The sequence below is a fragment of the Peromyscus eremicus genome, chromosome 7 (assembly GCF_949786415.1).
Source record: "Peromyscus eremicus chromosome 7, PerEre_H2_v1, whole genome shotgun sequence".
In the NCBI taxonomy this organism is placed as follows: domain Eukaryota; kingdom Metazoa; phylum Chordata; class Mammalia; order Rodentia; family Cricetidae; genus Peromyscus; species Peromyscus eremicus.
Genome location: NC_081422.1, coordinates 39,695,372 through 39,756,430, shown reverse-complemented (window position 1 = coordinate 39,756,430; position 61,059 = coordinate 39,695,372). Strand labels below are relative to the sequence as shown.

The 61,059-nt window shown below is 49.0% G+C and overlaps 1 protein-coding gene across 2 annotated transcripts; it reads right to left on the bottom strand.

Moving 5' to 3' along the window:
• Positions 1 to 5,357: 5,357 nt before the first annotated feature.
• On the bottom strand, positions 5,358 to 33,050 carry Tmprss13 (transmembrane serine protease 13). Of its 2 annotated transcripts, XM_059266882.1 has the most exons (13): positions 33,030 to 33,050; positions 23,018 to 23,477; positions 21,883 to 21,987; positions 19,141 to 19,263; positions 18,152 to 18,281; positions 15,242 to 15,334; positions 14,291 to 14,334; positions 13,002 to 13,164; positions 12,024 to 12,196; positions 8,391 to 8,489; positions 6,299 to 6,441; positions 5,991 to 6,143; positions 5,358 to 5,384 (listed from the first exon to the last, which is right to left on the bottom strand). In XM_059266882.1, exons 1-13 carry the CDS (start codon positions 33,048 to 33,050, stop codon positions 5,358 to 5,360), a joined length of 1,734 nt encoding a protein of 577 aa, XP_059122865.1. The 2 variants fall into 2 exon arrangements, with proteins under 2 accessions (XP_059122865.1, XP_059122866.1); XM_059266883.1 differs by lacking the exon at positions 21,883 to 21,987.
• Positions 33,051 to 61,059: the final 28,009 nt, after the last annotated feature.

Genomic DNA, 61,059 nt, shown 5'->3' with positions numbered 1-61,059 from the left:
ACCTTTGAAACTGTGAGCCAGCCCCAGTGAAATGCTTTCTTTTATGAAAGTTGCTGTGGTCATGATGTCTCTTCACAGCAGTAGAATAAAATAGTAGAATAGGTGGAGCCTAGCCAGAGGAAATGAATCTGGTGTTGGGTGGATGTTACCAGAGGCAGGGTTTGGGGAGTAGATAACACAGGGTTCTGACAGAATGTTTCCAGTCTACTGCCAAGATGTAACAGGCCACTCTGTGACCTTGGTCCACTGTGTCTTCCCCATAAGGAGGGAATGAAATCCCTAAAATCATGAACCAGAACATACTCTTCCGCTGCCTCTGTGGAGTATTTTGCCACCGTGAGAAGAGAAATAGCCAACATATTTACGTACCACAGAAGAGAAGAGACCTGGGCTGGTCTCCCGGCAACACTCTCACGGAGCTTATGGATCACTGAGAAAAGTCAGCCAGAGGCCCAGAGAAGGAAGGGAGAGAGTTGGTGATATTTTATAGCTGAGTTGATTTTGTCAAGGTGTGTGTGTGTGGGGGGTGCTCAACAGTTAAAAGCCACAAAGATCCCAGTAAGATGGGAACTTGTAAGTTTCTATTGACTGTGACAACCCAGGCATTCATCACTGTGACAGGGCATGGGCAGGTGGCTGTGGAGAGAGGATGAGGGTTAAGGACATGTGACCCTCACTGCTCTGAACTTGCCAACTCCATTTGCTGAAGAGTCGGAGGCCACTGGACAAGGTACTGAGTTCTAGAGGAGAATTCTTCCATGGACAGGCAGCCAGCCCATTGTTGACAAGGGGAACAGATGAACTCAACTTGGGGTTTGCGGCTTAGAGAAACGGCCAGCTGGCTATTCACCTGCCCTAGGTAATAGTTTCCCCTCCTGGAAGATGAGTCCAGGGCTCAAAAACTAGGGGAAAGTTTACACAGAGCAACGATAAATTTACTAGAACTTAAAGATTTGTTCATGTGCCCTCTCTTGTTCGTTTGGAGAAGTGATACGGAGACAAAGGAACTGGATAATCTCTTTGTGACACTTGTTTATGTCTACCATCCCATTTAATTTTACAGCACGCGGGAGAGATACACACACACTATACATATGAGGAAATAGGGGGATTGGCTTGCCCAGGATCACATAGCTAAGTGAGTGGCAGAGTTGGAATTTGTATCTCCAGGTACTCCAGGTCCAACCCCTCTCTACTACGACAGTGTAAATAGGAGGAGCTCCTCAAGGCACAGGTGTGGCCTCCACCTCTGAGACTCAGGATTGATTAGAGAAGGCATCCGGTGATATCCACATCTCAGGTCCTCCTCGAAGGAGCTGAATTCGAAAGAATCAAAGATCGGGTCAGGCCTTCACCTTTCTGGGAGGTCTTCTTTAACAAAGCTTTCTTTCTGGGTGTTCCAGGACCAATCATCCGGTATACAGCCCTTCCCATTCTCCGGGTAGATGTGCTGTAAGATGGCGATGTTGTTTACTTCCTGGGCTGAGCTGCAGCTTTTCCAAATGACAGGAAGTAAGGACCAGTGCAGAGGAGATAGGGAATGAATGGCATGTGCCTTTTAAAGTTGTTGACCCAGATCAAGGAGACATGGAGGCGTACAGCTTTGTCATGGCTTGAGAGGGCTTCCTGGAAACCATCCATTTGCAGGTGAGGGAGGGGCCTCCTCCAAGGTTCTGGAAATTGCCAGGTCATCATGTGACACTCCAAGGGTTGTGCCCAGCTATCTCTGGGGAGTTGTTCCAAGCCTCCTATCCTGGAAAGATACACAGAGCCAGATGGCAGGCCCTACTAAAGTCACAAGCAGGAGGGGCTTCCCCTGGCTTTGGGAATCCGCGGTGTGAAGAGTCCAGGCAAACAGGATTCAGTCCCGACTCAGGATTCAAAGTCCAGCTCTGGCCCTTGAGTGGTTGGGGGGATGCACTTCGCTCAGCCAAGCCTTTATGTCCTTGTTTACGGAGTAGGGGGTAGCTGCCACGTGTGCCCTGTGGAACTGCAGGCTTACAGGAGTAATGGACGTCAGGTGCTCAGCACGGCATCTGACACAGGCGGATGCTGAATTATTGTCCCTGTCCTCCTCATTGTCATTGCCAGGAGCATGTCCAGCTCCTCATGTTCTCCCAATTGCATCAGAACAAAGGCGAGCAATTATGAGAAACAACGGCCCCTGGGAATCTAATCAAACCCCAGAGGCAGCCAGATCACCAGCCAGGCTGGAAGTGGCTCTTCTCCACAGAGCCATCACCTGCCCTGCTCCCCACAGCTCAAGGGGGTTCTCATTTGCATGCCAGAGAAATTCCACGGAATCTCAGCCGCTAACAGAGGTGGCAAGACCAGAGGGTTTGCTGTTCTGTGGAGATGTTTGGAATCTGGGGACCTGGGACAGTATTCCTGTATCTGCCCCTTACACGCCGCTGCATACCTCCCCAGAGATTCTGAACTGGTTTGGGGAGTCCCATTACCCCCTTTCTGTAAGATTTTTAGCCTTTAGAGACGTCTAAAGAAATGTATTTTCCATTTCCTTTGCAGTCTGATTTTTTTTTCCTATACTATTTCCATGCCCTTCCCTACCTGCCAATCAGCTTATAATTTGAAAAGTCTGACATCCTCTGGAAAGAGCTGGTTATGTGAAGAAAGATGAACAGAAGTGGCCAAAGTCCTGTTCCTCCGCCCCAGCTTTGGCTTCTAGAGTCATAGCGAGCTTCCTCTGGTGGACAGAGATGCCTGGCTGTCGTCTCTTATGGTGTGAGGCAAAGGCTATAATTCCTGGTCCCACAGCCTTTCAGTGGCACCATGTGATATGCTCACATGTATCACATCTGAGCCGGGCATTTAAGAAATGGGTGTGTCATCTACACGTTTTCCTTTTGGCCTAAAGCAGACAATATGGCCATGACGGTCATACATGGAAAGACACAGGCCCTAGAAGCCCCACAGGAAAGAAAGCCTCCAGCTGATGGAACACTCTCAGGGGACTGTTAATGGATGAGACCTAGACTCTGATTGAGTTACACCATGGAAATCGTAGGCACCATTAGAGTCATGATACTGTGACCGGGAATAGTAGCCATATCCCCCCATCCCCCACCCCACCCCACATCCCCTACATCCCCCACATCCCCCCCACATCCCCCACCACCTTCCTGTGCAGACAGAGCAAGCAAAGAGCCAGAGGAGGGATTGTTGGGCACTGATACAAACTAAATAGAAGTATCATAGGCCAGGCACACGCAGACCGAGAAAATGCTGGCTGTGGCCACAGACCCACACATGTGTGGTAGTGGTGCTGGACGATCAGTGGAGTCCTAACTGTTAAGGTTAATGTAGTAAATGCTAAAAAACGTCAGGGAGCAGCATGGAGGGGTTTATCTTGCAGAAGAGGCCAAAGGTCACCCACCCAGCCCTCTGGTAAAGAAGTAGGTAATCACTGGGACTTACGAGCATGCTTCTTGCTGAGCTAATAAAGGCAGAGGAAGAGGGGGAGGGGGAAAGACTGACCTAGAGTGCCCTCTCCATGCCATGCCTACTTTAGGATTGTTTACCTACTCTTTAAAACTTCGAATCTCTTCTCCTCAGCCAGGCCTTTCCTGACCTCTGTAGATGGGGCTGGTGGCTCATATGTCCACGTTCCAAGCATAGTATCCACCCTCACTCGTCACTTCCATCACACAAGGTGCTGTGCTACTCTGTGGACAGCCTGGGCTTAGCGTGAGTGCCTGGCATCACTGAGCTCTGATATCACTGGGGAAGGAATCAACCAACAGACGTGGAATTGGCTGAACAGAAGCCAAAGGTGAGACACTCAACAAGAAGCATGTCTGAGAGGCCTGGGCACCGGGGCAGAGTGCAGGCCACGTTGATTTTCTGCCCATGTCACCAATGAAACATCCAACAACTTCTTCATGTCACATGCTTTTATTATTAAAGCTCATTGCTGGGAACTTCTGCAGACATGAAGGCTGTCCCCCTTCCCAGCCCTGAAGATATTCTCTAATGTTCCAGCCCTGTCTAATGCCACTCAACCCCCCTGGCTACCTCCAGCTTATCTGAGCTGTCCTGAGCTCATCTGATCTCCTTGAGCTTGCCCCTGAGACTCAGTATCACAAGAGGTCTGATCGGGCCAAGGAAGGTAAAGGAAGTGGAACTGAGGAGAAATGGGTGACCAAGAGAAAAGGCCTGGCAGAAGACCAGGACTAGGGACAACTTGGGCCTTCCAGAAGGGCTGTTAAAACAGTTCTGGGGATAGTTCTTGCTTTCTCTTCGTGGACTCTTGAGTCGGTACAAAACTGAAAGATGGAGGAAGCCAGAAACAAACCCCATAGTCCCAGCTCTGCCCTTGGGTATAAATGATGCTGATGATGCTTGCCTAGACTTTCCCAGTGGTCCTGGGAGGATAAGCCAGGTAGTACACACATCTTCAGTTCTTCTGTCTGGCTGTAGTTCTTGGAGGCTAGAGCAGCATGAATTGCATTTATCTGTCAGTCCAAACGAGGATTTTCTTCCCTGAGTATCTCAAAGGCCCTAGTCTCCACACCATCTTGGAGATGTCTGCCCTGAGGATTTCACTGAGGCACTTCACCTAATTTCATGAAGCCAGTAATATGTCACAAGATGCTACAGAGGTACAACTCCCATGAGTCCCCTGGAGTTTATGCAAAACCTCCAAGGTCCCTAGGATTTTTGGAGACTCCTTAAAATTACATCGGTTTCTATATCTTAAATATAAAAATAAAATAAAATCATCCCAACAGCTTGTGACCAAAAGTACAGCAAGCCTGAGTCACAGTCATCACCCAGAGATGGATGGCCACAGCAGAGCCCAGCTCTGGAATCCACAGCAGTGGCTTAGAGGACCTGCTACTCCAACGCCAATGGGAATGGCTTCCCACCGAGGACAGATGGTCCAGGCACTGAGAAGCCAGACTCTGACAAAATTTGCTGCTGTCCCAGCACAGCAACGGTGTCACTGGCTGCTGGGTATCTGTCCTGGGCTGGTCTACGAGTCAGAAGAGCGAGACAATTGCTGCTGCCATCTTCCAGGCCCTTCCTGGGCTCGTATTTAGCTCCACCTCCGCATATAGACTCTTAGGAACACACCTGGTGCCCAAACTCCTAACTCCAGATTTCCAGCCAGGGATTCTGGGAGGAGTCAAGTTTTCCTGTTTTCTGAAGAACTTGAAATAATAGTCACACACACACACACACACACACACACACACACGTGCACACACCACATTTGCACTCTCACAGAGACAGCGGACAGCAGAGGCGGTAGGAACAAAGGTGCCTGGTGGCCACTGGTCCCGATGCTGTGAATGGCTAGTCCCTTTAGGATCTTCATAGCAGTCAGCCATGTGAGGTTAAGATTTCCGGAAGCGTACCTCGCTCTGAGGAAGAGACCAGGAAAACAGATTAAGGGTGGGCATGAAACTTAGAAGCCCAAGGGCTAGAAAGCCCAGGGCCCAACATTCCCTAGAGCTGAATGCCAGCTGGCACATTCTCTAGGAGAAAGGGGAAGCACTTTCATGGCAGGCAGTTCTGGTGAAGTTTCCCTCTGCATTCTGCATTATCTTCCCTTGCCCAAAGAATGGGGGAGGGTTGGCCATAGCACCGGCTTTATGGTTATAGACAGGAGACTGGCAAGGAGGCAGGGTCTGGCTGGGCAGAGCCAGCAGAGCCAGGGTAGATCCATGTTCCCTCATGGTCAACTTCCTGCCATGGAAGGTAGCCCCCTAGCACACTCTAGTGGCCAATTTGGATACCTTTGGCTATCAATGGGAGGGGAGAACAGTACTGGTGCTGGGGCCATGACTAGGTTCACCCTTTTATAAACCTCTGGGCTCTGTTCCAATGGAGGGAAGGAGGGAAAACAGATATCTTGGCCTGGTCCCATGCCTGACATCTAACCCTGTCTTAGACATCCCCAAATGCACAGGGCTCAGGTGAATACCCTCCACCCTCCTCCAAGCTCAACCCCTGGCCTATGCTCTTACCTCCATCTTGCTATAAATCCAGGGAAGAACTTCTGTCACTTTGGTGTACACACCAGGTTTGTTCCTCTGGCCACAGCCTGTGCCCCAGCTTGTGACGCCTGCCAGGTACCAGCGGTTGTTCTGCTCACAGACAAGAGGTCCTCCACTGTCTCCCTGCAAGAAAGAGCCAGAGAGTGAGTCAGCCTGGTGCAGAAGAGGGGTCCAAATCAGGAAAAGATAGGTCTCCGATTCCCATGTCGATCTTAGCATTCCAGCCATCTCCCATCTCCGGGGTCATGAGACCTGAGCCCCACCCACAAGGACCTCACCTGGCAGGAGTCCCTCCCTCCTCGAAGATCCCCGGCACACATCATCCTTGGGGTAAGGTAACTGTCATAGACCGAGTAGTCATTGCACTTCTTGAAGTCAATGAGGTTGACCTGAACCTCTCGGAGAAAGGCAGATGTCTTCTCTTGAGTGAGGTGAACACGGGGAGAGAGAACAGGAAGCCAATGAGACTGTGAAAAGCTTCACAGCTGTCAGCTGCACCCTCAGGACCCAGAGTCTGAGTCCCCTGGGAGTAGAGGGCACCATGTCTGTGTCCAAACCCACTCCAAGGGGGCCTTCTGTGGTGGAACACACATTCTCACACCAGACACAACTCACCAGCCATAAAACAGAGATTTGCTCCCACACAAACTCACAAGCCTATGGGCTACCTGACTGCAACGGTTTGTATGGACTGTCAAGTTGGCAGGGCCTAGAATCACCTCTGAAAGGAGCCTCAGGAAACATCTGGGAGGGATTTTCTTGATTAACTAACTAAGGTAGGAAGACCCATCCTAAATATGGGCAGCACGATTTCATGGGTTAGGTCCTAGACTGGATAAAAAAGAGAAAGGGGACAGACTAGCAGTCCTTATCTCCCTCTGACTGCAAGTATGACCAGCCGCCTAAGCTCAGGCTGCCCTGACACCCCTCCCAGGAGGGGCTGTGGAACTGTGAGCTAATAAACGCTTCCTTCCTTGAGCTGTTCTGTCAGGGATTTTGTGGCAGAGTAACTAACACCCTGAGTTGGCACACACTCATCTACATTCCAAGCATCATCCCATGTGCCATTCGTTTTCAGAAGCCTAAAGACTTTAGGGCAGGTCTTGATCTCCCACTTACATATCTAGACACATAGGACTGAAGAAATGATCTGCCCACCTCTGTGTAGCTAATCACTGAACTGGCAAGGTCAGGAGGCTGGATCCAGACCAGTCAGGTTTCCATCATAGGAAGCAGGGAATAGTGACCTGTCTGGTGCAGTTGACCTGAATGTAATGACCAGGCTGGCCAGGCCACAGTGTCCTTCTGAGGGACACGGATGGTCATCTATGGCTAACCCCAGACAAGGCGCTCAGACTGAGTGAGGACAAATGAAACTACTCCATCATCCTTCCTTTCTTCCTTGTCCCAGCCAGGCCTAGTGGTACAGGCCTATAACCTCAACTACCCTGGGGGCTAAGGCAGAAGGATCAGTTCAAGGCAAGCCTAGGCTGCTAAATGAGTGCAGCTTCAGTTGGGGTGACCCACTGAGCACAAAGGCCTAGTAATGCCACTCAGCAGTAGTGCACTTTTTTTTTTTTTAGCATAAGCAAGAGGCTCTGGGTTCAAGACCCAGTACTGCAAGTAGGAAGTCCTTCTGCAAACAACAGATATGAAACATCCTCTCTCCCAGTCAGCCCAGGGCCCGCTGCTCCTGCACCATCATAGCCTGAGACTCTACCTTCCTTCTTGAGGAGATTACTACATTTTCCAGCCACTGGTTCTCAACAGCATCCAACTTAGAGAAAAGTACCACTTCCTTGAACTCCCCCCAAGGTACACACATCCTACAATAAGCGCTTTTTAATAGCATCTTTTAAAAATATTCATTTATTTCATTTGATGTGTATGAACTTTTCTTTGTTTGTATCTAGGTACCTGGTGCCCTTGGAGGCCAGAAGAGTGCCTTGGATGCCCTGCAACTGGAGTTACAGGCTGTTGTGAGCCACCATGTGGGTGCTGAGAATAAAGCCCAGGTCCTCTAGAAGAGTAGTAAGTGCTCTTAACACTTACTACTGAGCCATTTCTCCAGTTCTTCTGACAGCCTCTTACTGAAGTGTGTGTTTCCCCTCACTGTCCTGAGCAGTAAACCCACCTTGTTCAGCTGTAGGGGCTTCCTGGAAGTCTTGCCTAGAAAGTGTTCTCACATGGACAGTGCCAATATAATCACAGGTGTCCATGTTCATCTATGAACCATGAGTCTGTACACCCAAACTCTCGCCTCCATAGGCTTTCATCTGCATACACATGGCCTACAACACACACTGTACAAACACACACACACACACACACACACACACACACACACAGTCTTGCATCTCTTCTTCTCACCATCTGTCTCCTTGGTTTTGCCAAAGCCAGTGATCCAGCAGGTCTCATTGAGGCCGAAGGTCTGACCGTGCATCGGGAGGCAGGCAGGGTGGATGTGAGCTGCGACGAGACAGTTAGGTGTTAGCGAAAGAGCAAGGTTGGGGGTTTGGGTAGAGGGAGGGGTGAGGCAGAGCAAACACATTACAGGAATCTGATCCTTTCTCTCGCCTTGGCTCTGAATCCTTTAAGGCTTTGGACTGACCAGATATGGAAGCCAATCATTTCATCTGAACCTTTCAGTCTTCAGTGTGCTGCCAGCATCCAGGAAGCCACTCTGGTTGCAGTGTCATTGTGTACACAAGTGTAGAGCTGTGGAAGCTTGCTGGAGCCAAGCTGGCATGGGGAGGAGGAAAGGCTCCCTCCATCACGAGCAACTCTCCTGGCTAAGACTCTCCCAGGCCTTTCCCTCAAAGCATGGACAGTGAAAAATAAGCTTCTGGTGTTAGGCCCCTGTTGCATACCACCTGATCCAGGAGGACATCTGTTGGCTGGCCACCACTTGGGGCTCTCTGTCTAAACAGTCATCTGGCATGGGGTGAGTCAACCGTCCAAGCAAGAAGAGCACATAACTGAGACCACAAACCCCTGCTAACTAGCTCCCATGCCAGGCACTATCTACCAAGTGTCATTGCACATCACTTCATGAGCTCCCTCAGCAAGGGCTCCCCTTGGATGGTCTGTGATACTGACCACTCAGCTCCGAAGGACAGGAGGAAAATACTCACTGGTAGGATTTTGCAGTATTCTCAGCCATTTGTTATGTTCACTACTGCATTCTGCACCCATTTCTAGGCCTGACACAGGCTCAGGAATCTATGAACATTTGAGGAGGGAGGGGGGCACTAAAGAGGGAGAGGCGAATTCAGGTCGTGATTGTTAGTTTTAGATGTCAACGTGCCATAACCTGGCATCACTTGGGATGAGAGTCTCAGTTGAGGAATTATCTAGATCAGGCTGGCCTGTGAGCATGTCTGTGGGGGATTATCTTGATTGCTAATTATGGAAGAAGAGACCCAGCCCATTGTGATCAGCTCCATTGCATAGGCTGACCCTGAACTGTCTAAGAGAGCGCTAAGCAGCAAGCAAAGATGCAGCTATTCTTTCTGCTTTTGACCATGGATGTGATGTGATGAGCTGCCGGAGTACCTGCCTTGATGGCCCTGGAAGGATGGACCACAACCTGGAATTGCGAGCCAAATAAACTCTAACCTCCCACCCCCCACCCCACGTTGCTTGTGGTCAGGGTCCTTTATTACAGCAGCATAAATGAGACTGGAGCACATGTTAAATTCTTTCATGAATTGGGGCTTCAACGTTAGTATCCACACATTTTGTCTGCTAGAGAGTAAACACACCAGTAAATGAAAATGGAAGGGTAATATCTATTATTAACAAAAAATCAAATGATTTCTTCTTTATGCTCATTGTTGAAATGTATCTTAACATGTAACACAGTTGTATATATCCTGTAGCTGTAGATTGCTCTTGTTTGGGGAAGTGTTGTAGAATATTATTTTAAGATGTGTTTAAACAAAAAAAAAGATTTGTTTATGCTGTGGAACATTTGTTTAATGATGCAAATATGTGTTGCATTCTTTTGTGTTATATTTGTTTAACTCTGTGAAGCTGGGTTGCTTTGCCTGTCTAAAACACCTGATTGGTCTAATAAAGAGCTGAATGGCCAATAGCTGGGTAGAGAGAGAAATAGGTGGGGCTGGCAGGCAGAGAGAATAAATAAGAGGAAGAAGGAGACTGAGGAGAAAGGAGCAAGAAAAGGAGAGAGGACACTCAGGGCCAGCCAGCCACAGAGTAAGAAGTAAAAAAAGGTATACAGAATAAAGATAAAAGCCCAGAGGCAAAATGTAGATGGGATCATTTAAGTTAAGAAAAGCTGGCTAGAAACAAGCCAAGCTAAGGCTGGGCTTTCATAAGTAATAAGTCTCAGTGTGTGATTACTTGGGAGCTGGGTGGCGGGCCCCCCAAAGAGTAAAGAGCCAAAGAGTGAAAAACAACCAACTACAGGGAGGAGTTTAAATTATTGAGTTTTCACAGAAAATACTGTGATTCAAGAAAATCCTGCCCTGGTTTGTAAACCAAAAATCCAAGCATATGGTCTGACCCTAGGACTATATAAATCTGAACTGCGGTTCTTAGATTTAAGGACGTGCCCACGCCAGGAGAGAAACCGAGTAAAACATGGGTGTTTTAGCCAAATGGTTTCAGAGTTGTACAAGGTCAAGAATCCCTGTTCAGGCTCATGATTTGTTTGTGTGAGCTGCCCAGAAAGAGGCTGCTTGAGTCCACAGCTTAGCTCTAGTCTCCATAGATGAGCCTGGGTGGGCATGGCCATAGCTCTAGGCTCCATAGATGAGCCTGGGTGGGTGTGGCCATAGAGACAGATTGCACATCAGAGCTCTCTGCCCAGGACTCTTTCTCCTCACCCCACTCTGACGAACTAGCTGTTCCAATGGGTGGCAGACACTGCTTACATATGGATATGTGAGGAAACACCAGTTCACAGGCTCAAGACTTATTACTATGTCTGTGTAGTAGACACACAGTAAGAAGTGAGCAAATGAGTGAGTGAATGAATGAATGAAGCCTTCTTTGACATTCAGTGTCCCCAGTGATCTGGGAACTTCTGTGGTCTTTCTGTCACGGGGCCTCATTTGGTCCTTTGTTCCCAAGTTGGAGCAGTGAGTCACATAAAACTGTGCTCAACTCATGTTCTCCACGGCTCCATGCCATCAGCTAGCCCAGGTGGGAAGGAGCTTGACTTGGAGTCAGATCCATCTACATACCATCCAGGAGGCCAACTGTCACTCAAGCCCTCAGTTAACATCTTTCTCTAAAGCTCTACTTTCCATATGTCAGACGGAGCTCATAGGCCCTGTGCTCTACTGGGCTGGTTGGGAAGAGTACACACAATCATGCAAACCAAATATGTGTGTCATGGCTTAGATGTAAAATGTGCCATATAAGCGTATGTGATTGAACACTTGGTCCCGGCTCTGCTTTGGGAGGTTGTGACACCTTTAGAAGGTGGTCTTCACTGGAGAAAGCAGGCTGCAGGGGGTGGAGCTAAAGGTTCATAGCCCATCCCCACTTCCTGATCTCACTTGGATATGAGCACGCTCCTGACACCGGGAAATTACCCGCCTTCTACTGTGCTTCTTCTCCATGGTGGACCAGCCCCCTCACACCGTGAACCAGATAAATCCTTCTGACCTTAAATTGTTTTTACTGGTGTTCTGTCACAGCAATGAGACAATTAACTAACGCACACTGCCTGGCAGCTGCTAAATACATCGTTACTAACAGTGAGTCAATTCTATTTATATAAGATTATTTATATTAAGATAGTTATATTAATATTTATATTAAGACCAGTATAGTCTTATAGACCAGAACTTTACTCACTGAGTCAAGTCTTCCAACCCCCGCCCCAGCTTTCCTACTTGTAAAAGAAATGTGCTTCATGAAATGATCTCTAAGTTTCTTTCCCTTTGCTATGACGACACCCGGAAGCCTAAAGCTGGGGAAACAGGGGCTTCCAAGTCAAGGGTGATGGGAAGCAGGGACACACTCACTCACCTGAGAGGGTCAAAGGCTTGGAAAGCCTCATGAGGGCGATGTCATAGTCATCCTGCTCGTCGGTGTAGTTACCATTGATGATGATCTGGGAGATAGAGGCAGCCTCAGGGAGCTGGTGCAGGTTGCTGGTGCCTGCATACACCTTCCAACCCTCCAGAACCTTCTCCCGAGTCCTACAAGAGCCACAGAGTATAAATACTGTTAAGTTATACAGCAGAGGTCACTGGCAAGATCTGAAACACACAGGCAGTCAAAGCAGGAGCCCCAGCCTGAAGACAGGAGGATGGATAAAATGACCTCTGAATGAATCTTCTATCTTATGAAGCCCCAAAACTATCTCTCACTCTCCTCAAAATTGTTCTGAACTGGCTGCCCTGAACCTTAGAGTATGAAAAAAAAGTGAATGAATGAGTGATTCTTCTGTGTGTCATTCATCCCTACTACCCCACCCGCATGCCACTAAGGACGGAACCCAGGATGTGGGACAAATGGCATCAGCCGCGGAGATTTAGACAGGACACGGTAATGAAGATTCATTACTCAGGGAGCCAGTTTCCACAAGATCTGTGCTATGGGTCCCCAAAGGCTGCTGGAGACTCGGAGAAGCCAACTGTGCCACCCTCCTGCTGTCCCTCAAGTCCTGAGACAGAATTCCCCGTTGTCGTCGTCGTCACCCTCCTGCTGTTCTGCAGCTGTTGTTGCAGGAGGTGGAAACAAGAAGCCGGAGCTTCATTTCATCTGCTCTCCAGGGAAAGGATCCGAAGGTCTTCTTCCGGCCTGCTTCGCTTTGCTTAGGATTCTTGTTTTCCATCCTTGGCTCAAGCTCAGGGCCAAACCCTCATTCACACTCCATCTTTGGAGCAGTAACTAACCCCAAGGAACTAGGCTTACACTAAAGTGTCCATAAGCCCTTCCTAGTGGGCTCCAAGTCCCCAGCAGCATCTGATGAAGCCCCGCCCCCCCCCACCAGGCACTTACACAAAGAAGCAGTGGGCAGCCGTGAGCACCCACTGGGCATCGATGAGTGTGCCCCCGCAGATGTGGGTGGAACCAAAGTGTAGGCTCACTTGCCAAGGCCACTTGGTCTCTGAGGTCTGAGCCCCTCCCACGATCCTCCCGGTCATAGCTCTCAGACCACAGTCTGGGGGGAATGGAGAGAACGAAACAGGTCAGAGGATTCTTTTAGAACCTCTCTTACTCTTCTTGGGCCCGGGGCAGGCTTGGGCAGTCCTATCCCGAAGGTCACCCCTTGGTCATACAATCTAATGTGGCACCCCTATTCCCTGTCCAAGCAGAAATAGTACAAGGTGGTCTTAACCTTTGGGGTTATCTAGTAGGAAGTCTGACCTCAGAGGGCATCCGCCTTGTTCCCATTCAGCCGTTCTTGCATTAACCTGCCAAATGCTTACTTCGTACCCAATGCTTTGGCATTGAAGCTGGCTTGGTTATGAGGGTGAGTCCCAGGGCTGTCACCAAGGGCCCGGAAAAGCAAAAGATGCTGTCACAACCCTGAGGTGGTGAGAATGAGTGTAGCAACCTCTCATTTCAGATGAAGGAGGAGTCCACGTCCTGTGCTGCATAGCTGGGCTTGCACAAGGAGCAACTCCGCAATGAGTCAAGCCCGGGACAAGGAGCGGCAGCCTACATGTGTGCTCAGACATGGGGCTTTTCTGCTTGCAGAGGAGAGAGAGCAGCACACTGTCTGAGCAGTGGGTACTGCAACCACAGCAGTGGACCAGCCTGCACCCCGGTTTCACCAAGAACATAGAACTTGTGGAGCTACTCACAGCTAGGGCTTAGGGGTCAGCTCCAAGGTCAGGTATCAGCTCCCCACCTGCCTGGGTTCTGATCTTGGGCAAGGGACATTGGGTAGTAATGGTAATTGCCCTGCAAGGCTCTCAAAGTCAGTAACTACAGCTATACCTGTACAGACACAGGAGCAGTACCCTCCATGGACCAGCGCTCAAGTGAGCATTGACACAAATCTCTCAGCTAGCCCACTCCTGCTGTCCTCCCTCAGTTCTCAGCCTCTACCAAAAGTTCAGGAGACTCACATGACTCCCTTGGAATGACAGAGATTGCAAGACCGAATTTCCCAAGGTCAGAAGGACTAGAAGGGAAATATTACCCAGGCATTCTCACGCTCCCTGGCCCTGAAGCAGACTCACGGGCTTGGATCCCAGGAGCAGCCATCTTCCCTAGAAAGGTTCCATCCCTCTGCCCTAGAAAGCCCCCTAGGCCATACTACAAGAAGAAAATCAGCTTACGGGAACACTGGAGGGAGACGTACCGCTGGGAAGGACATTCGGACCTGTAGTACGGGGACACAAAAGATGAGAAAAGGAGTTAGTAGCTGCCTCGTCTTCCAGACTGGTACCTGCTCACATCCTGTCCCATTTCCAGGGAAGCTACCTTTCACAAAAAAGGTGGAGACTCAGACCTTCCCTCTCCCACTGGGTGATCCTCCTTATAGTGCTTTCTCCGGGAATGTGGATGTGAGCAAACTACCTCCACCATCATCCCCTTCCCCTCCCAGTTTTCATTTGGTGAATCACTCACATCAGCTAGTTCCCTGTTCTTGGAACCCAAGCAAGCCTTCATGGTCCCAGCCTCATTCTACAACTAAGCAGACCCCACCGAGCCTCTTCTATAGCTTCACGATCGATCCCCAATGTAGCATGCAGAGGGCCTAGCCCAAAGCAGACACCAAGGGACCATTGTGTCTCCTCTCACCCTCACAGTAGGTGAGCAATGCTAGTGCGAAGACTTCCATCTTGGGGGAGGGGGCTGGGACAAAGAGGAACTGCCGTGCAAAGCTGACAGGGGGTGCTGAAGCTTCACAGGTGGACCTCCTGGGCCCTGACTACTTGTATCTGTCAGTCCCCTGCTCCTGTCCCCAATGATACATCTTTCCAATCTAAGTCTACCAGGGGGAGCCTTGTGCACTAGCTCTCTATGGCCCCACAGAGATCTCTTAGATCAGGCAAGCCCTTGGAGATTAGGAAGCAGGAGCCTCTGACCTTGGGGTGATCTCTCTACCAGATCTCAGATAAGAGCTTCTAAGCCCTAGGTGTCCACAGTACTCCTGGCACTTTGCAATGGAGCCTGGGAATCTGGGTCCCAGGAAAGTATGGGAGGGGTATCCCTGACTCTAAGCACCTTCCACTAGTCCCTCAGTCCTCTGTTTGCACACAGTCAGCCCAGTTGTTCCACTGCACCTGTAGAGGCTTTCCTGGATGGTGGAGTTGTATTCAGAGAGTAAGAAGCTGCTGGTGATGTCCCTATGGGCCACCTCGGTTGTTCGGTAAGCACTGCAAAGAGGAGGGAAGAAGAATGAACACCCTGCAGTGCACAGACCCTAAGTCCCCTTCAGCATCAGAGCACTGTGGATGCCCACAGGAGCTCCCTAGGGAGACCTTGCTCAAGGTCAGAGAATCTGAGCTTGCTTTACCCAGCGGGACTGTATAACGGGATGATTTGGCCACGGCGTGGTTACCAGGTGTTTTGAAGGGTCTACACTTGGCTGTATATTGTGCTTTGATCTTGAAAGGGAGAGGTCTTTTGTCTCGCCCCTTGACATTGTATAAAAAGCTCTTTGGAAAAAACTTCGAGGCCACTGGGTATTGACCCAGGGCCCTCCCAAAGCTAGCCTGTGTCTCTGTCTTTCTCTCCATCTATGCCTATATTTCTATCTAATACCTCCTCATTCCTCTCTCCTCCCCTCAAGAACACTTCAACAGGACGGAGCTGGAATCCGACAGAGCACCACAGACTGACAGACAGAGGCAGGCTAGAATAGCCTGTGTGGTAGCCAGTCCTGCACAACATTCAAAGCCTGGCTCCACCACATGCTCTGCTCCTGCCCCCACCAGCCCTACGACCGGCCCAATAGCTCTCCAATATGGTGTAGGTCTGGCCTCATCACCAGTGCCTGGTTAGAAAGGCATATTCTTGGCTCTACATCAGACTCACTGAAAAATCTCTGAGAGGCACCCAGCAACCTAACATGTTTTAACAGCTCCAGGCAGTTCTGATGTATCCTTGACTTTAAGAACACCCACCTAGCCCGTTATATGGGGGCTGGCTGGTTTTTACATCAACTTGACCTAAGCTGGGGGCATCTGGGAGGAAGGAATCTTAATTGAGAAATGCCTCTATAGGACTGGCCTGTAGGCAAGTCTGTAGAGCATTTTCTTCCTTAGTGAACTGGGAGGGCCCAGCCCACTAAGTGTTGCCATTCCTGGGCAGTTGTACTAAGTTCTATAAAAAGGCACAGCTGAGCAAGCTGATAAGCAGCGTTCCTCCATGGCCTCTGCCTTCAGTTCCTGCCTCCAGGGTTTCTCCCCTGACTTCCTTCAGTGATGGGGTGAGATCTGAGAATGTAAGCTAAAAGAAACTCTTTCCTCCCCAAGTTGCTTTTGGTCATAGTGTTTTATCATAGTAATGGAAACCCTGACTAAGACACCATACCAACTGTGGCCCATAGTCCCGTGGCATTGGCACCACCCCAGACCTACTGAGCACCAACTGCAAGCTCAAGATCACCCAGAGAGTGGTCAGTATACATGCCGGTGACTCTCCAAACAGCATGCCTCAGACCTGGGCATTTGCTAAAGAAGTTCTAGGTCCTAATTCTAGAGATTCAGATTGTGAGGTCCGTTTTTACAAGCACCCTTAGGATTCCAGTATGTTTTACTCTCTGCCTGGAACTTATGTACACATCTAGAACATTCTATATGCTTCCATGAACTGGGCCTGTGAATATGCCGTTCCTCTAACCAAGCACATTTAAGAACCTTCTCCACTGTGTCCCAACAGAGCCCCACATATATACCCTTGGTGTGGGACTGCTGGAATAAGCCTTTCCCACATCACAAGAGGGTCTTGTCTTGTTCTTTTCTGCCTGTGTGTCATATAATCTACTGGAAGCTCTGTGGATGCTCTCTGCATCGATGGCATCCAAAGAGAATGCCAAGAGCTTTACACTTGCCCGAGATCACACACAGACCAAGACACCTGGGGCTTAAGTCTGGACCAATCAGTTCCTCCTTTACTCACCAGACTCTGAGGCCGAGGTGGAGGCAGAGAACTAGCTCTGAGTCCTAGCTCCAACCCTATCTTTCTAGGTATTTCTTCTAAGGGGAACTCACAACCTCACACTCATCCATGCATCCCTAAACCACTTAGCTTAAGAACTCAGAGAAAGGGCTCAGGGCTGCCTCAGCTGGGAAAGTGCTTGCACAAAAGCTGGAAGACCTGTGTAAAGAGGCAGGCATGGAGGATGCATGCTCATAACCCCAGCACCGTAGAGACAGGCAGATCCCTAGGGCTCGATGGCCAGCCAGACTAGCTTACCTCGTAAGCTTCAGACTGATGAGAGACCCTCTCTCAAAAAATAAGGTGGCTAACTCCTGAGAAACACTTGAGGCTGACCCTCTGTCCTCTACATATATGTATATACATGTGCAACCACACACACACACAACTCAGACCAAGATGGTGAATGGAGGTGCCCATCTGGCCTTCCGGTAGGAGGAGCCTTCAAGTAGGAAGGTTCACCCACTTCTGAAGCCGTAAAACGTTTAAAGCCAAAGCTTCACAGGGCTTGGCCCAAACCACACTGGTCCTATCTTGTTTCTCATTCAACGAGCTTCATAACCAAGCCACAGCTGCTCTAGTTCAAAGTCCACCAAAGGTTTTGCACATCTGAGCTCCTAGTGCCCAGTGTAAGAAGATAAGATCTGCCCAAATACCCACCCTCCACACAGAGCCATCCCAGAACCATTCAGTATGGTGATGGTCCTGAAGGTGTTTTCACAAAAAGAGCCCTGGGGGAGACCAGTGCAATCACAGCTTCCCCAGCACTCCGTGGAACCCAGGCCACTGCCTTTATTAATGACTCAGGGGTGTCCTGCGTCAGTGGGATCTGCAAGGTTCCTGCAGGGCCCCTTCCCTTCTTCCTCCCCCTCTCCCTTCCTCCCTCCCTTTCTCTCTTCCTCTTCCTTTAACTTTTTGAGACAGGCTCTCTGTGTAGCGCTCATGCCACGCCCCCATTCGCTCATGCCACACCCCCATTCGCTCATGCCACACCCCCATTCGCTCATGCCACACCCCCATTCCATGCTCACCCGTCAAAGCCCAGCTGCTGGCAGGTCCTCTTGGAGTCGCTGTCATTCCAGCTGCTGCTGCAGACAGGGAGCCACTCACCAGAGGACCCAGAGTAGACCTTCAGCAGAGACCTGTCCCAGTCGAACCTGACTGCAGAACAGAAAAGGGCAGAGCAGGGTCTCAGCACCCAGGAAGTTGCAAAAGGCTCTGGGAGGCTTCTGGGAGAGGTGTGGGAAGGCTGAGCTGCCCAAGCCGTGATGTCTGGAGGCCCAAGGCCTTCATAAGCACAGAGCTAAGGCCAAGAGGCTGTGGCTGGGCAGCTGTTCATCCATCAGGACTCAGGAGGCCATGGCTGGAAGAGGGACAAGCATCTCACCCTTAGAGGGCAATAACATGCTCAAAGAAAGACATAAGGAGCATAGTATCGATAATCTGAGTGTGAGCTAACAGGACAGCCTTGGTCACAGATAGGTGCAATCATGGGCAAGGGCGTGTGCACTAATAAATGCAGACTGAAAGGATGGGGCACCCACACCCCTCAGCAAGGGTGTGTAAGACCACACAAGCATAACCACAGAGGGCTAGAGCTCAACAGGTCTTTGTGCTTGTTTAGGACATGAAGAAACCAAAGGGGTCACAAGTCTGAGCAAAGAAATTGGGTTCCAGAGGGCCCCCCCCCCCCGCCTGTCTCCAGGCAGATTTTCTGTTTTTCTCTCTCTCACAGAGTTTCAGATTTTATGTAACTGTCGCCAATCTCAACCAGTCCATTCATTTTAAGTTAGGAGCCCTAAGAAGCAGGTAATTGATCCATGTCACATGATGCTGAAAACTAAGTTTCAAACCCTGTCTGCTGTGACTCAAACCAAAATCTTCTCATTTTCTGCCCAGGCCTTTGCCCGAGCTATGACATTTCATAATGTAGTCGCCAGAGTGTACATGCAGGCACACACACACACACACACACACACACACACACACACACACTATTCCCCACGCTCAGCCTTCTTACCACAGCCCAGCTCATCGCTTTTCATTTTGCAGTCCACTACTCCATCACAGCGAACTGCGTGGTTGGGGCAGCTCTCCGTCGGCTCTTTGTATTTGATCCCCGTGTGGCCTCGCCAGAAGTAGACTAGAAAAACAAAACAAACAACAAGCAGGCAGCTGGTTTTTAACAGAGCCTGAGGGACAGGACACTCAGCAGCCCAAGGCCCTGGGGATTCTCAGACACCGACCTGCAATCCCTCTTGGACTCTGGGGCTCTCGTCCCCCATCTGTATGGAAAGAAAGGGCTGCTCAGGAATGTTCTAGAAAGCTCCTGCAATTAGAGCAGCCCCAGACAGATTTGAACAGCCAGCCACCCAGAGAAGGAAAGGAAGAGACCAAGAGAAGTGATGAGAGATGGACATGGATCCTACTTTGGAAGCTTCCTTAGCTTATATGCTAGAGATGATAGTAGCCAGAGAAACCTTCTTCTCCAGTATCCCAGAGTTCCCTCTCAGAACCCCTCTGGCATCCCTTCTTCTCTATGCTACATACACACACATAAACAGAGAGGTGGGGAGGAGAGAAGGAGGGGAGGAGAGAGAGAGAGAGAGAGAGAGAGAGAGAGAGAGAGAGAGAGAGAGAGACAGAGAGAGAGGGAGAGTGAGCATGCCACTACCTGGCCTGTCTTCTTAATGGACTCCACCATGCCAGCCTCAGCAGCTCCTAAATTTGCATCCTCCTCCCTCACCCCTAAGCGTGGTTGTCTCTTGTACTTGGTCCTTGCTTCCCTGCCTCTCTCTGTGCCTTTCAGTGTCTTCTCATTCCACAAGCAATGTTTGGCTGATTTCCAAATGTGCAAGGAAACGTCTCACACCTTATGGAGGAACCAGCTCCAAGTCTTCCTCTGCCTCTAAACCTGAACTGTTACTCTACCGCCTGAGACACCTCCCTATGCAGCCCCCACAGACCTATCATCTAATGCCTCACCCAACCTCCCAGCCTCTGTTAAATCCTCAGTTCTAACCTCACATTGTCTCCTCAGTTCCACCATGGTCTCTCTCACTCAGGAGAAGGCCACCCGCTGAGACAGTCCCTTCCCAGTCCAGACACACATCCTCCTAATCCCTCAATGCCTCAATGCCGAATGCTCTCCTCTCGGTGTCTTTCCCTCCTCCTCTCCCCACACCCCACCCTAGACGCTGAAGCTCCAGGATGTCCTGGATATTCCTCTCACAGTGCCTGGGAAGCTGCACATCCTAGGACCACTGTGAGGTGTTTTGGATGGAGTGATGATGGGAGAGTAACCTGGAGGCCGGGCTTGACCTACAGATCACACGACCTCTCTGGCCTCCATGAAGGAGCTGTGGGGACTTCGGGAAATGCTGTAGAACCAGGTTAGAGCTTTAAGGCTGCTCGGTGAGCCTGCCCTTGAGCGTCTCATGGCCCTCCATGGGTCATTCCTGTTGTTCTCAGAAGCAGAGTACTCTGCTGGCCAAGGGAGATGGAGAGGACGGGGGTCTCAGGTCTCAGCTCCTGCACCGTGATAATGACCACACCATCCAGTCAGCAGGTGGGGAAATGGAGACTGGACGTGATAACTAACTTGCTAACATCCTACAGCTCATGAGAGGCAGAGGCAGGAGCAGGATGCTGGAGCAGGAATGTGTGGTACCAAAGCTGTAACAGCACATTACCCTCTTCCCCAACAGCCATGGCACTGCAAGTTTCCATGCACCTATCCATCCCTCCATTCCCCATCTCATGCCGCCTCTTCCACAGAATCCTTCTCAGCCTACGTTTGAAGCTTTGTGGCCTCAAGTAACTAAACAGACGGACTCCAGGCTCTCAAATATGTGTCTCCCCACTGGGTAGATGGATTCCTTCCCTCTACCCAATGTAGACCTTGCTCACCTGTTCCCCTACCACACACACCCCCCACACACACATACAGACACACACACACACACACACACACACCTGATGTTCAAGAGAGACATAACGGCTCCCATATTTTCCAGGTCCTCATCTGGACTTGCACACGCCCTAACTAGCCCCACTCTCGCTTATTCTGACAGTCACATTGAGATCACTTAGCCTGACATACTTTTAGCTCTGTTTCTCAGGAGTGGGTGACTTTCCTGGTAGAGAATAAGATGATACGTGCTCATCTTTGCTCCCTCCTAGACTCCCCTTTGGGGCTGGCTTCCAAAAGATTGTTGATCAAAGAGCCTGGGGCATGTTCTGGGTATCTTTTTCCAAAGGACAAGATGAAGGGTCTGAATCCCCAGACAGTACACCTTGTCCCATTGACCTTTGGAGACTTTTTCATTATTTTATGGCATGTTGGTTTTTATAAATAGCTACATGTTTTCATAGTGAGATTTTTATGTCAAAATTGTACATTTCTCTCACATAGTTCTCCTAGTCTAGGTAGAGTGGAATAAGATCGATCTTATGAAGTATGTGCTGAATTGAATGATTAATGATCAACTCAATTCCATTTGATGATAGTGAAACAGAGCCCAATATAGTTAGTGCAATTGTTCCAATGCATCATCAGAATTCAGATGCAATGATGGACCCAAACCCAGAATCCCATGATACCCCACACTCTTACCCCAATCATCTCAAAGGAGCTTGATACCCTATGATCCAAGGTCCTTATGTGGATGTAAGTCCCTCTGACCCATGGTATGGCTCCATGACTGACCCCATTCCATTCTGAGATGACCCAAACCCACCCTGGCCCCTCTGTTCAACTCACAGAGAAGGATGAGTGAGATCACCAGGCTGATGAGAAGGATGATACACCCGATGAGTGGCAGCTGTCTCTGTGTCTCCTGCCAGGAGAACTTGGGCACGCTGAGACCTAAGAACAGGGTGGTAGGGAAAGGAAACTGCTGGGGAGGAGTTCAGCATGCGGGAAGTCAGAGACAGAAGCCAAACTGGTCCCTGAGGATCTTGCTAGGACCCTTGCACCTTGCAATACATCTCCACCCCTACCCACCCATCTCCACTCCTCTTATGTAGTCCCTCCTCTTGGCCAGGCACTGTGCATGTGTCTGACTATTTCATCCTCACAGCATCCCATGAGCCGAGTCTTATTAGGCACCTTCTGTAGATGGGGAAACTGAGGCTCATGGAAATAAAATAAGTTATCCAAAGTCACTAAGCTAGTGACTGACAGGACAGAGATTCAAATGCAGTGTCTCATTCCAGAATCCACCCCACCAAAGTGCCTCTCCTACCCTGGACAGGGACAGGCTAGGATGGGCCCTAAACCTTGAATATTTCTTCACAGTCAAATAGCAACCAAGCCTGAGTATATGGGGGTAAGGCAACGGGGACAGGTTGAGGTCTGGGGTAAATGAAAACAGTTGCCTGAGGGGAAGAGTCAAGCCTAGAGGCCCACTGGCCTCTTTGACTTCCCGGCAACTGAAATGCTGAACCTCATCCCTACCCCCACAAGTTTGGAAGCTTGGGTCAGAGTCCATCTCATTCTTCCTCCACATGTGGACAGACATATTGACCATGACCTTGCACTACTGCAGACCCTGGCTTTCCCAGCAGGTGTGCAGATCAGCCCAAGGAAACAGCCCCTCCTGTAGCCAGGAGCCCTTGTTCTTGAAATCAGAGCTCTACAGTAGGCACAGCAGCCTCCAGTGTCACGGTTTCCTAGCTCCTTTGGGTCCCCTCCTCCTTTTGCCTAATTGTCCCATCTTAAGCTGTCATGTCATGGTCCCTTTCTACCCTCACCTCTCCAGGTACCCCACATTCCACTCTGGCTGTCCCCCATGTCATTATCCCAGGGTCACAAGGAGCAGAGTGCTTTCCGAGAGCATCCCTCTGCCCAAAGACACTGCCCTGGTTCTCTGCCCTCCCTGCGATGGCCCCCTTACCTGGGCTCTCCCTGGTGGCCCTGGTGGCTGGTGCTGACCTGGCAGGAGATGCCCGGATGGGGACAGCCCCCACTGGTGTTGCTCTAACAAGGTACACTCTCGTTGGGGAGGATGTCGTGGAGGCTGACCTGGCAGATGACGACCTGCCCGACGATGACCTGGAAGGTGATACCCTGGCTGGAGATGTCCTTGCCGGAGAAGCCTGAGGAGGAGGTGTCCTTGCTGGAGAAGCCTGGGGAAGAGAAGCCCCAGCTGGAGATGCCCGGGCTGAAGATGTCCTTGCTGGAGAAGCTTGAGGAGGAGGTGTCCTTGCTGGAGAAGCCTGGGGAAGAGAAGCCCGGGCTGGAGATGTCCTTGCTGGAGAAGCTTGAGGAGGAGGTGTCCTTGCTGGAGAAGCCCGGGCTGGAGATGTCCTTGCTGGAGAAGCCTGAGGAGGAGGTGTCCTTGCTGGAGAAGCATTCTGCAAATAGAGTGAAGGGCATTCCTGTGTCTATTCCCAGGCAGCCCATCCCAGCTGTGGGCTCTACGGAATGGGAGGTGAACACTCTGGAGCAAGTGGCTGGGGACAGAGAAAGGCCTGTGTGTGCTTGAATATACTCAACACAAGTCCTGAGCAGAACAGTTCAAAGTTCTCTTGAGAACAATGGGCACAAGCCGGGACCATTGTCACTACTGAGTAGGACACAGCGAATATACTTTTTAAATCATCTCTTCCAGGAACCAGAGGCAGTTGGTTTGGTCACATCTTCACTTTACTGGGGCTTGTGTGTTGGGTTCAAGGAAGATTTTGACCACACTCAAGGCAGGGACCAGCCAGTCTCCTGTAGGGAGCTGCTGGGGTCCATCGGTGGGCAGGGGTGGTTACACATGAGTGCCCTTATTCCAGCTGCCCGCACAGGGATGCATCTGAGCGTGTTTAGGGACATTCAGGCACCTGCTTCTGCTGCCCCAGCTGTTCTGACACCGAGGCCACCCTCTAACCACTGCTGTCTAGAGAATAGATTTCCAAAATAAGCAGACAAGGGGGGTGGGAACAAGGAAGGCAGAACAAGAGAAGACATACTTGTTTTTATGGGTGCTGGGAGTTGAACACAGGGCAGGAAAATGCTCCATCACTGAGCTACATTCCTTTACCCAAACTTGGCCCTGGGCACAATGGGCCACTAACTACTCTGCCCCTTGGCTGAGAATGCACTTGATGACAGACAGTCAGGCAGCCCTTGGTCCCAATCTTAGGCCTGTCCTTGCAAAGCAAGAAAACTGGAACCAGCCACTGGGTCACTTAAGCCTTTTGTTCATCTGTAAAACAGTCTGGCCCTAATTGGGAGAGTCCTTGCCAGGGCCCAGGATACAGAAGTCACCTAGTAAATAACAGTTTCTTCTCCCCTTGGCTCTCCATGCACAGGATTAAGAGGACCAAGGCTCAATGGCCATGGGGTCTGAGTGAATGATGGGAGAAAAGAGTGTGGGAAAAAAGCCAGACTATGGTCATTCATTTAGAGGGACAGGTCTCAGCGATGTGAGCCCCTGAGTGAACTTGCCAGCAGTGGTGGCCTGAACTTTGGCTCCAGGCAGGGACCTGGTATTACAGTACCTCCACTGGCATCCATCCTTGCAAACTCACACCAGGTCCTCCCCAATACTGGGGAAATTCTTATGATTGGCTACAATAAAATACACTTTAGAATCAACCACAAACTTCCATGTCTGTGTCCTTCTGGGGTTCTAACCTCATCCTGAGAATTGGTCATTCTAGAAGCTAATTTTCTAGAGTTAGATTACCAAAACCACAGAGTCAAGATTCCACCCCAGGTTTCCTTACATCCCCCTTAAGGCAGGAGAAACTGTTGGTGTTGTTTTCTGAACACAGACACAGGGCACTCTGAGCATTTGGAGCATGACGAAAGAACTGGGGTCTGGGGCCTTGTAAGGCAGGATGGGGGCTGAGGCGGAGCCCAGTTTCTTGGCAGGGTCTTGACCTTGTGGTACTTTATGTTGTAAACTGTGGTTGCCTCCCCGCCCCTACTCCCCCACCACCACCTCCCAGGTCTGGTTGAAGCCTTGTGACCCAGATCTGCAGCCATTAGAGTTACAACGACTATGCCTGAATTCAGCCTCGTGACATGAGCAAGTGACGTCACACCTTTCCACGCCAGCTTCCTTATCTGCAAGGTGTGGGTGATCACCCTGCTTCGTATCGCAGTAGTCACAGATGAGCCATGCGGAGCACTGGTACATGGCGAGGGCTGGGGTGACACCATCTGTGACGGCGGGCCTGCTTGGTGTTTGAGAATGCTTGGCTCGAAATCCATCTGTTTGAATAGGGCTGCACCCATTCCCTACTAGGTTTCCTTGGGCAGATCAGCGCGAGCTTGTTTGACTTGCTTAAACAGGGCTAATCCTTCCTCTGACAACCAGGAATCTATATGAACAAGCCTGGACTATACCCGAGGGTCAAGCTGTAACAAAGATAACAGCCCACGAGGCACCTTTCTTGGCCCCACGTCAACCTCCTGCTTGCTCTTTGTAGTTGGTATTGTTAGCTCCACTTTACAGAGATTGGAACTAAGGGCTGCTGAGATGTATCAGTGGGTAATAGAGCTTGCTGCCAAGCCTGAAAACCAGAGTTCAATTCCTGTAACCCACATGGTAGGAGAGAAATGATGGTTGGAAGTTGTCTTCTAGCCTCCACCACACCACACACACACACACACACACACACACACACACACACACACACACACATGTAAAAATGAATAATAAAAAGGTGATCAATTTTCAAATTTCTAGGTCGCGTCAGGAAGAGGGCTTGGGTTCTAACCAGGCCAACTTGTAACCAATGATGTCACAAGTGACCAGAGCAGTCTCCCTTATCTCTCCAGGGCTCACCATCTGTAGAATTTCACACATACCGTCCAGTCTGGTTCTCACAAGGGGCCTGGTGAGCAAACTGTAAGAATAGCCATCCCTGCCCCCACCTCCTCTGGCTTTGTTTGTTTACACAATTGCTTGTGTGGTTGTTGAGATGGGGTCTCATGTAGCTCAGGCTAGCCTTGAACTCTTGGTGTAGCCAGAGATGACCTCGAACTTCTGATGTGCCATCACACCCAGCTTCGGCAAAGGTGAAGATCAAACCCAGGGCTGTGTGCATCCTGGGTTTGCGCTCTACCTGCCTAGCCACAGCCACAGATCGACCCACCGCACTCTATCTGGGGGAGTTGGGACTCCAGGGAACGACCCCAGCTCCTCAAGTAAAGGAACTCTCAATATTCTGAGTCCCCAGTCAAGGACTCTAGCTGTCTCCAACTGGGCTTGACCCTGTGATCCTGGCACCTCATCATGAATGGACTGGGTTAGAGGGGAGAGGGTTAAGAAGGTCCAGGGCAAGGTGTTCAGGGAAATTAAAGAGAGGAAGATTTGTGAAATTAGAGTAAGAGAGAGTGAGAACAGAGAAGAAACTGGTGATGGGCCAGCGAGGTGAGAAGACAGTAGAAGCCAGAGTAGGTAATGCTGGAAAACTGGTAGGTACCCCTGAGTCGGAGGGCATCAAGCCCCAGCTTTGACAGAGTCAGCACTGTGTTACCAGAGCCGGGGGTGGAAGGTGGGTAGTGTAGGCCTCTCAGACTTGTGCAAGAGGAGAGACCTAGAACCCCCAAATCTGAATGAGAAGTGCCACTTGGAGAACTGGGAGTCCCAGGAGGGTGTCAGAATGGAAGGGCAGCCCCAAGGCAAGAGGACAGATGCCACTGAACTTTGACCCAGACTTCACAGGACATTAGGAAGCTTCCTCACCTTCAGAGTTCACGAGAATGCCAGCGCCCACAGCCTCCCTCTTTATGCATTTCATGGCCTGCCACTCCACCCTTCGGGAAGTTTCCTGATGTCTAACCTACTACAGCGCTAACTCATTTCCTCCCCCTCCGTCCTTGGAGAGTAATGCAGAGATGTCACCCTCCCATATGGAGGCTTGACTTCGCCCTGACAACAGATGGGGCCCCAAGGAAGGGAGGAGACTTCTTGTCCAAGGTCCCTAAGTACGAAGGTAGAATCAGGAGACCAGAACTCAGGCCTCCCAATCCCAGCCTCTGCCAATGAGCACAACCCCCTGAGAAAATAATTTGTGACCAAGTCCTTGCTGGGCCCTGCCCTTTGTACAACCTCCTACAGACCAGAGGCAGTTCAAGCTGCATGGGCAGGTGTCTATGACCGAGTTAGCACCTGGATAACTCGGGCTGTTTTCTACCTCTGCCATTCATTCCTTCTGACCCACCCCGTGGTCTCTAAGGTTACCCTTTGTCATACCAATTAGCCACCAAACACACTGCATCACCTCTGATGCTCCTGGCTGTGCCTGAGCAGCCCTGGGGGCCCTGTTCACAGCTTGTTGGACTTTCTAGAGGTTCTGGTGTATGGTAGGAGACCAAGAGGGCAGGAAGCATATACATGAAGGAAGGCAGAAGGTTGGACATGGCTGTGTGTGGCTGTCACCCTAGTACTGGGAGTGAGACTCTAATCGTTAGAGCTCACTAGCCAGACCAACTAGTTAAAGGAGAGACTTTGTCTTAAGGCAATAAGGAAGACACTAGGCAGCCTGCTCTGACCTCCACATGCTCGTACACCTGTGCACTCACATGCATGCACCACACACATGAACACACACACACATGCATGTGAGTACACACTCACACACACATGCACGCACTCGCATGCACATGCATATATATACTTTTTCCAAAGTCCCATATATAGCAGAACAGGGGCTAAAGACCCCCAAGCATCCCCATTTCTAGTCCTGTGCCCATTCTACCTCAGCTCCCAGGGATGGATTCTGCACCCCCAGGTGAATGGGGTATTTTTTTTTTAATTTCTCTCAGCTGGTGGGGCATGGCAGTTAGTTAACAGCCCCTGTCTGTGTCTTGCACTGACCTCCCCTGAGTTTCCTGCGGGTCAGTCAGTTAGCTAGCTGTGGCTGCAGGTTGAGCTCCCTGGCTTCTCAGCCCCACATGGCCCATGAGAAGAGCTCCACACAAGCTTTTCTGCTGGACCCAGAAAATGTGCAGTGGCCACCACAGTGACAGCCCATGAACCTGCCTAAGACAGGCCTGTGGAAGCTTCTTCCCAGGGCCACTCCCTTGTAGAACCATCACTCTGAGGATACACTGGGACAGAAGGACCACTAACCAAAGCTTTCTTTCTATGACGTGATGGCCAAGGTCCAGAGAGGCTCTGATGTGCCCAAGAAACCAGCTTGTGGCAGTGGTAGGGCCACAGGTCTAGTCATCTGGTCCCATCTTTGAGCTGCTACTATCTAATGCTGGGCTCTCCATCGCCTTCTTCCGATCACCTCCAATGAGCAAGAGTAGACGTGCTCTGGGGCATCCCTCTTTGCCAGTGACCCTGAGTTTTAAGGACTGTCAAAGGAGGAGGTGCATGGGCTAGACCATGGTCAGAGCCCAGCACTCTGGGGCCCTAATTCCTGCTGGAAGCTACTGCTGTTTTGTCTGTCTTTGTGTTTTTAAGAATTTTGCTCTACAGCCCAGTCTGATCTGGAACTCACAATCCTCTGCCCCTGCCTTTCAAGTGCTGGAATAATAGGTGGGCCTCACATTGTCTAGTCCGGGAGTGCTCTTTGATAAGGCATAGAAGTTCTTGTCTACTGGAGTCTGGGGACAGGGAGTGAAGACAGGGAGAGGCGGGGTTGGGGGAGCTCAGACGCCATCTTCACATGGGCCAGACTGGTCTGGGACAAAGCCGGGCTTCTCTCTCTCTCTCTCTCTCTCTCTCTCTCTCTCGTTAAGGAATTTTTTATCCATTTTAGGTACCAACTACAGATCCCCCTCTCTTCCCTCCTCCTGCCCCTCCAGCCTTCCCCCCACCCCCTTCCCGTGTGTCTCTTAAGGCATGGCTCTCCTCCTTTAGAGAACCCCACAGATACAAGGCCCTTCAGAATGCAGGCTGTTCTCCATTGCCTCCTCCCAAACCCAGCACCAGTTTTCCCAGGCATATGTACGCAGAGCTCAGGAACTCCGTCAGCCTGTGCAGCAAACCCTGTGTGAAGCACAGGGGCTTGCTTCTACTCCTAGACAGCTATGTGAGCTAGGGGACAGTCACGTCCCTGTCAGGTTCTAGACTACTTCATGCCTAAAACGAAGGGGTTGACAACTGTTTCCCGGAGGTTTCCAGAACACACTAAGGTCTCATAGAGTTACCATGGAGCTCAGTCGTGGGCCCTCATGGGGGCCTGAGCCCTTTCCCCATCTCAGATAGAAATTGACATTATTTCATGCAGTGACCTCTACCCAATATTTCATTTGAATAGAAGAGGCAGCAGCTGCTGCAAGAACTTGAAAATGACTGCCTTGGGCGAGCACCCCAGTTTTTTCCGTTCAGAATGCCTCTTGGCACATAAAAGAGACCAGGAAGAGGAGCCAGAAGATCATTCCTCACTGTTCACTTGATGGCTTGTTCATTCATTCATTCATTCATTCATTTGTTCATTCACCAATGACTTTAAAGAACATGGTGTGTGGACCTGGGGAGACGGCTCTAGCCATGAAGGCGTGAAGATCTAAGTTCAAATCCCCAGGCCCCATGTAAAGTCGAATGTGGCAGTGCACATCTGTAATCCCAGTGCTCCTATAGTGAGATAGGAGGCAGAGACAGGAGAATTCCTCTAAGGGCATGGGCCAGCTAGCCTGAAGTATGTATGCAACAGCTAAAAAAAGAGACTCTGTTTCAAGAAAGGGCCAATACTGAAGGATGTCTCTGACTCCCACACAAGCACTGTACACACACACACACACACACACACACACACACACACAGAAAGAGAGACAGAGACACAGAGAGAGCATGTACACATAACATTCATACATCATATACATACATAAAGATTAAAAACAAAAACAAAGCACTGACCGCTCACTGTTGCCAAGCAAATGCTATTTCCTGCCTCTGTTTCCCTGCTAAGCCTCTCCTGTCTGCAAAGGCTGGGGTGGTGACAGTAGAGAGCTAGGATCTAGTGGGTACTTTGGGCTGTCTCACGCAGAGAAGCCTCCACCTAGGACTGCCAAGGCCTTTGCTAGGAGGGCAAGCTGGTGTTCTGTTGTGTTCTCCCACCTGTCCACCTGCCAGGGTACAGTCCACCTCCATTGTTGCTAGACAGGAGGAAGCTGTGTTGCCAAAACAAGGCACTTAAGCTAAGTGGTCATTGCTCCATCAGCCAGCCTTCCCGCCCAGCACTGAGCCTGAAGCCCGACACGCACTCCCACATATTCACACTAAGTCACAGGGGACAAGGCGGACTGAGGCTCGGTGGGGTGTGCCAGGTGCATGCTGATCAGCACCAGTGACAGCATGAAACAGATGTTCCAGGTGAGGGGTGTGGCCCTGCAGGACAAAGGCAAGCTGTTGGAGGTGCCTCCGGTTTGGGGCTGTGGGATGACAAGGAGTCCTGAGTGTACTGGTTTCCCCTTCCATCTTGGGAAGGTGGGCAGCCTCCTGGGAAGGGTATGCACCTTGGCTCATCCTGGGCCTCACACATCCTCACATCCAGCCAGCTGCACTGCAGGAACTCCCAGCCGAGGAAAATCTCTTCTCCAAAGGACCATTGCTTGATCAATGGGTTGACTTCAGTCTTCCTTAGAAGGCACTGCAGTTCCCCAAGCATTGAAAACCAGGACCCACTTGGCAAAAACACAGGATCTTGACATTTGTCAAGAACAGCACAGACACCCAGTAGGACACACTTTCAGTCCTACTCTGTATCATTCCAGTGACAGCCATGGAAACAGAAAGCGATCTCTGGGGCCATTTGTCCAAACTTCTTCTTTGTCAGATGGGGAGACTGGGGTGTAGAGAGAAGATGTCTGTCCCAATGTAGAGGAGCCAGCACTCGACTCCAGACAGAGATGATGATGATGAGAATTCTACATGTCCTGACTATAGCTGCAGCTATGGTATAGCAGACGCCATTGTAAAGGAGCCTTACTGTACAAACGACTTCCGAGACTCCTTGAGACAGCTGTTCCATTTTACAGATGGAGACACTAAGGGACAGGAAGCTGAAGTGGCCGAGTTCTGTCACTTCTGCCTACCATTTAACAAGTGGCTCTTTCTTGGGTTATTTTCCAACTACAGTCTTGCTATGTAGCCCAGGCTAGCCTGGGACTAACTCTCTATCCTCCTGCCTCAACCTCCAGCATAGTGGGGATAGCTGGTAGCTACTACCCAACTCATTCAACTCTGCTTTCCTTTGAATACAGAGCAGCAGAGTGCCTTCTCCACCGCTTCCTAAGAGCCTCCTGAAGTTCCTGCACATGCTACAGGAACACCAACAGCTGAAGCCCACTGGTCACCAGTTCCTCTTTCTTTGTGCAAAGAACAAAACCCACAATGCATCTCTCTGCCACTGAGCTCTCACAAAGAAAGCTCCAGTTTCTTCTTCTTTTTTTCTTTCTTTCTTTCTTTCTTTCTTTCTTTCTTTCTTTCTTTCTTTCTTTCTTTCTTTCTTTCTTTTTCTCTTTCTTTCTTTCTTTCTTTCTTTCCTTCCTTCTCTCTCTCTCTCTCTCTCTCTCTCTCTCTCTCTCTCTCTCTTTCTTCATTTTTTTGGGGACAGAGTCTCACTATGTAACCCTGGCTGTACTGGAACTCACTGTATAGACCAGGCTGGCCTGAACTCACAAAGATCCACCTGTTTCTGTCTCCCTGTTGCTGGGATTAAAGATGTGCACCAACACACTGAACTCCTCCATCCCACTCTTATTTAATCTTAAGAAATCAGATGTAGACAAGATTATGGGGCCACTACAGACTCCTTGCTCCTAACTCTGGGGAGGTAAGTTCCCCAGATGGACATCACCTCTGTAGCCCGACTCAGGGGGAGGGGCAAGCTCTCTGCCCATCCCCAACTCAAACTCACCACCTTCTAGATAGCTCAGTCCCCATCTTTGGGTCTGGGAACTAGCAAGTTCCCAAGGAGGACAGCCCACGGCTGTGACTGTGGTGTCCCATGCTTCCTACAAAACACCATTTTCCCCGTGTACTCCCTTTCTGCTTATCGTGAAGGCATGAGCCAAAAGGACCAGAGGGGAGAGCAAGGAAAGCAGCCAAGAAAAGGAAGAGTCTAGAGGGTCTGGAATAGGAGGAGAGGAGACAGAACCCTTAGCAAAAGCATACCCAGGTTCAGAATGGGCCACAATATAGCCGCAGCCTAGAACATGGGATGGTTTGTGCTTCCTCCAATCCAGAGCTTGTTCATCCTTCCCAGAGTCTCAGATCCCACTGTATCAATAAAGTACAGAAATGTGGAAAGAAACAGAAAACATGACCTAAGGGAAAGTTAAGGAGAAAGGGGCACACTGAACAAAGCTTCGGGGATACCCGATACACACATGACTCGCTTTTCTACACAGACAGCCCCATTGCTCTCCACCACCCCTAAAAGCAGCAGAAGAAAGAAGCCCGAGATGTAGCAGAGGACACTATGTTAAATATAAGTAAGTACTTTCCATGTGCATTAAGTCCTCTAGTAAGTGACCAAGGCTGGGTAAAAATCCCCATGAAAATCTTAAATGTATATAGGAAAAAAAAATCACATTTTTCTGGGAAGGTTTAGGAGTCTACCTAGGATGTAATCCTTGAAGATGAGTTCAATATTCTTGGTTTCCAAATGAGCAAAAAATAACTTAGATTAAATCAGATTCTGAGCCAGCAAAGCTGACCACGGAACAGCAGCAATGTCTTTACCAGGGCCCAGGCCAAGCCCTGTCCGGGCCTCAGCCACACAGCCCTGGGGTGCCTAGTAACCAGACCCCATATTTTGTGGGTTTCTCCTCCTAGGGCTCCTTCTAGGGATGAAGATAAAGGGAGTTGAGATCTCCGGGCCCGGGCAGCTTCCAGTGAGAAGAGGCATCCTATTCTCCCTAAGCCCAGGGCAGGCCTTGGCAGTATCCTGCCTGTCTTCAGGCTGCCACTGCTGCTGGGAGAGCCTGGGAGATGTTGGTGCACTTACCGGGTGGCTGCCTCTGTCCATGGTCTAAGAGAATGTGTCTTCCAGGCTCAGCTGATGTCAAGGGGAAGATCCATGTTGGCCCCCAGATCCTCCAGCATGTGGAGAAAAGGAAACTGAGGACTGAGGGCCGGCCCCCAGCAGATGGGGCGGGGAAGCTGGTTGGATGTGTGAGGTAATCTCGGGTATAAACAACCTAGAACTTGCCAGACCTGTCCTTCAGCCCCATCCCAGGCCATCCCTGTTACTCAGCTAATACCTGGGCTCTTGAAACTGCCACCACCAGGGTTTGTGTGGAGCCTTGGTGTATGGGGTCCCCTTCACTGCCCTTCCCAGAGGGTACCAGACGGACTCTGAGATTGTAGGAAGCCCCGTGAAATCCTCAAAGTATGTGCACCTGAGCCCACTAGGGATGGCTCTGTCCTCACAGTGTGTTCATTTCCAAGTGCCCCAATGTTCAAATTCCAAATCTGAGCACATGAGATGGACTTCTATGTTTTTCTGAATTCCGTTTATTTTTATGAAAACACTAAACAAAAAAAATTGAAATTGGGTGGTTTTAAATTGTGCACATAACAAATTACGTCCATTGACAACAATTAGTATAAAACATGTAAGAATGTGGATGGAAACCGGTCCAGGTAATATTAAGCTGACTCACAGCTAGCTATTCTGTGCTCCCTTCTGATCATCAGAGGCAAAAGAAACAGGAAGAGACACGTGTCCTAACCCTAGAGTAGCTGTACTAAGAACTGTGGGAGAAGAGGCGTTAGAAGGTCTTTGGGAAGAATGCTCTAGATTTAATCATTTAGAATGCTCAGAGATGTTCTGACAATTCCTTCTCTCTCATTTTGCACATGGAAAGGCTGATGGTCAGAATGCCTAGGGACTCTGCAGAATTCACAGGGAGCAAGCTGCAGCAGCATCAGCAGTAAGATACCAGCACCCATGACAAGCTTCACGTATCTGCCACTCATTCACGTGACAAGCATTTACAGAGTGCCTGTGACATGCCTGGCCCTGCTCCAGCAACTTCGTGAAAACCAGTGTGGCTGCAGAATGGTCAAAACTGAACCAAAATCCTTTCCTACACTTTGGGGATTTTTGTGTCAGCAAATTACCACAGAGACACCAGAGCAGGAACCGAATCTGATAGAGGGAACTGATTTCCGAAATCTAACAATCCTTGGCAAGGGTTGAGAAATACTAGATTGACCAGTTTGCTTCAACTGGTCCATTGAGAATAAAACTTAAAAATCGTGACCACTCTAGTCTGCTCCAGTTTCCAGCCAAGGTTGCCTCCACCCCACTTATCTCCTCTAGGAATGCTCCTTTTGTGACAAAGCCCCGGTCTTGCCCCAACTCTGAGGCGCACCATGGATTCCCCAACTGGGTCTGTGTTCCCACATGCAATGATTCTGCACCTGAATAAAACTCTCTCTTTGTTTTTATTTTTTGCCTCTTTTATAACTTCTTGGTTTCCATGTAGTCCTAGGAGCCCAACAGGCCTGGACCCCTGGACCTTTAGTACCAGCACTGACTGGGGGGAGGCCGATGAAACTCAGCAAACCAACGGAGAAGTCGGGCATTGGGCAGTGGCAAGTCAGAGGAAAGCAAGGCAGGAAGGGATGGAGGAGTCTGGGGATGGCCTGAGTAGTGGCCAAGAATGACCAATAGGGTCAAGTCTGAGGCTGGCGCTTACCCTCGTTTACATGAGCGGATGTGGAAACTGCTCCAGTTTAGAATGTTTAGGGAAATCTAAGACATAGAGACTCATGGGAAAACTGCTGGAAGGTCCAGGCAGAGAGCCAAGAAACCTCTGATTTGGGTGTGCTACTTCACTGGCTGCTCTCCAAGACAGCAGAACTTAGCCTTGGTCCACTCCCTCTTACTGTCTATGCTCAGGCCATCCAGGTCCGGGCACAAGCTGGCCTTGTGTCCTGGATCCTCCTTCTCCCCTCTCCTAAGGAGGCCCCCTCTGGGTACCAGTGAACTACAAGACTCTGCTTGAGTCTTGGCATCCAGAGGCCAGACCTGGCAGTCTGCACTCAGCCTTTCAGGCAGGTCACTTGCCCTTTTCAGTCCAGGCCTCCCCAACCTCTGGAAAGAGCTCAGACATGGGAGTTCTGAGCAAGTCACAGGGAAGAACTAAAGGCATTCCGAAGTCTGTGGGCATGTTGTCTGGAAATCAGTGATGACACACAGAACCCAAGAACACAGCCTTGAAGCAGTGTCAGCTTTTCCTTGGTTTCCTGTACAGTGTCCTTGCTAACCAAGCTTTGTGTCCCGTACAGAGTCCCTACCAGAGTGGATTCAGTAAGCACAGAACACTGATCCTCAGGCTTCTGGGGTCCGGGTGGGACAGGCATGGGAGCAGCAGACCACTGCAGAGGAGAACACGGTGTTGTGCTGCAGTCGACACACCAAGGCATGTGAGACTTCGCTGGTAGTTTTCCTCCTTTCAGAGGAAGGCTTTTGGCTGTCTGGACAAGACTCAGACCCTTCCTCCTGCAGAGCCAGCCTTGAAGCTGCCCCTGCTTGGACTTCCATACATGACCCTGGTCTGGATCTGCTCTTTCCTAGAGCCCTTCTTCCAGGCTCTGTGCCCTCCCACTTGGCTGTCCAATCCTGTCTCCCACGGCCTGGCCTTTCCCCTTCCCTCCTTAAGCTCCCTAGCTGCTTTCTGGAGGGATGCCCGGCAGGCCTGACTTCTCTCTGCTGGAGGCTCTCAGGAGTACTTTCACTCCCTGAGTGGGGATCCTAGGCAATGATGGGGACCCTGAGCGATACGGGGGCCATCTTAACTTGGACGTTCTCTACCTCTGGCTCATTTCATGTGGGGCTGGAGGAAGGTTTTACATAAAAACCGTGTCATCGAGGCAAAGAGCCCGTGGCTTCTGGCAGGAGGAGTGGAGAAAAGCGCAGTGCTGTGTGGAAACTGCTCCCACCTCTGGGAGCTTCAGGGTCTATCCAACGTGACACAGCACTCTGTGCCATCCTGTTTTTAACCTCGTCACCATCTTGGTCCCACTTTGGGTAAAGCTCTTCTTTGGGGAACCTCTCCATGGAATCTCCTCCCCAGTACCTGCCTTGGGACCCCTGAGTACCCTTTCTTCTTTGCACCCCAATTCTGCTCTCTACCGCTCAGCACAATGGGATTCCTTCCAGGCCTGAGGCCAAGCAGGACATAGAGGAGACAGCAAGACCACCCTAAGGGAGTGGGTCACTGGGAGTTACCCCTGAGGCCCAGGGCACCTCCCTCCCTCCCATTTCCTCTCTGCCCAGGTCCAGTGGAGGGCAGGTGTCTTCCACTCCATTCACCCTGGCAGCTATGATGCCAACCCTTTCACCCCAGCCCCAGGCCTGCAGCACGTTGATATAGCTGCTGCCCGTGTTTAGGAACTAAAGACTGCTTCTTTCCTCCTGTTTTGCCCTCAGGACTGGATGAGCATGAGTAAGGGAGGTAATCATTCAGGCTGTACAGTATAAAAGGGTTCCCAGTAACCAAGATTTATCATATTTTAATGCAGTATTTCAAAACCACCAACATTATTAACACAAGAAGTCTATCTCTAACAAAACATCAAAAATTTAGGTAAAAACAGGGTCAGAGTTCTGCCCAGATTTCACCTTCTATTTATCTTCCTTACAGGTTACCAGGGCCTCAGTTTCCCTGGTAACTAATCCTTCTATCTTTGCAAGCTGTCAGACTATAGGTTTTCAATGAAAGAGAAGCCTCTGAGGCAACCAATAACTGAGGGACCTGCATCCTAGGAGGGAAGAGCCCTCTTTGCACAGAGCAGACCCCAGCCCTAGGGAGCTGCCAGCCTCACTGTGAATGCCCACTGAATCTTCCTGGAAGTGCTGTTTCACGTTAAGTCTCTGTGAGCCTGCCTGGCTCAGAATCAGCACACAGTGCTTGTCTGACCACCGCCCAGGTGCAGCTACTGATGCTAATGGGTACGCAGACTTCCTGTTTCTTTTTTATACAAGGCCCCCTGTAGCCCACACTGGCTTTGAAGTAGTTATGGAGCCAAGAAGGACCTTGTACTTCTGATTCTCCTGCCTCTACCTCCCAGGTGAGGAATTACACTCCCAGTTTTATGTGGTGCTAGGGATTGAACCCAGGGCTGCGTGCGTGGTAGGCAAACACCCTACCAACTAAGCTGTATCCCCAGTGCCAAGGTTTGTTTTTCAATTAAAACTGCATCAGGAAGAAGCATAAGCCAGGTGTAGTGGGACATGACTGTAATACCAGGATGAAGGAGGTAGAAGCCGGAAGATTTTAAAACGCTGGAGAACGGCCAACTCAGCATAGTGAGAACATGGTGTCCCAGGCTATCCTGGGATATGGATAGAAAGACTACGAAAGCCTTGTCTCAAAAACAAAACAGCAACAGCAAAACCAGAGGAAGTATATAATTGGCCTCTGACAAAAAGAGAAGGTGGGGGCCATGTAACCACTATGACAATCAAGATCTAGAATATTCCCATCACCTCAAAAATTTCTTCCCCACAGTTCCAGGCAAACATCAACCTATCTCCTGCCTCAGAGTTGACTTTCCCTTGATCTCACAGAAATCTCCCCTAAGATTACTGGTGAATGGGAGCATAAGTGGGCGGGGCCACAGCCTGGCCCTCAGCAGGTGATCAAGCAGGTGGGGTATTGTACAAGATGGTCAGGAGGTGGGGGCGACTCCTCAAGCCAGGAGGTAACAGCCCACAAATGTCAGCACAATTCCAGGTCTCCGCTGTTCTCTCAGCCCTTCAAAGAAAGGCTCACAGAGACTCTCTGGTGGACCACTTCTGTGGTTTCCATTTTCAGTAGAAACTGGGCCTCTTACTGGAGAGCAGGGCTGAGGAGGGGGTAAAGAAAGAAACACCCACAAGAAAAAAAAAACAAAAAATAAATATGACCAAAGGACCACCCAGTGACCCCCTTTCCCAGCATATCTGCGGCTCAGAGAGCCTGGAGTTCTCATCCCTGAGGCCAAGTGCTTCCCTTGACCTTCCAAGGCTTTGCCAGGATAACGTGGGCAAAGACAAGGATCCCTCCCTCTCCCTGTGCTGTCCCTGTTCTCAAAGTACTATGGGATCTCTGCAGTCAGAGGGCACACAGTGGGGAGGCCCTTCAGGACCCCAGCCCTGAGCACACACAGGCCCCCCTGGAAAGGAAGCAGCTCTGGTGACATGGATCCCCCACCCCCACCCCACATACACCCTTCAGGTAGTCCAGGCAAGAGCAGCTGAGTCACCCCTGGTGCTTCAGTGACACTCCAGCACAGATGCCTCAGGGACTGAGTCCAGTGGCTCCAGGGAATGGAAAATACCATGGCCACATCTGGGCAGGCCTGACTGGGTAGGTGCCACCTCTTTCCAAAGAAGAGCTTGGCACAGCTGCCCGTATGATTCACTAGAGTGTCCCTGGTTCCTAGTCACCTCTGTGGGGACACACGGCAGAAGGCAAATCCCACTTCCCCATAGCAGCGCTCCTCCAGCTTGAGGACAGAAGTTTGGTGACCCTCGGAGTGGGTCACCATTCCCAGCTGAACACACTCAGTTCCTTCATCTGCTCCCAAAATGAGGTGGTGGCAAGACCCTTCGTTTGACAGGGGTGGCGAGCCCTTCTGCAGATTTCTCCGCTGTCATATGGTCTTCCAAGGTAGTGTCCAGTGCCATACTTACCCAGGCTTCCCTGACTGTAGATAACACTCACCAGTTATTCCCTCAGACTCCCCAAAGGACTGCTACTCATTTCCCCAGAGAAACAAAGCAGCCACGGACAGACCAGAGGGGCTGACAGCCAGGTGGGGCCTTCGCCAGCTGTGGTCAACCGCTTACAGCTGGGTGCAGCAGTCCCCCAGTAAAGAGAGACGAGTAGCTTGTGCTGTGGCTGCCTGACCCCCGTTCAGATGGGAGCATCTTCAACGACTCGTCTAGCTGATCCATCGGGAGCATTTTCTGGAGGAGGAAGTGAGAGTCCAGAAGCTATGAGAGACAGTGGGGTGGACTGAAACCCTCCAGCTGCCAGAGGGAGCGTGATAGGCCCGGGAGGAAACTTTCAGAACAGTGGGTGATGCCAGACAGTACCAAACCACAGCTGTACCACACACTGCTGTCCCTTACACCGAGTGTCCCTTACCCAGTGTGTGAGATCACCAGTGGTTTGGTCTTTGAGTTTTGGATTCCGGAAGGTTTTCACATGTCTAGTGAGCTACTGGGAACGGGCTTCTGCTTAACCCTGACATATACACTTTGTCCACGTGGCCCGAGGAGAATATTACACAAGGCTTCCAGTGTGCTTGTGTTTTGACTGTGACCCATCAGGTGAGGTCAAGTGTGGAATTCCAGGTGAGGTGGTGTGTCAGCACTCAGAACATTTCAGATTTTAGAGTATTTTGGATTAGAGATGTTCACTATACCTCTGTGTCCTCGGACAAGGTACTTAGCATTTCAGAGCATCAGCTTCCTCATCTATAACACGAAGATAATAGTTGCTCACAAATAGGGTATGTATGTCCTGTCAACAAAATCACTTGCATTATACAACTTGGCATAAGCTATGGCAGATGGTGTTCGATAGTAAATAGTTGCCTTTATAATATATATGTACACACACACACACACACACACACACACACACACTCACCACAGTATGCTGAGCAGGAAGCATTAAGCTGTGTTCTTCTAATCCCAAGCCCAAAGACTATCTTTTGCTGAAGATTTGGTGGAGAAAGCTTGGGCCAGGCTTTAGAACAGGGAGTTTGCTGTGTTGCTAGCTACCTCTAAGCAATGTGAAGCTTAACTCCCTGGTGGTCTCTGGACATCAGCTTTCTCGTCTCCCACCCCACCCTCAAAGAAAACAGATGCCTCTAACTAGAGAGATTGTAAAGGAGACTAAAAAAGCAATTGGGTGAGCAGCTCTGTGGGTAAAGGGCTTGCCATGCAAGCTTGAGGACTTGAGTTCAGATCTCCAGTAAAAAGCTAGGCCAGGTAGAATGTACCTACCACTGGGGAGGTGGACATGGAGGATCTCTGGGGGCTCTCCAGGTTCAGTGAGAGACTCTGCCTCAAAAAATAAGGTGGAGAGCAACTGAGAAAGACAGTCAACAATGACCTCAGTTCCCCACATGTGTGTGCAAGCACTTGGGTGTGAACCCCTGACACACACACAAAAGTAATGGGGTGGTTCAGAGGTCCTCACCAAAGAGCTACGATGTAGAGACTCTGAAAGGGAGAAACTGAGTCACAGTGTGAAAAAAGGCAACAAATGTAGCCAGGGATTGGACAGAAACAGGGACAGAAAGGAAATCAGGAGTCAGAGGGGAAATAAGAGCTTCTTTATAGATCGACATTAGGAGGAGGACTGTGTGGCCGTACTTCTTCCATGGCTCACATTGCAAGGCACTGGCCGCATGTTATTGTGTCTTCAGAGCATTGCTGTACATGGTTCTCATTGCCCAACCCATTTTGCAACAAGGAAGCAAGGATTCTAAGAAATAGTTTCCAGTGTCAACAGCTTGTAAAAGATGGGGCTGAATCTCCAACCCCTGTTTGCGCCTCTTCACCTGCGCCCATACCATGACAGAGCAATACAAAAGGCCATTGTATTTTCAGATTTTTCCTTAATGTCTACTGTTTGGATAATAAGTTTTCCCATGTTAAAGCTGCACATGCTCATTCAAAGCTTCATCTTCACTCTTAACAGCTTAGAGTGCTTGAGAAGGGATCCTTCCTGTCGACACCATTCTTTTCCTGGGTTTGTTTCTCAGCTGCTCCAGATGTGTTTTTGTCAGGGCAGGTGGTAAGTGTGAAGTCACTGAAGGTGACCTCCGGCAGGTCCCCAGATGAGTCATATCATGCTTTGTCCACTGTTACCCAAAACAGACATTTCCCTTGTTGGTTCAGTAGAAGGAAAATGTTAGGCGTTTTCTAAATTATTTATTTTGCTTTTTAAGTATAAATTATTAAAAATAGGCAAAATTAACCAGACTTTAAGCCCAGTTAACACAGACACTTCTAGATATCTGAGTATGTATCCATGTTATTCCATTGCCCCCGTAGATTATTGAGAGTGAGCCTGAATCTCTCTGCTTTTCCACTCTCAAAGGACTTCTGTACACACAGACACAGTCAATGAAGCCAGGGACTGACTGTTAATCTGAATTTACATCTTATCTGTCATTCTGGTGGAGCCTGTGATATCAGCTTCCTTTGGCTTGACTTAATCCAACTCCAACAGGGAGGAGAAGTTGATGGTATATGCCGAGTCAGGCCTGTGGGCAAGCACAGGGAGAATGCTGTCTCTAACAAGGGGCATGGATCTCCAGCCTGATGCTAAGATTCTGAATACCACATTTGCAAGCACTTTCTCTTTCCTGATCTCATCTGACCCTTCAAATAATCCCCCAAGGTGGATAGGACAGGGGACGTTCTCTCTCCTATCCAGAGGAGCTCAACATCTTGCTCCAAGTCTCAGGGCCACTGGCTTGGCTGAACTTGGCTCTGGTCCATGTATCTATCAAGCTGTGCTCTTCACATTAGCGAAACCTTCCAAGTATCTCAGAAGCCCATTAATAACTATGATCAACACAAAACTTATCAAGATACAAATGCTTCCCTTGAACCTGTCTCTGTTTCCAACCTACAGGACTTTGTAGGGAAGTACACGTGGCCTTGGACCAGCCTTGGTGTGGTCACTTCCCAGAAGTGCCATCTGGGTCAATCACTCAGCTTGAATCCTCTCAACGGTGATCCTGCAGAAGTAAGTCTGTTCTGCCTGCTTAAAAGTCAAAAGATGCCATGAGCTGGCCCGATGGGAGCTCTGAAGGACATGCAGGACATGGGGCACTGTCACTATCAGTTTTAACCCTTGACAAACAGCTCTTCCTATAATGTCTTCACCTAGTGCTTTGGAGTTGTAAGAGGCTCCCTTCTGCATCACATCTGACCACAGGTCAGCCTTCGAGGGTGTGTAGATTCAGCCTTGGTCTATCCATAGAGAGGGGTTGTGATATTTATAGTAGCTTCTGGTACTGTCCTAGTCGTGGAAGTGTCAAACGGGAGAGGCATTACACAGGACAAAAACCTGCCTCAAAACATCAAGAGTCCATTGGTCTGTCGGCTGCGGGAAAAGCTAGGAGCAGTCACTAGTTGGCTGTACCCAAGCCATGTGCCCTAACTCTGACAGCTCTTCTTTGAGTCAAAGTAAGAGACTGGGAGCCATGACCCATTGTGTTGTTGAGATAGGCTCCCTTCCATTAAAATTTTTATTACATTTATTTATTTATTTATTGAGGGTATGGAGTGTGCTACAGCATGCATGTGAACATCAGAGGACAACGAGCAGGAGTTGGTTCTCTCCTTCCATCATGTGGGTTTCATGGTTCAAACTCGGGTCATCAGGTTTGGAGGCAAGCACTTCGACCTGCTGAGCCAGCTCATTGGTACCCTTCAGTTTTTAATAGCAAATCAAAGAGCGCTTGCTCAGGCCCTGAATCTCACTTGTTCTTACGTATCAGATAATAGCTGTTAGCTGTGCACCATCCTGTTCCAGGAGCAAGTGGCAGACTCAAATGAGGTAGGGGTAGCCTTCTTGGCCAGACCTCACGGACAGAGTGAGTGAGACACCTAAATCATCTTTCTCCTTGCCTTCATCATCTTGAGACTTTGCTACCAAAAAACAATAGTTAATACTATTGGGCCCTCTTAACTGCAAATAGATACTGTGTTTATACCCATTTTACAGATTGAAGAAGTAACTGAGGTTCACAAAGAGTAAGGTAGTTGTCCAAAATTGTACAGTTGGTAGATACTAGAAAATAAGTTTGAATAAAATTTCTTTGACTAGCGCAACTACTGGTCTTTATGAACTAGCCTCTTACCAAGTAGCTCAGGTTGGCCTTGAATCTAAGATCATCTTGCCTGACCTTCCTGAGTCTTAGAATTGCAGGTGTGCACCATCTACTCAGCTACTTGGACTTCTGAAACTACTAATACTGCTTTGTGCCTCTCTGTATACATCAACCTCAAATGTGGAAGCTACTGGTCATTCTTTTTCCAAAGAGTTCAGGAAGTTTTTGAATAGCCCCTCCCAGTCAGATTAAAGAAAAAACAACAGCAAAACCAAATAAAATAAAGCAAAAAACCTTGGAATACCTTATGTTAGAAATCGAGTTACATTATTTACAAGATTACTATGTAAATCTCAGGTTCTCTCCTTCTTTCCCTCCTTCTCTTTCCCTCCCCCTTTCTTCCATCTCTCTACCCTCCTCCCTTCTTCCCTCTCTCCTTCCTTACTCCCCCCCCACACTTAATCCTTTCTTTTTGCTCTCTGAAACAGGATCTCACTATGTAGGCCAGGCAGGACTTGAGCTCATGATCTTCCTGCCTCAGCCTCTCCTCTGCTGAGATAAACAGCACATCATCATATTTGGCCTTAGATAGCTCTTCTTACTCACAATTTTTTAAAAAATAAATTTGGGTACAAGTCCTTTTCAAAATACTGAGAAAATCTAAACAGATGTACACTACTGTCAAGCTAGATTCATAGATGTATCTCATCCCATTCAAAATATAGTTGTATTAATTCATTACTAACCTTTAAAAATACAATAATCCAAAGAAGTCTGACTTTCCTATCGATGTTGATCATAATGTGCACTTAATCAATATCATGAATGACCGATAGCAATTCTTTTACTTCTCCTTACACCATCTAACAAAAATCTACGCAACCAGTTAGTCAATCAACAAGTCTTCGCTGAATCTCTACTATGCACCAAACAGGAGTTGCTTCATATCTAAATTGCTTCCAGCGAGCTCCCATCACAAAGAAAGATTTCTGGATCCTCCCACAAAATAACCTTGGTGGCTGAGTCAGGCCTCTGCCTTCTTCAGATGGTCCATGCATCACTCGGACATTCCCTACACAAGCCAGAGCTTAGTTCCTTAGGATCACAAAACTATGGAGTGTGGTGGTGCTTGGATGAGACCTTGATGTCTGAATCAGACCGACTAGGATTTGAATACAGGCTCTACTGAGTGGGAGGTCTGTGACTGACGTGGGGCAGATAATTGACTTGACTCCTCTGAACTTCAGTATCCTGTGGAACCTGGCAGAGGAGGGTGGGCCCTGTTGGGTTCTGTATGACATGACAGGGCTCTAGTTGGGTCCAACTGTCCCACAGAGTAAGTGCACAACGGTTGCTAACAAAGGCATGAATAGGATGTGGAAATGAGTCTCAGGCCATCTTTTCCGAACAGTCTTTGCTTCCCTTGGGCCTCTAACCCTGACTCCCTGTGCAGAGGGCTTGAGAAGCTGGAATTTTCCATACTTCCTGCACTTCGTCTTTCTTCCCTGTCTCAGCCCATGCCTGGGGCTGAGGGCTGCCCACGAATCCTGGGGCCAGCACCAAACCACAGGTCTTGGCGTAGAGTTCAAAGCCTCCAGGCTCACACAAGCTCAAGCCAACCAGATGTTCTCAGCCCTGCTTGGAACTTCCCATCCCTACTAGCTTCAGGCTCTAGTTTGGGGGTAAGGACTGAAGACGAACAGAGAACCCTCCTGTGTTGCCAAACCCCCCCCCCCCGCCCCGGTTCTCAGTGCTGGGTGCCCTGGCTTTCCACTCACGCCAGGGCCTGGATGAGCCAGTTCTCCCAGTCTGCTCTAGGGCTGGTGCGATACCATGTGGTCCAGTCATCAGCCCCAAGTTCGGGTTAATTACCCCAAGTGCAGATGACACATACAGAGGGGGGTCTAGGGGTGTAATTACCAGGGGTGGGGTGAGCACAGCTAATGAAGAGAATGCTTCACTCTGGCTATGGAGCATGGGGGGCAACCTTATCAGGGGCTCTCTGTATGTGACCCACCATGAGTCCCTTTCCACAAAATCTCTTGCTACATTCACAAGCCTGATGCGGGAGAGGGACGGTTGGGTGTGTGTAGACTATAGGAGCTGTGTGCCTTCAGCTGTCCATTTCCAGGCCAAGTGACCAGGCCCTGGAGCTCATTCTGCCTGACTTGTCTACCTAAGAGCCAGGAGACAATCAGAAGAGGCGGATTTAACCAGTGTAACCCAACCAATAATCCCGGCGCTAAGGACATGGAGGCAGGAGGATCATCGGGAGTTTGAGACCAGCCTGGGTTAGTGTGAAAACTTGTCTCAGAAAACCAGCCTCTGCTCCCAAAATGGGGAGCAGAAAAAAAAGATTCATTTATTAATTCCATAAAATGATAAACTCGCTTCGTTGGGACAGAATTCATGTACGGTATGTGTCAGTCATGGAAAGTGTATAATCAAATGGTTTTTATATCCACAAAGTTGTACAACCATAAGCCATTATCACAATTAATTTCATTTTCATCATCCCTCAAAGGAACATGCTTCTCATTAGTGGTCAGTCCCCACTGCACCCCAGTGTCCCTCCCACAGCCACAAGTAATGTCCAATCTACTTTTTGGCTCTGTAGATGTGTCTAGCCTGCCCATGTCGTATGAATAAAACCACAGATTATGTGGTCTCCCGTGTCTGGATGTTTTGTGGGTCATAATGTGCTCAAAGCCCATTCATGTGTTAGGACTTTAATCTGTGCCCATGTTTGAGTGTGTTGGGGGCGTGCTTGTGTATGTATGTATGCATGCATATTTGTGAATATGGAGGTCGGTATTAAGGATCTTTCCTTAATTGCTCTCTACTTTAATTTTTTGAGACAGGGTCTCTCACTGAACCTGGAACTCATTGGTGTGCCTGAGGCTGGCCCGTGAGTTTCAGGGATCTACCTGTCTCCTCCCCTGCCGAGACTGGACTTACAGTCATGAACCGCTTTGCCCAGCTTTTTATGTGAGTTCTGGGGATCCCAACTCAGGCTCTCATACGTGTGCCCCAGGCGTCTTAACCACTGAGTCATCTCCCCATTGTTATTGTGGAATAATATTCCACTTTGTGGATATGATGTGTTTAATTTATCCGCTCATCATTCATTGGTCATTTGGATCGCTTTCACTCCTTTGGGGCAGTTATGAGTAAGGCTGCCATGAACATCTGCGGACGAGGGCTTGTGTGGGTACACAAGTCCAAGTCTTTCAGGTATATACACCTAGAAGTGTATATACCTGAAACTCTGCATATCCTTTTGACAGAATTGCCTATAAATAAGGTTTTTTTTTAACCAGTGATGGGGGTGGGCGGTGGGCGGTATACAGCCTTTATTGGTTGCAACAGTAAACGCAAAAGGGGAAACATGTCAACTGTGGCTCCAGAGGTAGCTTCCATAGGTCCTTTGAAAGCCAGTGAGTGTTTTTAATCTATCCTATTTCATTGTCCTTAATCTTAAATACTTAAAAAACCATGCTTCCATGTGCGACAGCAGCGGCCTGTCTTCTGCCTCTGGGGAATTCTAGCTCAGCGACAAGGGATGCAGGATCAGCTAGCTTGTTTGTTTGTTTGTTTGTTTGTTCCTTCTTTGGCAATTTCTTACATGTGTACAGTGAACTGTAGTCCTTTCACTCACCACCTCTCCTCACCCCTCCTCCCATCCACCTCACCCCACCCCCCTCCTTCTCCCATCCAAACCTTCTTGACAAGCCCCTTCCCACTTTATTTATTTATTTATTTGTTTGTTTATTTATTTATTTATTTATTTATTTATTTATTTATTTATTTTCCTCACAAATAATTTTGAAGTCCCATGTGCCTGACCTGAGCTCGGTGCTGAGATTCTGAGTAAGTCTAGAACAAACAAACAAACAATAACAAAACTGGAACAAACAAATAACACCAACAACAACAGCATCCCTGAATTCTGAGTAACTTTAACCACCAAAAACACAAGGGACCCTCCACTGTCACACATAAGAATTCCTTTTAGAGCCGGGCGGTGGTGGCACATGCTTTTAGCCCCAGCACTCGGGAGGCAGAACCTGGCGGATCTCTATGAGTTTGAGGTCAGCCTGGTCTACAGAGCAAGCTCCAGGACAGGTACCAAAACTACACAGAGAAGCCCTGTCTCAAAAAAACCAAAAAAAGTTCCTTTTAGGATATGGAACTCATTTTCACAAGGAAGATAGGCAAGAGGAAGAATTAAGAAGGAAGCATCTTCACTTTATACAGGGATAACTAAAAATACATGCATACACACAAACATCCATACATACACACATTCAATGAACCAGAGCAGAGTAGGGGATAAGTTTTGCATGAGCCAGCCTAGAAAAGATCCTAGGAAATGGGGAGTATAATTGGAGGTACTGGATTCTTAGCAGAAAGAAGAACTCAGGGAATTTGATGAAGAAGAAAAATGAAGCCAGCATCCTGAGAGGAGAGTGAATGAAGGCCAAGAGGCACCCAGGCCCTCTGCACCACAGCATAGGGCCGGACTCTTATCCTAAGTGCAAGAGAAAGCTCTCATGTCATCAAGTAAGTGTGGAGGAGGGCTCTGGCGTGACTTGATTCTTCTTTTAAAAAATGAACAAACAAAACCCCTCAGAGTTGTTGATGTCTAATTTGCATACAAAATTCACTTTGGAAAAATGTTCACTCCGATGGCCTTGAACAAATACTTCCTGTTGTGGCCCATTGCTGAAATCAAAGCATACAGCATCTTCATGACTCCAAAACTTTCTCAGTCTCGGTTCACCTCCTCAGCCCTCAACACAGACGTGTTTCTAAGTCCCATTTGAGACGTGTCATGGAAGACCCTTGTTACCATGAGCATGCACTCCCTCGTGTGGCCCCTTTCATTCATCATTTTTTTTTAGACGAATCCACGTTGGTATGGAGCAATCCTTTGCTTTCTTTTTATTGCTGGTGGTGTGCTACTATGTATCACTGTCACGCTTTGTTTGCCCGGGTGATTGACACTGTGTTATTCCCTGTGCGGGTCTGTCCCGCTTCTGGAAACACATACATTGTTGCATAGATGATGTTTTCATTTCTCTTACGCAAACACCTAGAAGGAGAATTATTTGGTCCTATGGTGTTCTGTCCCACTTTAGAAGTACTAAGCCATCACTTCATTTTTATCACGTGTATTTATATATGTAGTGTGTATGTGTGTGGGTGCACACATACTGGGGCACGTGTGCAAGTCAGAGGACCACTTGAGGGAGCTGGCTCTCTTCATCCACCCATAAGGGTTCTACGGATCCACTCCAGTGGTCAGGCTTGGCAGCTAGCGTCTTTACCCACCGAGTCGTCTCACTGACCCACTGAACTAGTTTGTAAAGCGGTTGTACGGTTTACTTACCCATGAACGAGGGGGGAGAGCCCCGGTGGCTGCACGTTCACAAGAGCCTCCCTACATTCGCTGTAACACCTGCACTGGGCATGCGTTGTGTTTCAGTGTGCTTTCTCCCACACTAAGGGAAGGGCCTCTGGCTAGCTAGAGCGTGGTAAGCATGGCTCTGGCAGGCCTTGCCCTTCTCCCCCAATCCCTCTGTCTTGCTAAACAGATTACAATCCTAAAGCTAGCCACCAAGGTCTATTCCCTTATTTGGCCACATCCTCCTCCTGAGGCTGACAACCAAGGTCTAGCTATTGAAATATTGAGATCCAGCAATGAGAAATCCCCTTGATTCACCTAATTAACATGCCCAATTAAAATTAAACACCTCATCCTAACACAAGGTCTCCCCCTTTACCCTTTATAACCGCCATTTTCCTATGGGCCAGGGCTGTCTCTCCTCTATCCCTCCGGGACAAATATCCCTGCCCCCTTTTCCCTTGTCCCCTTCCCCTTCTCCCTAGTCCCCCATCTCCTTTACAACCAAATCCTAGCCTGTTCTAACACAGACCTCCCCTTCTTCTCCTCTAAAAACTACGCCTGCAAGGTCATTTGCTGCTGTTTTTCCGCCAGAGTCAGAATGCAGTCACTTTAGCTTTTCTTCCCTGTTTAGTAAAGGGTCTCTCTGAACACACGTGTTTGGATGTGGGTTGCGCCTAATCTGGGTCCGGGAGGGAGTCCTTGTTGTGCAAGAGTCCCCTTCACTGAGCCTGTCTCCTCCCCTTTGGTGAAGAGTCGGTAAGAATTTGGCTCTCTCACCCATTTTTATCTATTACCAAATGATAATTTATTTACATATAGTGATATCTTTAGCACATTCTCAATATCTCAAAATACATTTTGCAAACTTTTTTTTTCAGCCTGTGACTTTTTCTTTTCCATAAAAGTGCCTTTTAAAAGGAGGTTTTTTTTTTAAATTTCCCTAAAAACCATTTTTTTTTTTTTTTTTGATACACGATTTCTCTGTGTATCCTGGAACTCATGCTGTAGACCAGGCTGGCTCAAACTCAGAGATCCATCTGCTTCTGCCTCCAGAGCTCTGGAATTAAAGGTGTGCACCACCACCTCCCAGCACGTATTCCTTTTTATAAGTTGTATTCCTCATGATTTATCTAAAAGTCATTGCTTAACTGAAGAGATTTTCCTGCTGCTGTCCCCTAGAATTTTTATAATTTCACCTTTTACATTCAACGTTGGTGGCACACACATTTAATCCCAGCACTCGGAAGGCAGAGGCAGGCAGATCTCTGAGTTCCAGTCCAGCCTGATCTACAGAGTGAGTTCCAGGATAGCCAGGGCTACAACAGAGAAACCTTGTCTTGAAAAACGAACAAACAAACAACAACAACACCCCGTGTTGTTTAGTTGCTTTTCTTGTTCCTACAAAAGTAAGTTTTAAAAGGGCAATCACAGTTCAAGGGTGAAGTCCACCATGGCCAGGGAGCCCTTGTCTCAGGGGTCTCCAGTCAGGACAAGAATGGTGAATGTGCAGGTCACTTTTCTCCTTTACCTCGGCTGAAGATCCCAACCCATGGAATGATGCTATCCACAGCGGGGGAGTCTCCCACCTCAATTAACCTCTAGATAAACCTCCCAGACAAAACTAGAAGCTGAACTGATCATCTAGGCTGTCTTTCGCCAGCATGCCCCAAAGCTTGTCTTCCAGGCAATTCTAGATCCAGTCAAGTGGACAGTCAGAGTTAATCACACAGCTATTTCAGGTTACTGCTTCTACACGGTGTGAGGTAAGGATCATTTGGTTTTCATTGTCAGTGTCTAACTACTGAGGTATCATGTGTCAGGAAGACTTTCTTTGTCCATTAAAGGACCTTAGCACTTTTGTCAAGCATGGACTGACTAAACTGGGGTTGGAGTTCTTGGTTGTAGGAGCCCTAGAAGAATCTGGGGCATTCTTCCACATTCTAAGTCAACTCCTCATGAGGACTGAGATGGTTTAGAAATCATATCCTATCTAGTAGGCAGAGTAAATGTCTAGTGCGGAGCAGGCCAAACCTCCCAAACCTCTAACCCCTAGACAGGAGTGAAAGGACAGTCTTCTAGCAACCACATGTATTATCCCAGGACTTACACCCAAGAGGGCAACCGAGAAATGTCTCACTGAAGAGAATAAGGAGGAACCCCCAAACACAGCACTGGGCTCTGTCTCGGGAGAACTTAAAAATATATATTTATTTACTCATTTATCTATCTATCTATCTATCTATTTTCTATTTATGTATGTATGTATGTATTTATTTATTTATTTTGTGTGGGTGTGTTCAGGTGCTTGCAGAGGCCAGGAAATAGTATGGAGTTCCCTGAAGCTGGAGTTACAGGTAGCTCATCAACTCACTACACTGTTTCGTAAAGCTGCTGTGCTGTTTACACATCCACTAGTCCCTCGTACGGGTACTGGTAATCAGTCCTTTGGAAGAGCAGCAAGTGCTCTTCACTGCTGGGCCGTCTCTCGAGGCTATCACCGACACTACCCCAGAGACCTCTTTCAGTTTCTCTTGTGAGGTGTCAGAGGGGCTATCTGGGGGATGCCCTGGTCGGAGGTGGGACAGAGAGAGACATCACTGACTGAACTGTGCCTAAGGAGCACTGATGGGCAGAGTTAGAGACCAGCATATCAGCGTTCCTAGGTAGAAAGAACAACAGAGAATCAAGAGAGAGAGAGAAAAAAAAAAGGGGGCTATGTTGCCTCACCCGTAGGAACAACAACCCAGGCTAGCCCTGGAACCTGACAGTCAATGAACTAGGAGTGTGTACTTGAAGGCGCCACGAAGCACTTGGATTACTGAGGACAATGGTTCTTAGTCCTGGCCTCATATGACATCACCTGGCAACATTCAATAACTCGCCAATGGCCAGGCATGGTGGTACCTACCCACTATCCCAGAATTCAGGAGTCTGAGGCAGGAAGATCTCAAGTTTGAGACTAACCTGAGCTACATAGTAAATTTCAGAGCAGCTTGAATTACCGAGTGAGACCTGAGGAACTCAATGGTACTTGGGCCTTTCCCCACCGACTCTGCAGGAGCCACCTGCATATACCAGTGTTTTTAGTCTTGAGGACCTGTGTTCACTTTAGAGAGGTGGAAGCCAAGAAGCAGTGTTAAGCAGAGGCTCAGGTGACTGGTGGCCTTGCCTGGGACTGAGAAGGTCCCAGGAGGTGGGCGTTTCAGGTAGAACAGTTCCAGAAGATGGGCGTTTCAGTGCTAAAACTGGGGAACTGGGACGAATTGCTCATCTCATACACAGTGCTCAGTGTCTTTTCCCACTTAAGACGGACCAGGTGATCAGTGAGTCATGGACAGTCAGTTGGGAGTCTGGCCTTCAGATTCTTAGTGTGTAGATTTTTTCTGTCTAACTGCCCTCTGGGCTGGACATCTTCAAAGATCAGTTACAGGTCGTTGGTCAATTTCCCCCGCAGGAGGCATGTATCAGTGTGGAGGCAGGTGGGCTCCATTGAGGCCATATACGGCTTGGCTTGGACATCTGTTCCCACACAGTTTCCTGCTTCTGTGGAGTGCATCCTGTCTAAATCCTCTTCCTACAACATGCTTTCATGCTCTCATGTACCTCTCCTACAGAGCACTTGCCATAGCAATAATTTTGGACATCAGTACGAGACAGAGTCCTATAGCTCAGACTGCCCCTAACTATATAGCCAAGGATGACCATGAACTTATGATCTTCCTGCCTCTACGTCCTGAGCTCTGGGATTAGTTATGCACCCCCATGTCCGGTGTGCAAAGACTTCAAACTCAGCAAGGACAGTGGCCAGGTCCTCTTTAGCTCTTTCTTGCGGCTCATTGTCAGTTGATAGTAAAGTAAGTGACACCGAGGAGGTGCCCGACGAATGGCTGGATGATGTTTCCTCGCATGGGAGAATCAGTGAGTATCATTACTGATTTTTATGCCTTGCATCCCTCTATTACCCGATTTCAGCCCAGCAGGAGGTGAGGACTGAATCTTTGTCTAGTAGGCTCCAAACTGCTCTGACAGAGTCCTCCATATTTATACACAAGCACAGGTGTAGTAATGAGGGTGGCGAAGGCCTTGCTTCGAGGCCTCCCTATGCCACTTCCTGCCCAAGACGCGGCTACTCCTGGAGCAGAACTACTGATTACCCTCACACCCAGCCTACACACCTCCCTGCTTTAGTGACCTTTGTCATCGTTATTAATATCTGTGATGTGTAGGACTTGCTAGGCAGGGTACACAACCTCTTTGTAGATGGCCTATGGATTCTTCATCATCATCATCACCATCATCATCATCACCATCAGATCATTACCAAACACACCAGTGGTCCACATACTATGCTGAGTGCTGCGGGGAGGACGTTGATGAGATAAAAGCGATTAATCAGACATGACCAGCATGTGTTACATTCCACAGTTGGGGAGATAAACTATGTACTTTTTTTTAAAGCTCCTGAGACTGCAGGGCAGTTGTAACAAATGTCGGCACAAGGTGAAGTTGACACCTGGTTTCAGAAGAGGGAGAGAATGAGCTAGAACTGTGGGCTGGGCTGGGTCGCAGTGTTCTCCTCTGTGTTATCCATGTCCTTCATGTTTCACATGCAGACATCAGTCCCAGGCGTCCCCACCACACTGCCCAGATACAAAAGAACCTGGACGGGACTCTGACGATGAGTGGAGAGCAGGTAATACATGGAAGAAGACCATCTCATCTGCACCCAGCGCCGGCTGTACTGAGGTGATGTGGTGCAGGCTGGGTCTCAAGCGAAAGAACACCCAACTGCTGAAGTCATCCCTGCTGAGTCATTTCCGGGCAAGTGACTTGAAGAACCCGCCTGCTCTTTCTGATGTCTAGCCTTCCAGTACCTGTCTTGGGGCGCCCCCTAGCGACACCATTCGGAAAAGCAGTCTGCTCCTCCCACCTCCTCCTTGCCTCACTTGCCTAGTCAACCCCCTCCCCCGCCCCCAGTGTAACCCCAAGGTCCCAGCTCCCAGTACAATAAGACACCCCTCTTTCCAGTCCCCTTCGTCTATGATATTCTCACTGTGACCTTTGCCCTGAGCATCCCCTTGAAGAATATCATCCGGTCAGCTTCCTGGACTTCCTGGACTTCTCTTTCTAAACTTGGCCTATGCTTTGCAGGTCAGGTGTGAGGAAGCCAATGCCACACTTCAAGTCCCTGAGAATGCTGGGCCAGGGCTTCTGTCTCCCAGTGTTACCTGTAGATCTGTGTCTTTTTCATACTTCTCTTTCTCTGTGCCGAGTGTCACACTTTACCAAATTCTTGAGTCTTCACTCCCCAAAGTGCCACCGCTGCTCATGTAGCTTACTTTACCCTCAGGAGGGAAGGGTTAAGGTGTGTGGGGGTGGAGGGGGAACGTCATTGTCAAATAACCTAAAGCAAAGGGATTAGACGACACCCATCGAACTGCCCAGAGATGGGGAGCTTAGGTGAACAAGTTATTTGCAGCTCTGGGGTAACTAATGTCCTGGTGGCCCAGGGCTGTTTGGGGAACGGGATCCCCTGGGGTGTGCAGAATACTAAGGGTCCTACTCTCAGGAGATGTCTGATGGAGGGAGGCAGGTGACGACCAGCAAGTTAATGAGTGCATGATTTCTGTAACAATGCTGTAGAGGCGGGAAAGAAAAATAAAGCGGCTGGTCGAAAGCAGAAGCATCTACTTGGTGATCCAAGCCAGACCTTAATGGTCAGAAGAATTCAGAGGGAGGCAGTGAAGAGGGGACGGGAGAGACGGCTCAGTGGTTAGGAGAACTTGCTGCTCTTGCAGAAGACCCAGGTTTGATTCCCAGCAACCACGCGGTGGCTTACAATGACTCATAACTCAGTTCCAGGGGGGATCCAGCACCTCCTCGTGGCCTCTGTGGGGATCAGACACACACACAGTGCACAGATACACATGCAGGCCAGGCACTCACACACATAAAATAAATAAGTAATTGAAAAGAAAAGAGGGAGAATGGAAGGGGAAGAAGTGAACGGTGGGGTCAGGGAAATGGCTGTTCACTTTGGAGTTAGGTCCACGAGACAGGCACGCTTGCTTCTCCTTGTTTTTGGTGAACTGATCACACAAACATACTTTCCGCAGGGGAGTTTTTCCTTTTTCAGTTGGTTTCTCTCTTGGTTTGGGTGGGAATCACAGGAAGAACTGAGACTGCCCCCCAGGGAGCAGGGCAGAGAACACGGCTTGAAAACAGAAGTGTGGAGGTGAGCTCACACAGGCCTCGCCTGGAAATCCCTCCTGAGGAACCTCTATGACGTCTGCCCTCTCTGGCCGGGGGAGCAGGGAGTATTACCAAACTCAGGGTCACAGTCTCCACCCCAAGAAGTCAAGTTCAGCCACCTGCCCTCAAGAAGCCGATTTAAACAGCCAAATGAATAGTGAAAAGCAGGAAAAGGGGATTCATTCACTGTGGCCACACTGGGAAGAGGAAGAAAGAGGTCCAGTGACCACTTCAAGCCCACTACAGAACCTTAAAGGAAGCAGAAATTTCAACAGAGGGCTAGGGACACGCACATCTAAGCAGCCCTGGCCAGAGTGTGGTGAGCCTCTTACTGACCAATCATTGTCTGGGCTTCATTCAGTCTTGTCCTGTGAGGTAATCAGACAAGCTGTGACTGTCTTTCTGGGAAGCAGGTAACACACACACACACACACACACACACACACACACACACGCACACACAGAGCTATTTTGATAGTTAGATCAGGGGAAACACATTTTTCCCAGGTCTGTTACCAGGGTATAGCTGGTTTCTTGGATGTAGTCCTCAATACATTCACCATGTGTGGAGACCTACAGAGGCTTCCTAGGGAGACCTTACTCAGGGTCAGAGAATCTGAGCTTGCTTTACCCAGCAGGGCTGCATAATGGGATGATTTGGCCAGGAGCATGGTTACCAGGTGTTTGGAAGGGTCTACACTTACGGGTACTTTGTGCTTTGATCTTGCGGGGGGGGGGGGGGTGTCTTTTACCTCTCCCCTTAGCATATTATAAAAAGCCCTTTTGAATAAACCTTTGGGCAGCTGGGTATTGACCCAGGACCCTCCCAAAGCTATCCTGTGTCTGTCTTTCTTATCGTCTCTTTCTATCTTTCTACCTGATATTTCCTCATTCCTTTCTCCTTCACCCAAGAACCCTTCCAAAGGTGCTAACAGGTCAGAGCTGGACGCTGGCAGACTCCCACAACCGTGCCCTTCTGAACTTGCCTTTGGGTCGGTATCTCATGGTGTCCCAGACCCAAGGTACCACTGTGATTCCCAGTTGATAGTTGAGAGAGGCCAGAAGGCATCATGTAACTTGCTGAAGATCATAGAACTGTGAAGGAGAGGAGGTTTGACTCCACCTTGGTACCCAGAACCACACACTATGAGAAATGCTTGGATGAATTTTAAGATGGATGCTTCTCCAACCCCCTGACTCCAGTATCCAGCTGTGCATGGAAAGTACTTCCTCATTCCCATCATGGTGAGTCTGTGTTGAAAGCTGAAAGAAACCCAGCAGTGTGAACAGATAGCTCTCCACCAAAGGCACTCTTTGGTCAGTTTCTGGAGACGTGTTTGGTTGTCACTCAAAGTCCTGGATGTGAGGTTCAAGGAACACTGAGGCAAGTTGTTGAGGGTAAGAAGTTTATTAGAAGAATTGTTAACTCTACAGAGAGACAGACAGACAACAGCATGGTGGGAACTTTGAGCAGAGTTCAGGGCCCCACGATCAGGGACAGACAACATGGCAGAAGCTCTGAAAAGAGGAATCAGGTCCACATGGCAGAAGTGGGCATCTCTTGTGAGGATGTGGTAGTTTCAGAGTAGGAGCCTGCAGCCAGGCACTTGGGTTCCCAGGCAGGAGGCTGGGGCGGGAGTGGGGAGAAGGATGTGTGCCACCAATACCCACTTTGATGTATACTCACTTCTGCAGAAGAGACACGCTGGCACCTGGAAGTACGTTAGTCACAGACCCCCAGTCCCCTGAGTGGGATTGGCTGTCAGTATCTGGGAGAGGGGATGGGCTATGGTGGGTACTGTGGCCTGAGCGGAAGTCTAGTCTAGGTACTGGCATTACAGTCTCACGATCCTAACTGTTGGTGGGATGATGCTAACAACAGGGAAGGTAGGCTAGGACACAGCCAATCATCCCATCGTGCACAACACGGCCACCCACATCAGAGTCAGCCAGACCAAAATGTCACAAGTACTGAGGTTACAAAGACCTGATAGGGTACGGTGAGGTGGGGACACCAAGAAAGCAGCAGCAGCCACTGTGACATTATCTTCACAATTTAACCTCACTCTGGGGCCTGGTTTTCAGCATGTCAAACCTTGAACCCTGATTTTGTGACTTCTCAGAGATAAAGATTCTGAAGAAATGATTCGCAATCAAGCAAAAAAAGCCTGAAAATTTTACTTTGAATGGTTTTAAAGCTGATACTTCCCAAAGCAAGGCAAGGAACTCTCCCCATGATTCACACAAAGCCTTAGAAGCACCAAAAGAAAACAAAAAACAAAATGCAACAACAGAATCTCCCCTCAACACCTCTCCCCACACCCTATCCTCACCCCCTCACCATCACCCCACCCCACCCTGGCAAGTCCATTCCAAACAACATGGTACTTTATTTCCTGCTGGCCAGTGGGAAAGAACCCTAAGCAAGGAACCTGGAAGCTGGGACAGCCACCTGCAGTCTGTCCAGTTCTTGTGACAGTTGAGGAAGAGGCAGCAGAGGAGCCCTTTTAGAAGAATTCAGACTTAATGATAATTCAAGACACAGAGACAAGAGAGGTATATTCTTTAATGACACATTCATTCATTTGCCACAAAAAATCCTGAGGATAAGACCATCTAGACTTATCTTTTGAAATATTTTATTTATTTGATGTGTCTGGATATTTTACTTGCATGTGTGTCTGTGTCTGTGTACCTATGCCTGGTGCCCACAGTGTGTGTTGGACAGTGTTCCCAGGTCCTCTGGAAGAGCAGCCAATGCTCTTAACCTCAAAGCCATCTCTCCAGCTGCCCATCTAGAACCCTCTTGTCAACAAAACTGCATTCTTTCTCAGCAAAGGACCGACCGCTTCAGAAAGCCAACGGTGTTGAGGAAGATCATTTTAAGGTGTGTTACTTTTGTTTATGGCGCATTTGTTTAACTCTGTGAAGCTGTGTTACTGTGCCTGTCTAAAACACCTGATGGTCTGAAAAAGAACTGAACGGCCAATAGCAAGGCAGGAGAAAGGATAGGCGGGGCTGGCAGGCAGAGAGAATAGATAGAAGGAGAAATCTGGGAGAAGGAGATCTAAGAGCCAGAGAAGGAGGAGGACTCCAGGGGCCAACCACCCAGCTACACAGCAAGCCATGGAGTAAGAGTAAGATTTATACAAGTAAGAAAAGGGAAAAGCCCAGAGGGAAAAGACAGATGGGATAATTTAAGATAAGGAAAACTGGCTAGAAACTAAGCCAAGCTAAGGCCCAGCATTCATAATTAAGAATAAGCCTCTGTGTGTGATTTGTTTGGGAGCTGGGTGGTGGGCCCCCCAAAAGAGTAAAAACAAACAACAGCAAACAGCTTACCCAGTGGGGAGCAAGTCTGCATAGTGGAGGGAGTGATGCTTAGAAACGCTCAGCCTTCAGTAGTGTTTTCCTCACTCCAGGACTGGTAAAGCCAGATCCTGTCACAGTCACGAGTGTTGAGTATCCATGTCCCTCAAGCTCCTTCTGATGTTCCCTCCACCCCCATGACACACTTGCCCTCTGGTCAGCACATCCCCCAGGCTGTGCTGGGTCTGTCTGCCGCCTAAAGTCCATCAGGCTCTGTGTTGCTAGTTTACCACATTTCCTTTGTTTACTAGCAGAACCAGCTCCAGAGGGCTCGAGGCACCTCACCCCAGCCCTGTGGCCCGTCACATGCCACTTTTTATGTTGTGTCACAGCGACCTGAGCAGATTCTAGGATTGGGTAGGCAGGATTAATGACACAAACTTCCAGCTCTGGCAGAATCAGGATTAAGTCCCAGCTATGGGCACACACCAACCAGGCAATCCTCCCATCAAGCCCTCTAAGTCTCCCTTTCCCATCTGTGAGCAAGGACTACTAGCTAGCCACCATCTCATGGCGTTAGGATAAGCCTTAAGCACAGTGGTTAGACTCTCTGTCTCTGAAACAAAGGGAGGAAGGTTTATTTGGGTCTACCACTTCAGAGGTCTCAGAACACGACCCCCAGCTCTGCAGATTCTGGGCCCAAGGTCAGACACGACATCATGGCAGCAGGCGTGTGTGGCCAAGGCTACTCACCACCTGGCAAACAGGAAGCAGAGATCATAATAGAGATGGGACAGAAGCAAGGTATATCTCCCAAGAACACATCCCTAATGGCCTGCCCTCTCCAGCTAAATCTTCCTTCTTAAGTTTCCAGACCCTCTCAAAATCGCACTACAAGCTGGGGACTAGTCCTTCACACAGGAGCCTCGTGGAGTCACAGACACTTCAGAGCTAAACCATAACATGTCATCGTGTCTGTAAAGTAGCTAGCAAGGTGCTGGGCAGAAAGAAAGCCCTTTGCCAACCACTGTCACCGATGTCGCTTAGCACGGAGCCCAGCAATGGCAGCTGGCCCCTTCCATTATAGGTACCCACCGTATTTTTATGACTCGGGACTGCTCTGAGCTCCTTGTTCATAACTTGAGTCAGGCACAGGGGTTGCCTGAACAGTGTGAATCAGAGACTCGAGAAAGAGGCAAGGGACACGGGGACGGTCAGGTGGGTCGGAGGCCTGTGTGTCCACCCTGCTCCACCCCTTATGATCCATCCGATCCCAGCAGGTGACCTAATTAATCAATTGAAAAGTGAGGCAGACAAAAACTGCTTTCAAGGCCAGCACCGTCCAAAAGGAATATAACAGGAGTTACAAATACAGGCCACCTAGGTGGTTCTAAAAAACTCACATTGCAAGCTAAAAGCAAAACTGTAAGTCAGTGAAATGAATCTCACTATCTTTTCTTTAACCTGAATATCCAAAATATTATTTTGATATGAAATCAATTCTGAAAAAAAATGGCAGAACATTTTATATCTTCTCTGTCTCTCTCTGCTTCTCTCTGCCTCTGTCTCTATCCTTCCCCCCTCCGTGTGTGTGTGTGTGTGTGTGTGTGTGTGTGTGTGTGTGTGTACAGTGTACATGTATGTGGAGGTCAGAGATCAGCATTGGATGTCTTGCTCAATGGTTCTTCACCTTGGTTTTTGAGGCAGGGTCTCTCACTGAACCAGGAGCTCTTCTATTCAGCTAGGCAGCCTCACCAGCAGAGCCCAGAGATCCTCTTGTCTCCCCAGCTGGGAGGATAGGCCAGCGCAGCCATGCTTGGAGACAGGATGCAGGTTCTCAGGCTTTCATCACGGTGAGCACTTTACCAATTGGTCCGTCTCCCCAACCCCGTATTCTTCTTTTAACAATATGAGCCTTTGAAATGCAGAGTGTTTTGTATGTGTTGTGTGTTTTTGTCCAGACTAGCTGCCAAGTGCTTGACTGCCACACGCCGAGAGCACCTACCATATGGGACAGCACAGCTCTAGTCAGCAGAATCATAAATGAGCTCGCAAGAAAACCAGGGGTTTCCAAACAGGTACGTGGAAAATGTTAGTATTATTACTTCACCATTTAAAATGGACAGCACAGGTGATTCTCTGAATGGTTGTGTGACTGTGAGGATACTTTTTAATACCCACATTTCCACACTGAGAGCATGGAATGCAGCAGGGAGCAGTTGGTAAGTACAGCCTCTGCCTAGGTGCATCCAACCTGTGGGGCTTGCTATCATATGGGCTGGATAAATGACACATCTCTGTGCCTCACTGACCAATCTGTAAAAGGAATTAAGTAGAGTCCACATCGCAGGGAGGTTGTAAGAGTGAAATAAGCTAATGCATGGAAAGACAGTGCCTGCATACAGTAAACACACAGCAATGTTAGATATTATTGTGTGTGTGTGTGGGAGGGGGGGTTTTGTTTTTTGTTTTTTGTTTTTTGTTTTTTTTTTTTTTTTGGTTTTTCGAGACAGGGTTTCTCTATGTAGCTTTGTGCCTTTCCTGGGACTCACTTGGTAGCCCAGGCTGGCCTCGAACTCACAGAGATCCGCCTGGCTCTGCCTCCCGAGTGCTGGGATTAAAGGCGTGCGCCACCACCGCCCGGCTGTGTGTGTGTTTTTTTAACTGAAAACACAGAACAGTTGAAGGAAATGTTGCCTTATTAATTCAATAGCTCTTTCCACACATACCTCCAAACCCACATTTGACATTTTTCTTCAGTGGTTTCTTGATAAAAAATAGGGCCCCACCTATTTCCTCTTTCGATAAGTTATAAAGAGCCTTTCATAATGTCGGTTAGAAAATGCCTTTAAAAATCCCTCCCTCCCTTTTCTGTCCTTACCATCGTGGGTCCCAGAACATTACCCAGAAGCCAGATGAGGGTCAAAGAACATTCCTTGAATAATAGTAATGAAAAAAAATGAACAAACCAAATGGCTTGACCTTTGGCCCAGCAGTATTTCTCTGGTCGCTGTTATCCAGTGGTTGTGTCACGGGCAATTAGCATATGACATCTTGTTTCTGACAAATGTCAACTGAGATGAGATTGTTGATCTAGTCATGCAGTAGAAGCTCTGCATGTCTAGGATGTGACACTATTATGTGTGACAGGTCCAGTGCCCTCCTCACTCACCCTTAACACTCACAGCATGCTTTGGCGACTCAAACA

Excerpts from the sequence above, each read along its gene's own strand:
- Tmprss13 (XM_059266882.1), bottom strand. The coding sequence starts at position 33,050 with ATGGACAGAGGCAGCCACCCG. Across the intron at positions 8,490-12,023 it reads CAAGCCTTTGACCCTCTCAG|CTCACATCCACCCTGCCTGC; the intron begins GTGAGTGAGTGT and ends GTCTCGTCGCAG. Across the intron at positions 6,144-6,298 it reads GAGGGAGGGACTCCTGCCAG|GGAGACAGTGGAGGACCTCT; the intron begins GTGAGGTCCTTG and ends TCTTTCTTGCAG.